This window comes from Lactuca saligna, chromosome 9 (genome assembly GCF_052625555.1).
Source record: "Lactuca saligna cultivar CGN05327 chromosome 9, ASM5262555v1, whole genome shotgun sequence".
Classification (NCBI taxonomy): domain Eukaryota; kingdom Viridiplantae; phylum Streptophyta; class Magnoliopsida; order Asterales; family Asteraceae; genus Lactuca; species Lactuca saligna.
The window spans coordinates 183,722,221-183,793,894 of record NC_136425.1 but is presented as its reverse complement, the minus strand read 5'-3'; the positions used below and the strand labels follow the sequence as shown (position 1 = coordinate 183,793,894).

General features: G+C 33.0%; 7 protein-coding genes across 8 annotated transcripts; 3 read left to right on the top strand and 4 right to left on the bottom strand.

Annotated features, from left to right (window-relative positions):
• The first annotated feature begins 5,973 nt into the window (after positions 1-5,973).
• LOC145018652 (malate dehydrogenase, glyoxysomal) lies at positions 5,974-8,444 on the top strand. Its single transcript, XM_078976524.1, has 8 exons — positions 5,974-6,148; positions 6,427-6,642; positions 6,726-7,040; positions 7,140-7,313; positions 7,414-7,449; positions 7,567-7,656; positions 8,023-8,117; positions 8,202-8,444. Exons 1-8 carry the CDS (start codon positions 6,089-6,091, stop codon positions 8,272-8,274), a joined length of 1,059 nt encoding a protein of 352 aa, XP_078832650.1. The 5' UTR covers positions 5,974-6,088; the 3' UTR covers positions 8,275-8,444.
• Positions 8,445-13,362: 4,918 nt separating this feature from the next.
• Positions 13,363-16,162, bottom strand: LOC145017831 (transcription factor bHLH18-like). The gene is made up of 4 exons (XM_078975786.1): positions 16,029-16,162; positions 15,358-15,914; positions 14,371-14,748; positions 13,363-13,888 (listed from the first exon to the last, which is right to left on the bottom strand). Exons 2-4 carry the CDS (start codon positions 15,910-15,912, stop codon positions 13,814-13,816), a joined length of 1,008 nt encoding a protein of 335 aa, XP_078831912.1. The 5' UTR covers positions 15,913-15,914; positions 16,029-16,162; the 3' UTR covers positions 13,363-13,813.
• A 24,724-nt stretch (positions 16,163-40,886) lies between these two features.
• Positions 40,887-42,766, top strand: LOC145015903 (NAD(P)-linked oxidoreductase superfamily protein). Its single transcript, XM_078974374.1, has 5 exons — positions 40,887-41,132; positions 41,562-41,790; positions 41,888-42,187; positions 42,258-42,386; positions 42,468-42,766. The coding sequence occupies exons 1-5, from the start codon at positions 40,960-40,962 to the stop codon at positions 42,591-42,593; spliced, it is 957 nt and encodes a 318-aa protein (XP_078830500.1). The 5' UTR covers positions 40,887-40,959; the 3' UTR covers positions 42,594-42,766.
• A 350-nt stretch (positions 42,767-43,116) lies between these two features.
• Positions 43,117-44,078, bottom strand: LOC145015902 (metallothionein-like protein 1). Its single transcript, XM_078974373.1, has 3 exons — positions 43,773-44,078; positions 43,512-43,592; positions 43,117-43,372 (listed from the first exon to the last, which is right to left on the bottom strand). The coding sequence occupies exons 1-3, from the start codon at positions 43,841-43,843 to the stop codon at positions 43,282-43,284; spliced, it is 243 nt and encodes an 80-aa protein (XP_078830499.1). The 5' UTR covers positions 43,844-44,078; the 3' UTR covers positions 43,117-43,281.
• Positions 44,079-45,150: 1,072 nt separating this feature from the next.
• Positions 45,151-46,932, top strand: LOC145015901 (soluble inorganic pyrophosphatase 6, chloroplastic-like). Its single transcript, XM_078974372.1, has 6 exons — positions 45,151-45,546; positions 45,783-45,943; positions 46,030-46,130; positions 46,251-46,432; positions 46,546-46,644; positions 46,721-46,932. Exons 1-6 carry the CDS (start codon positions 45,292-45,294, stop codon positions 46,811-46,813), a joined length of 891 nt encoding a protein of 296 aa, XP_078830498.1. The 5' UTR covers positions 45,151-45,291; the 3' UTR covers positions 46,814-46,932.
• LOC145015900 (putative sphingolipid transporter spinster homolog 2) lies at positions 46,859-50,353 on the bottom strand. Of its 2 annotated transcripts, none has more exons than XM_078974370.1 (15): positions 50,061-50,353; positions 49,649-49,780; positions 49,424-49,525; positions 49,226-49,330; positions 49,056-49,131; positions 48,873-48,947; positions 48,682-48,784; positions 48,512-48,560; positions 48,333-48,412; positions 48,169-48,245; positions 47,900-48,013; positions 47,681-47,800; positions 47,464-47,592; positions 47,300-47,378; positions 46,859-47,210 (listed from the first exon to the last, which is right to left on the bottom strand). In XM_078974370.1, exons 1-15 carry the CDS (start codon positions 50,150-50,152, stop codon positions 47,125-47,127), a joined length of 1,419 nt encoding a protein of 472 aa, XP_078830496.1. In that variant the 5' UTR covers positions 50,153-50,353; the 3' UTR covers positions 46,859-47,124. The 2 variants fall into 2 exon arrangements, with proteins under 2 accessions (XP_078830496.1, XP_078830497.1); XM_078974371.1 differs by having other exon boundaries at positions 48,518-48,560.
• A 5,227-nt stretch (positions 50,354-55,580) lies between these two features.
• LOC145015270 (putative sphingolipid transporter spinster homolog 2) lies at positions 55,581-59,541 on the bottom strand. The gene is made up of 16 exons (XM_078973723.1): positions 59,320-59,541; positions 58,565-58,734; positions 58,334-58,465; positions 58,131-58,232; positions 57,922-58,026; positions 57,754-57,829; positions 57,559-57,633; positions 57,292-57,394; positions 57,144-57,210; positions 56,958-57,049; positions 56,792-56,868; positions 56,576-56,689; positions 56,376-56,495; positions 56,154-56,282; positions 55,981-56,059; positions 55,581-55,897 (listed from the first exon to the last, which is right to left on the bottom strand). Exons 2-16 carry the CDS (start codon positions 58,621-58,623, stop codon positions 55,764-55,766), a joined length of 1,464 nt encoding a protein of 487 aa, XP_078829849.1. The 5' UTR covers positions 58,624-58,734; positions 59,320-59,541; the 3' UTR covers positions 55,581-55,763.
• Positions 59,542-71,674: the final 12,133 nt, after the last annotated feature.

Genomic DNA, 71,674 nt, shown 5'->3' with positions numbered 1-71,674 from the left:
CGTACGGTTCATCCGGTTTTTAGGACCGTTCCGACCTTTCGAACCAATCGAACCATCAACCCGGTAAGACAACCGGTTCGATGTCCGGTCTGGTTTTCAAAACATTGACCCTAACGCTAAAATTGCAGTCAAAAAATAGAAATAATGAGATACCACGCCTATGTTGTTTGTAGGTCATGGAGCATGGAATCTCACTACCTCTTACTTTTTTTTTCCTTTTTTTTTTCTTTTTCTTCTGTCACTTCAGCGTTATGCCACACCCATCATTTTGATCATAATTTCCCCTTTCACATAGAAAATGATCACTTCTAACCAACATCCATTAAATATATTAAATATATGGTTCGATTAAAAAGACACTTTTATATATATATATATATATATATATATATATATATATATATATATATATATATATATATATAGGTTTAGGTTCATTTGAGATCATTGTAATTTTGTAAGACCGTGAGACCAAATCTAAAAATAATTTTAAAATGCAAAATAAATGGAAAAATCCAAAAATTCTTTTTTTAAATAATATTTTCGGAACTTGAATTAACTAAAAAAAATATAAAAATATATAAAATAAAATAAAAAGAAATAAAAAAAATTCCGTTTTTTTTTTTTGAAAAATACGTGAAATATTCTAAATAGAATATTACACCGACATATTCTAAAAAATAATTTTAAAATGCAAAATAAATGGAAAAATCTAAAAATTCTTTTTTTAAATATTATTTTCGGAACTTGAATTAACTAAAAATAAATAAATAAATAAATAAAATTCTATTTTTTTTGAAAAATACGTGAAATATTCTAAATAGAATATTACACTGTACATATTCTAAAAATAATTTTAAAATGCAAAAAAATGGGAAAATCAAAAAATTCTTTTTTTAAATATTATTTTCGGAACATGAATTAACTAAAAATAAATAAAAAAAGAATTTTTTTATTTTTTTTATTTTTTTTAGTTAATTCATGTTCCGAAAATAGTATTTAAAAAAAGAATTTTTTGATTTTTCCATTTATTTTGCATTTTAAAATTATTTTTAGAATATGTACCGTGTAATATTCTATTTAGAATATTTCACGTATTTTTCAAAAAAAATAGAATTTTTTATTTATTTTTTATTTTTTTTAGTTAATTCAAGTTCCGAAAATAATATTTAAAAAAAGAATTTTTAGATTTTTCCATTTTTTTTGCATTTTAAAATTATTTTTTAGAATATGTCAGTGTAATATTCTATTTAGAATATTTCACGTATTTTTCAAAAAAAAAAACATAATTTTTTTTATTTTTTTTAGTTAATTCAAGTTCCGAAAATAATATTTAAAAAAAGAATTTTTGGATTTTTCCATTTATTTTGCATTTTAAAATTATTTTTAGATTTAGTCTCACGGTCTCACAAAATTAAAATGGTCTCAAATGAACCTGAACATATATATATATATATATATATATATATATATATATATATATATATATATATATATATATATATATATATATATATAGGGGAAGGTTCATGCGAAAATGCAAATAATTTGCGAAAACAAGAAAAACCTATGATATTATATCACCTCAACATTATATTTTGGAAAATAATTCATCCAAACTTTGAAATACATGATGATAATCGATGATAGATGATAAACTGTTTCATATTAGCAAAGTATGATTTTTAACATTTTTATCATGAAAACATGAATTTAAAAATGATTAAAGATGTGAAAAAAATATAATTATAAAAACCGTCTTTAAATCTATATTACCATAACACCATCCAATTCAAACTTACTATCTTTAATTTATTGCTAATAAAATTATTTTTTTATAGTACATGTGTTTAATTTTCATAAGATAAAATCTGTTTTCGCATTTTCGCAGGATATTTATATTTTCGCATGAACTTACTTCTATATCTATATATATATATATATATATATATATATATATATATATATATATATATATATATATATATACACTAGCAGTGTACCCGCACAAAGCGGCGGGGCATGTAAATTCTTTCGGTGATATGTTTCCTCTACAAAAATGTTATTTTACAAAAGAAAGTACATGTCGAAGACAAAATAATCAAACTATGGTGTTATTTGGGAGATGAAGTCATTTTTTGTTCCTGGACGGTGGACTTTATAGCAGAGGAGGGAACAAAGAGGTATATGCGATTGGAGAGATATTTGAATCAACATGTTAAATTTAAGGATATCTAAAAGGGTTCAAAATTTGAATGAATCCGGGATTTGAGGGAACCATATCAAATTGTTGAGAAATATAAAGAGATTTGATGATAAATATTTCAATTCAAAATGTGGTTAAAATTTAATATTATTTTATTAATGGTTACTTGTACTATCAGCTTCATCATTTGGACGTCTTAAAAAAATAATATTAATATAATCAATCTATTTTTAGAAATAGTTAAATTTCTTTTATAAGATAGTAAAGATATATAGAGAGAGATTACCACGGTCCACCGACCATGTAGGCTCACCGCAAGTCGCAGTGTCGCACCCTATGGCTTAATAGTAATTGTGTTGATTGAGGGATTAATTAGCCGAATAGTCATTAGTTTTGTTGAAAAAATGTAAAGGTCTGGATTGTGCCGGTGAATTTTAGCCTACCTGGAACAAAATAAGTTATGTGAAATAATTGCAAGTTAGTGGAGAGCCATGAGAAATAAATCAATTTGGAACTCTGGCTGTTAATGGAGGTGGGTAAAAGTTATTATTTTGAGCCAATAATGTGTCCCCAAAGGTCCAAACCCATTTATTTAGTTTTATATTTGGGCTGGTTCGTTGATTTTGGGCTAAACTAAAAATCATATATATGGTAAGAAGTGTTGGATCGAAAAATGTTTTTAAAATCATAAGTTTACATCTAGAAATGTTTTAAAATGATAAGATTTACATCAAAAATTCTACATATGTGAGAAAATACGAAAATGCATAAACGTGCACACAGAAATGCATAGACAAAAGCCTTCCACTATGAAAAATTTTTATGAATATTTTTCTAGTTATACATTCGTTTTTTTGTACTTATGCTCCTTTAGTTTACAGATTCATTTTTTCAGTTATTTCAGTGGATTGATTTTATTCTTTTTTCAAAGCTAATTATAAATATTTATGCTATTTTATCCTAAAAATTCAAGGTTTTTAGTTTATATATCTTTACTATCTTATAAAGGAAATCTCACTATTTTTATAAATAAATTGAATATAATAATAATATTTTTTTAAAACGTCCAAATCATTAAGCTAACAGTACAAGTAACCATCAATAAAATAATATTATAATTTTTAATTGTTTAAATGGTGATACAATACGTACAAAACATTAAACACTAAATACAATTATTTAATGCATAGGTACCTTTATTTATCACGTGTTTTACCGCGTTAAAATTGGCATTTATCTCACGTTAAAATTGGCATTTATCACGTGTATATTTTCTAGAATTTTGGTGTTTTTGATTTTTTCCTTTTGCATAAATCTGCATTTCTAATATATTACTTTATTGCATTTTTGTGTTTTTGTTTTGTACATACATAAATTCCTCTGTGTGTATAGAACTGCGTTTGTATGTATTAAGTTCTTTGTATGGATGTATCGTTTGTTTTGTTTTTCTATTTTTGAAACTAATAGCTTTCATTTTTTCCTTTGTTAGGTTGGAGATGGCTTTGTTCGAGGAAAATCGTGAGTTTTTTTTTTTTCTAATATGGAAGTGAAGTTCATCTATATTATTAATTCTTTCATCTTCATGTATAAAGATTGTTCAAATGCATCTTTAGATTTGGCTGATTGTTGGGGTCAAGAGTTTGAGACTAAGCTCTGCCCATTGAAACATGTATGCATATTTATCACTTGATAAACACAATAACAATTGTGTGATTCTCCTTTGATTCACTCTCTTAGTCTGTTTTTGGTATGTTATCCACACAAATAGATTAAGGTTAAGAGATCATTTTTATTTTTTACTTCTAGAGTGGTATCCTTGGTTTTTGGTTAAATGAATAAAACATCATATGAAAAATAGAAACACATGCATGTAGCAACCGAAAGGAAAAGTGTTGGCTGCTCTTGAGCTCAATCATGGAAAAAATACAAATTGAAAAAACCATTATTTCTATTTTGGATTTCCATATAAATTAACTAATAAAATATTATTGTATATTTTCTTTATGATCTTAGTAAGTGTTAAGTGTTATCATTCATATATAATAACCAACCAGCAAACTTTTGACATGTTCATTTATATTAAACTTATGATGTATGTGATTAATTGCTTTCTTGAACTGGAAATGGCGTTTAGAGTGGGTTCCAATCATAAAATTGATGTAAAAATATCAGTAATAGGATAAACCAATTAATCTTCTTGACTTCTTGAACTGGAAATGGCGTTTATTAATAGTTTTATTGAACTATTTGTACTGAAATGTTTTGATGTGTTTGAAGGCTTTTGATGAAGCTATTGCTAAATTCTACTAAAATGACCAACGAATTCAATCATTGTCTCAACTGATAAAGATATGCGATTGAAAGAGAAAAACAATCAGTCAGTGGCTGAAACGTCCACCATACCTTCTCTCTGTAGCACTTTCTCACTCTAGAAAATAAGAAGGGCTTTTCGAGGGTTTTGATTTTTCAAGTCGGAGGATCATGTGTTTCTTTGTTGCTTATGTCTTCAAAATTTAAGAAAATGACCATTTTCTTCTCACTTATACATTTAAAAAAATATATCATTACATTACTGATCATTACACTATTTTCTTATTAAATTTGTTATTAAAAATTAATTCTATCCACCACAAAAGAGACACTCAAGAGCAAATTTTTTGAAGGGCAACGATTCACAAAGGCTGTGATTGAGGTTCTGTGGATTTCCAAGTTATGTGGTCTGGGCAGGTTTTGTTTTTGGAATCAGTCTTTTCATGATTGAAAGGAAGGTAAGCGCTTTCATACAAGGAGTCCATAAATTTGTCATGGACAGTTTGGTCTTTTGACAGCAAACTAGAGAATGCATCACCCTTTTGGTCGTTTAAGAATGAATGTTGCTGTCAAAGTTGTACTAGGTAGGATCGAGCCACATAATCAGGTTTGTAAAATTTAACATTTTCACGGTTATAAGTATGGAAGTATGTAGTATTTCCTGTCTTTATGTTGATGTCAACTATACAGTGTTTCCTACGTTTTCTATTTGTCCTCGTACAAACTAACCTATTATGTTAAAAAAGTTGCCCCACGATAGTTTTCAAAATATAAACAAATAGTTCATAAAAAAATATTTACAGAGAATAGACCGAAAAAAAAAAAAAAAAAATTCACATCTGACCCGCAACGCCGGGTAACTCACATAGTTGTAATTAATATGTTCTTTTTTCTTTATTTTAAAATACTTATTATTTAAATCTTAATATTTAATTTTGTTAATAATATAATATATAATATATAAATTTTATACCTGGTTATTAATAAATCACTTGAAGTTAGATTACTCAATTAAAAAAAAGGGTCATATTTTTTGACGAACTTATTTTATTATTATTATTATTATTATTATTTGAATTATACAATTCTAATCGTGTTTCAACAAGAACTTCCATGCAACCATTTTTGACACAAGCTCAATCAGTTCCTTCAAACTTGCTTCTTCGCATGGCGGTTAGGTAAGAAAAGAAGATTCGTGTAAATTCAGCTTTGAATGAAATCGGGTTACAATCAAATTCGCAACTTCAATTACCCTAGAAAGTTTCCCCAAATTCTGAAGATCTTAATCTTTAACCTAATTTTCGATTCGGTTCTCAATCAAGTTTCAAAAGAATACAAAATCAATCACTACATCTGCTCACAGAACCACAAACACACAAGATAAAGGATAAGGGATTATTTTCCACAAAATAATTTTGTGAATTCTTTATTCGACTATTAAATTGACACCATTTAAAAAAGGAAAATTTATCCATACTTTATCTTCCAGACTTCTTCCCTGTTTAACTCCATTTATTCACTTCTCTTGATCGCCAAGAAACACTCGACACCTAAACAAAAAAAGCTACAACTATGGAAGCCAATCAGCGAATTGCAAGAATCGCAGCTCATCTCCACCCTTCAAATTCCCAGGTTTTTCCCTCGATTCTTAATTTCATAGCCGCATAATTCCAGTGTTATGTGATTCTATAGATTCTTGTTTCAGCTCATATGACCCGTTAGGGTTCTTCATCTGCTACAATCTGAAATTGAATTTACCGGTTTCACCGATGATGGATTGATGCCTACTGTATTAGCCTGTTTCAAATCTGAATTCGACTAATGTCTATAGCTCAATACGGATGAGATTAGAACTATAAACCCTAATTGTAACTACAACCTTCGTTTTTTGTTGAATTATGTACTCGAAGATGGAAGGAGGCTCTGTACTCGAGCGAGCTAATTGCAGAGCAAAAGGAGGGGCGCCTGGATTCAAAGTTGCGATACTGGGAGCTGCTGGAGGGATCGGTCAACCTTTAGCTATGCTAATGAAGATGAATCCATTGGTGTCTGTTCTTCATCTCTATGATGTCGTCAATGCCCCTGGTGTCACAGCTGATATCAGCCATATGGATACTGGTGCTGTGGTAACTTTCTTTTCATCACTACTTTCTTAGCTATTTTATGAAATGTCTAAAATGCCCTTGATTCACCAATTTTTTTTTGTCAGGTGAGAGGTTTTCTAGGGCAACCACAGCTTGATGCTGCACTTACAGGGATGGATCTTGTGATCATACCTGCTGGTGTTCCAAGAAAGCCTGGAATGACAAGAGATGATCTTTTCAAGATCAATGCTGGAATTGTTAAAACCCTTTGTGAAGGAATTGCCAGGTGTTGCCCTAATGCAATAGTCAACTTAATCAGTAATCCGGTCAACTCTACAGTTCCAATTGCTGCTGAAGTTTTCAAGAAAGCTGGAACTTATGATCCCAAACGCCTTCTTGGTGTCACCATGCTTGATGTTGTTAGAGCCAACACTTTTGTGGTATGCAATCAATTCCTTATTCTTTACAAGTTTGACTTTTGTTGACCATGCTTGAAGTTTTCAAGACTAGAGAATTTTTAATTGATTTTACTTTTTCAGGCTGAAGTTTTGGGACTTGATCCAAGAGAAGTTAGTGTCCCTGTGGTTGGAGGACATGCTGGAGTTACCATTTTGCCCCTCCTTTCACAGGTGAAGCCTCCATGTTCCTTCACTAAAGAAGAAACTGAATACTTAACAAAGCGCATTCAAGATGGTGGAACTGAAGTTGTTCAGGTAATAAAAAGTTAAAAACCACATCATTTTTTTTTCTCTTTTTAAAACTAATATTTAATTATTTATATAAACTTATGATAACCTAAAATTACAATTTCAGGCGAAAGCTGGGGCTGGCTCTGCAACACTTTCCATGGTAAGCCGTATAAGGATTAAATTTAATGAAAATTGTGAAATTTGTTATTCTGAATGTAAGGGTAAAATGGTCATTTAGTCCATGAAATTAAAATAGAGAATTAATCAAATTTCGCAGGCGTATGCAGCGGTTAAATTCGCAGATTGTTGTCTTCGTGGCTTAAGAGGTGATGCTGGCATTGTGGAGTGTGCTTTTGTAGATTCTCAGGTATAAAATTACTATAATACCCCCATCCCACATGAATAGGTACTTAATGAGCTTAATTGGTTAAACACTTAATCTCAACAACTATACATGGTTGTTTCTTTTTGACTTAATGGATTAAGCCAAAAGATCTTGGCTTAATGTATGTATACATCACATTAGGGTAAAATGGTCATTTAGTCTAATTCAGATGATTTATTCGGTCTAGAAAAGAAACAAACCTTATGTATACATCACTTTATCCAGACATCATTACCTATTCAGCCACTTTACTTATACATGACTTTATGAAAAATAAATAAATAAATAAATAATAACTTTTATAAAACTTAAGTTTATGAAGTTTTTTTGGAAAATGTTGGATAATAGGTGACGGAATTACCCTTCTTTGCAACACAAGTGAAACTAGGGCGTGGTGGTGCGGAAGAAATATACCAACTTGGACCTTTGAATGAATATGAAAGGTAAGAAATTGATTGAAACACAATTTATATTATTTATTTATTTGAATTTTGGGTGAAATTAAGAATTTATGTTTGCATAAATAGGGCTGGATTAGAGGAAGCTAAAAAAGAGTTGGCAACAAGTATTGAAAAGGGGGTTTCTTTTATAAGGAAATGAAAGGGTGGTGTGAGGATGATGAGGTGGTATACAAGTGTTGATTCTATTATCATGGCTTTCTTTGTTACTTCATGTTGCATGTAATGTACGAATCCAAATATACATAAAATAGATGTATTAGAATACTTATATCACATATTATATTCTAATCTTGTTACTTCTTGCATCTATTTTATGGGCAATACAATCTTTAGGTTTTAACTTGATGCGTGATCTAAAAAAGAATTTGATTATTGTTGGATATATTCAAAATGTTGAACATTGTATACAAATAAAGTTATGAGAACTATGATCAATGGAAACATGTTCCACTTAGGCTGTGTTTGGCGCGCCAGGGTTAGCTGATAAGCTAGCTTATTTTTCGAGCTTTTTTATGTTGTCGTGTTTGGTAAGCCAAAAAGTAGCTTATAAACTAGCTTATAAGCTAGCTTTTTGAAAAGCTACTTAGACTAACTTTTTAGGAGTTTTATTAAAAATTTCCAAATACACCCCTTAATTAATTATAGAAAACATTCTCACATGTCCTTTTATGTAATTTTATATATTTCAGCTAGCTTTTCAGCTAGTTTTACCAAACGTCATTTTTATATCAGTTAGTTTTTCAGCTATCAGCTAGCTTTTTATTTAACAGCTAACTTTTCAGCTATCAGTCAGCTTTTTAGCTAACAGCTAGTACGTCAAACATAGACTTAGAGATATTAAGAGTATCTTTGGAATGATGAAATGGAATCTTGGAATGAAATATAAGGTGGTGTTTTTTGTGTAGTGTAATCTTAATGGATTATAGATGAATGAAAAAAAAAAAATATTGTTTGGTTGCCACGAAAGAAGAAAGAATTAAATGAAGCATTTCTCACGGAATGTGATATTTTCTCATCTGTTGATTTATTATTATTATTATTTTAAAAAGTATACATAATAATTAGGTGACATTTTTTCCGGAAGATAATTAGGTGACATAATTAATTAGCAGAAGAATAAATATATATATATATATATATATTCTCAACCGAGTAGCATTTTTTTGTTCTCAACTGTGGTAATATTTAGGGAAAACAACATAAAAGCCATTATAGTTTTGTCAAAATCCAGTTCAAACACTGTATTTTATTTTGTTCTAGAAAAATCATTTATGTTGGCGAAAAATTCCAATGCGACCAATGTGACCTTGTATGGTTGGCTCATCAGGTTAAAATAATAACATGCCATTTTTTTCCACTAAAACCTCCTAACTTTAACATAATTTTCTGATTTGTCCATTATAACAATTATATATAGATATTGTTATAATTATTTTGTTATACACAACATGTTTTTGTTAGAAAAAGTTGTTGAAACTACAAAAATTTGTTAAAGACACTGTTTTGTTGTTGTTATTCATTTTTTTGTACTTTTTCTTAATAAATGAAAAATATGTTGATGTCGAATCATCTAAAATTGTGCATTGTATCTTAAATTATAGATAAAGTGTCACATAAGATTTAAAAAAAAAAAAAAAAAAAAAAAAAAAAAAAAAAAAAACCTTGTAAACATATTATAGCTCAAATCGAAAAAATTACAAAAAAAAATTGTTATTTTGAAAACAAATGAACAAGTCTTAAAATTTATTTGCTTAATGTTTTAGTTTCTATCATTATAATTATTTAAAACATCAAACATTATTTTTTGATTTTAAAGGTAACAATATAATCATTTATATAGAGTTATTTTTAACTATTGTTATTGTAAGTTATTTTAAGCTACTTATTTGAAAACTTTTAATGGTTATAAAAATATCATTAGAAAATATTTTAGTTAAATTAATATTACAATTTTGTTTTAGCATTTATAACTATAAATTATCATTTTTAACTATTTATAAAATATTATTTAGTTTTTTAAGTGGAACTGAAATTTATATTTAAGTTGACATTGTAATGTTATATTTATGTTCACAATTTAAGTATTTTGTCCAAACTGTTCAAAAGTTGTAGTTTTAAACTGATAGTGATTTACATTTAACATGATATTAAATGTAATAAATTAAGTATAATATGTTAAAATTTAAAGACATAATTTTATAAGTAGAAGTAAATATATTATTTTACAACTGAAATTTAGTTTATTTATGATTACACTTTAAGTTTGATATTTATTTAACCTTATTAACCAACTTATAATCATTATTAGAAAGACACTACAATTTATCACTTTTAACTATTTACAAAATATTTTTTGGGTTGTTTAAGTTAAACTAAAATTTATATTTAAGTTCTGTAATGTTATATTTAAATTAATAATTTAAGTATTTTATACAAATTATTCCAAAGTTGTATCTTTAAAATGATAATGGTTTACATCCAACAATATATTAAAACTAATAAATTAATTATAATATGTTATATGTTAAAAAACATAACTTTATTAGTAGAAGTAAATATATTATTTTAATATTGAAATTTAATTTATATATGATTACTTGTTAGGTTTGATATTTATTTAACCTAGTTAACCAAATTATAATTATTATTATTATAAAGAAATTGAAAAATCATGGGAGTTTCAAATGAATGTGGTGAAAGGAAAAATAGATGGAAGTTTCAAATGAATGTGGTGTAAGGAAAAAATGTTAGCTTTATAGGTATATATATATATATATATATATATATATATATATATATATATATATATATATATATATATAATGATTATTTTAAAAAGTATACATAATAATTAGGTGACATTTTTTTTCCGGAAGATAATTTGGTGACATAATTAATTAGCAGAAGAATATATTTTTTGTCTCAACAGTAGCATTTTTTGTTCTCAAATGTGGTAATATTTAGGGAAAACAACATAAAAGCCATTATAGTTTTGTCCAAAATCCAGTTCAAACACTGTATTTTATTTTGTTCTAGAAAAATCAGCAAAAAATTCCAATGCAACCACTGTGACCTTGTATGGTTGGCTCATCAGGTTAACATGCCATTTTTTCCACTAAAGCCTCCTAACTTTAACATAATTTTCTGATTTGTCCATTATAACAATTATATATAGATATTGTTATAATTATTTTGTTATAGACAACAAGTTTTGTTAGAAAAAGTTGTTGAAACTACAAAATTTTGTTAAAGACACTGTGTTTTGTTGTTGTTTTTCATTTTTTTTTTTCTTAATAAATGAAAAATAGGTTGATGTCAAATCATCTAAAACTATGCATTGTATCTTAAATTATAGATAAAGTGTCACATAAGACAAAAAAAACCTGGTAAACATATTATAGTTCAAATGGAAAAAATTACAAAAGAAAACTGTTATTTTGAAAACAAATGAACAAGTCTTAAAAAATTAAAAAAGCAACAAAATACCATTTTTATATTTATTTTGAACACCACGTTTTATCAAGATAATCTGCTAAATCAGTAATTGTTGGTTATGGTGGTTGTATTGAATTCATTTTACAACCATAGATGATTTTTTTAGAAAGCTTAAACTGGATTATTAATAGTTTAATAATTCATTTTGCATATTTAACATTTGAAATTTAAAGTTTCAAACTTATGATCACTCAATCACCAACCATTTACGAGCTTTACTTCCAAACAAATGAGTTCATAATGAAAGGTCAAACTGCCACCCAATGAAGATATTTTATATTTATTTTTAATAATTTTTAATTAAACATAAATCTGTTGGAACCAGATTTTTGGTCCACTAATATATTTATATTACTTAGAGTATCATAATCTCCTTAAACCATTGACCTAAGAGGATTACCGGATCTCTGCTGATATAGTAATTAATTATTTTTTTGGATAATCAATTATTTTTGTTGATAAAAAAAAGTTGTATTATTGAATTTAATGTCATATGGTATTCAGGACAATTTCAACAGCCAAACACATTACATGACACATTAATGATGATATGATACAAAGTATGCATGCGTATGTTATAAAACGATGACACATTATAAGTTGTGACATATTTAAGAACGAAAAGTGAATTAAGTAATCTATTTAACAACATAAATAGTTTCTTACCCAACTTAATACCAAAGTGATATTGGTTGTTATTATAACAATCAATTAACCCTTAATCTATTTTATTAAAAATGATGAGATTTAGTTGAAAAAGATAGAGAAATATTGTGTTATGTTTTCCTTTAAAAAAACAATATTAGGGCTGTCAAGATCGGGATCTTATATATGATCGTTTTTGTTTTTTAAGATCGTGATCGTAACATTTAATCGAGATCGTAAGATTCTACCAAAAACATTTTTAAAACATAATAAATATTTATATAAATTAGTTAAACATTAAGTTAATAATAAATGATTCTCCAATATATCATTTAATAATAAACAATTCAATACAAGTTTTTTAGTCTAACACAAAATATTAGAAATAAAAAGAAATAGCAACGATCCTACAATCATACAATCGATCCTACGATCCTACTCTGATCTTGCCCAAAAACAACTCGTATATGGTCAGGATCGATTTACCTAAATAGGATCGTATTATCCTACAATCTTGTCACAATTTTAACAAGCTTTAGGAATGATGGTCACAAACCAGGTTGATTTTGTTATTTACATGTTATAATTTGTTTAAAATCATTTCTTGAAAATTAAGATCTTTCTTTAAGAATTTACACAAATAATGGTAAGCTTGTAATGTACCAATTTAAAGGGCAACATGCATAATTGCATATGCATAGAAAGTAATTTTTACAAACGAAATTTCTGATGTATAACTTTAGCTAATTTTATTTTGGGTGGGGTAAGGGGTCGTCATATTTTTATATAAAAAAAAAATAGTTGTCTTGTTTTAAAATTTAAAAGAGTTTATTTTGATACATCATAGTCAAATTATAAAAGATTAAAAATAAAATGTTAGGTAAGAAGATCGCAACATATGGTCAAGGTCAGAAATTGATAAATCATTATTCATTCCAACTAATTTGAGATACAAAAAACATCTTTATCTTTATATAATTATATATTGCACTAAAATCAATTCAAATAAAGAAAAACAGTATTCAAAAACATAAATACCTTTAATGAATATACATAAACAATAGAAACTGACCTATTCTCTCCAAAGTACGAAAAACAATTAAGAATTATTCCATGGAAATTATTACAAACTTGATGCATTATCATAAATCAAGATTTATCAAACATATTACACAACAAAAGAGACATTAATAGACCTATAAAGCACTCATCACCAAACACTTCAACTGATTCATACTCCTGTTTTTTCATCCATCTAAAAACCCTATCAGATTCAAGTGAAAAGTTATAGAAAAAAATGCCCACAAATTTATAGCCAAAGAGGTTGCTACTTCACAACAAAAGGATTGTTATCATGGTCAACAAGTCAACCATGAAAAAAAGTTTGAGAAAAAAAATCCTCTTGCAAAATAAACCCCATAGCAAAACAAGGTTTTAAGGCATCAAAATGGTTTAAAGTGATAGGAAAATCCTGGCTTTTCAGTCACCATTTAAAAAAAGGAAAAAGAAGGAAAAAAATATAAAAGAGGGAATAATCTTCACATAAATTGCTTGAGAGCTAAACGTAGATTCTTCATGAGGTCTTTCATTGTCATGGTAAATTCTTTATCCATCTGCCAAAATATTCATACGGGTTTTAATTAGTTCGACTCATATGCAATATCATGAGATATAAGAATGAAAATTTAACCATATTTTTGCATAAAAATGTGAACTTTTTACAATTTTGAGGCATCATAGTGAAAAATCAACAATCTTTTTGCATAAAAATGTGAACTTTTCACAATTCAGAGGCAACAGAATGAAAAATTAACCCTCTTTTTGCATAAAAATATTAACTTTTTCTAACTTTGAGGCATTAAAATGAAAAATCAACCATCTTTATGCATAAAAATATGAGCTTTTGACAATTTTGGGGTACCCAAATGAAAATTCCAACCATCTTTTTGAACAAAAATGTAAACTTTTTTTATTTTAAGGTATCATAATGTAGAATCAACCATCTTTATGCATAAAAATGTAAAAGTTGCACAAACTTAAGCTATCATAATGAAAAATCAACCGTTTTTTTGGCATAAAAATCTAAACTTTTTACCTGAGCAATAATCGTTATATCAAGTGCATAATTTGCAAAAGTCATGCAAGTGCTATTAATCACAGATAGATGAAGCTTCTCAATTTCAACCAATGTCTTTTCAAGAACACCAGACTTTTTCTCACAGTGAATTCTTATCAAAACATCGTTGCCAAAAAATCTTGCCTCGATTTCAGGGAGTTGATCATGAATGGGCCCACTAGAGTTCTCATTTGAGGAAGAACTTTCATTAACATCAGCTAACATTTCATATCTTTTAACAAAAACTACTGATTCTGTATTTGGTCTTTTCTTGATTTGTTCCTCAAGTGTCTTCACTTTCTCTTGTAGGGTTTTCAAGTGCTTGATTGCATCTCCAAGAACAGAAGCTTTATCCATCTATAAGATAATCACACTAATTAATACCAAACCCCATAAAAAAATTAAATAATTGGAGCATTTTACAATATTGAGGTATTGTGATGAAAAAGCAACCATCTTTTTGTATAAAAATATTAACTTTTTACTATTTTGAGGTATTAGCATGACAAATCAACCATATTTTTGCATATAAATACAAAAAAAAAAAGTTACTAATTTTGAGATATCAGACTAAAAATCAATAATCTTTATGCATAAAAATTTGAACTTTTACATAAAAGTACAAAAGTAATACAATTTGAGGTCTCGTAAGTACTAATTTTGCATAAAAGATATGAACTTTTTTTCTTTTTACAATCAAGGTATCAGAATAAAAAAAACAACCATCTTTATGTATAAAAATGTGAACTTTTTACAAATTTGAGCTATCAACATGAAAAATCAACCATTTTTTTTGCAAAAAAAAATGTTAACACTTCACAACTTTGACACATTTGAAAGATAAATCAACCATCTTTTTGCATAAAAATACCAACTATCAAAAACCCATAAATATTTTCAGATAATCGGAGCAAACAAACTCTCTGTAATTACTTTTGAGGAAGATGAAAAGAAAAGAAAGACTACCTTTTTAAGGCCAGGAACTAAAGCAGATAGAGCTATGAACCTCTGACTAAGTTTCTCTCTCCTTTTTCTCTCAGCTAATATATGATCTTGAGCTGGGGTATGTTTGCTACTATTTTTCGCAACTTCAAAACCACCATGATGACTTTTATTCAAACCAGAGCTCTCTTGATTGCTAAAATGGAGATGAGTATCACGAATAAAGCCATGTCTGCTCTTTGAAGAAACTGTCATTTCTTCTTTAGGCGTTAGGAGTGTTGCTTGTTGAGATAGATTCAGATTCATTAACGAATGAGAATGATCAGTGGTTATGGAGGAATTCCAGCTGCTTGTTTTGAGCTGTTTACTTGGTCTTGAAGATGGTTCCATAACAGGTTTGTAATACTCAAACACGCCTAATTGACCATGGATACGATCCATGTTGTCTCCTCCAAACGTACCTGAAATCGCCATTGAATCTAGTTGATTGTCGAATGAATTGACTGGACATTGGAAATTGAAAGAGGCGTCTTCCATTCCTGTTAATTCTGATAAGTTTCTGAAATGTGAAATCTCCATTCCTGCAAATATCAAAATATACGTTAGATTCTGAAAGCTTTACAGGATTCAGCAGATATTGGAAATACCCAAATCAAAAATCGCATTTAAATATGAGAATAGACAATAAGTTTTACCTTTTTGGTATAAAGAACAGAGCTTTATTATTTTTTGGCTAATCGCTTTTGTTATGGAGAGATCGACTTAAGTTTTATAGCGATAATTTAGAAGCCAGTTATTGATCTTTCTCTCTCTAGGGGTTGGCAAAATGCACTGGACACGACTGCTTGAATAAGAATAAAGATTAATTAAATCATGGTTGGCGATTGATGGTATCACTTGGATTTTAAAACTAATTATGTAATGTGTAATAATTAAGGGGTTACTCAAAGACTTTTCATGAAATTATTGGTGGTAAACTGGTGATGAGGCTTTTTTTTTTTTTTTTTTTTTTTTTTTTTTTAAATCAACTAATGTTCAATCCAACCCTTGAAGATCTTGGATGTGAACTATTGTTTGAATTTTAAATTGGGTTTTTGACATGTGCAGTTGGAGCAACTCCAGTGGTTGCTTTTTTGTTGAATTAAAGGCCATAATCAATTAATCATGACATTTCATCATAATCCAAGATTAATTTCTCGTAAACATTACTAAAACTTAAAGAATGTTAACTTGGATGAAATGATATCTTTGTTGGTGTTGAAGATAATGTAATGTTATGATTCTTCGTTACTTCTTTAGTAATGGTGTGTTATGATCTATCAAATTGATAGATTCATGCATTTGATTGTGGTGTTTGTAGATAGAGGTTAGTGTGTAAGTGTAGAAAGATTGGGATTCCTATATGTTATCTCATATTTATGTGTACATATTTTTAAGAAAAGAAACAATTTTATTAAGCTAGAAAATAGCAAAGGACTGAACTAACCGAAACAATTATATGAAAGAATAACAAGAATGAGATTTTGAAGCAACCCAACCCAACTAGGTTTTAGACTCATGTACTTATGAAAAACTCAAAAACCTGAAGAGAAACAATTTTATTAAGCTAGCAAAGAACCAGGCTAACCGAAACAACTATATGAAAGAAATAAGGGAATTTTCCGATGAAGTCCTAACATTTTGGACCCGTTTACGGTTTAATCCCAATATTTAATTTTGAAACAATTGAGTCTTGATTATCTAATTTTATATGATAATTTGTCATTTTCTATTGAAAAAAATAAGGACGGTTTCGTTAACTTGGGCAAAATATAAAATAATCGGAACGTTTCTGTTTAAAAAAAAAAATTGAGATTAAACCGTAAACTGAGACAAAATATTGGGATATTATCAAATATTTACCAAAAAAATAATAAGAATGAGATTTTGAAGCAACCAAACCCAACTATATTTTAAATGCCACTGAGTGACAATATTATAAAGAAAACAACACTTTTGTTCAATGGTACCAAAGTCCAAACAAACGGTCATTCCGATAAAACCAAATGTTCCACCCAAGTGTAAAGCATGTGGCTTCCATGTAATCTTTAACAACTCTACCCAATTATAAATACATGAACCAAGCTAACCGATCATCACACGAGTATCATCTGCAAAATGAAATTCCCCACCAATCTGTAATTTTTTTTTCCAAATCGCAATAAGCAAATTATATGGAAAAAAGAAGAAGGTCCATAAATTCCAAGTACAACTCACACGTTGGGCACAACAAGGAAGCAAAGTCAATACATATGTTATAAATGTTACATCTTGTTGGTAATTTATTCAACGCCGGCCACCAGCCGCCACCCTAGGATATTAATCTTAATAGGAAGTAAAGAATTTCTCCTAGTAGCAATGGAATCAAGATGAAAAATGTGGCTATCAGGAAAACATCTATACGAGGTGACATAAAAATCATCTGACCTAAACAAAGGCTACTATTAATGGTCCCGAAGAAAAGATATGGAACCCATGGACATGAGATCACAAAAAGTGGCCCAATGTTCACATTCTACCCCTCATCTTGGGTTGTGATGCAAGGAACAAGACCACCTATATTGAGCCATTTTAAAATTGACATAATATCCTTGCTCAAATCCAAGCTGTAAATTCTTGTGAACTTTAAAATCAAGGATTTATGTGTAAAATTTTATGGGAAAATGACACATTAGCCCAACAATGTATTTCGAATTTGTCGAATCATTCCTTTAAATTTTTTTTGGTACTTTATGAGGACATAAAGTGATTTTTGTTGGGTCTAATTGGTTCTTTTTTAGATTTCGTCCTCGAAATCATTCATTACCATTCTTCTCACGCCAAACAAATCTAGTAACACGGTCACCAGCCTAGGAATACCTTAGCTTTCCCAGGGTAGCCGTGACCAATCTTCATAAGGCCCTAAAATCCACAGATGAACGAATTCCTCGCAACAAGATAACATCTACTTCGTCTGAAATCTGCTGCCTCAAGATGATCTGAATCCCTGACAGACCACTCATACTGAATCATTATAGCTGAACCCTGCAGTGGGTGACTTAGTGTGACATCCCCAAATTCACGGTCATTTTAAAAAATTTATTTATGCTTATTTTAAAATCATAGTAACCTTTTAAAGAAAAGCGTTGCAGAATTTGTTCCCAGAAAAATATGATAAATACGTTATCAAAACATTTCCAAAGAAATGTATTTTTATTCATTTTTAAACATTTGGGATGTCATCATCAATACAGAAACATAAACATAAACATTTTTACATTCATTTACACTAGTGATCTACATCTCTTTAATCTCTCAGTGTAATGTAACTTTATATCGACACTTGTGATACAAATAAGTTGGAGTGGGTCAGGTTGGGAAACTTGGTGAGTACATAGGGTTTTCAACCCACAATAATATAATTATTATGTTTAATCATTAAACAATTAATCCAATTACTCATCCCTATTATCTTATCTACTCTTAAGGATCTACCCTAAGAATCAACTATTCCTTGTTCATTTATTCCTAAGGATCATCCTAAGGAATAGACACGAAATCCATCATTTCTAGGGTTTACTCAATAGGCACTAAATTCATAGTTGTCAGGGTTTAGGCACTAAGTCTGCATAGTCGCCAGGGTTTATCTCGTTTATTGACAGTATCGTTTTCGAGAGTCCACTCGTAATACATGTCAATGGGTTTTTAGAGTACACCGGGTGAACATCTCGTTCACAACACCTACAGGTTGCGAGTCTGCTAGTGTTCCATTGGACTGTCTAGAATAGTCTGTGGTTTTCATCCATACTCTGTTGGATGATGGGACCAACGCTTGTGTAAAATGCTTCTCTCATTGTTCATCTCTCACCCTTATCTCATTGTCTATATCACCTCTCATCTCATCATCCAACTCATATTTCATCTACCCATGTTTTGCCCAACATATTTTGTAGATATAAATACATATACAATTTAAATCATTTAAGACTTGTATAAAATCGTTCATCCAACATAGATAGCAACCATACAGATAATATGCACATATAACACGTAGTTTATATAAAATATTTCATATATATGTGTAAGATGAAAGTAATCATGCACTCACTTGTTAAAGTGATGATTCCAAACTCGGTAGCGCTTCGCTTTTAACGATTCTATTTTCCTTCAACGAAACCTAACATTATTATCGCTAAGTTTTAGTCTAATCTTTATTGAGACTAATTATTAGTTTAGATTCATCATTAACTCAAAGTCTACTCCATGATCTATTAAGTAAGGAACAACCAGGTGGGATCATATCGGAGGTAAGGTCCGTTTGGTGCACGAAGTATACTATTTGGAAATCTTACTTTAAACACCTGACTAAATCACAACCTAGACATCATCCCCGTAAGTAGATCAATCAGTATAACGACTTTGTATCACTGATAAATTTAATTATAGGGTTATAATAACGATATTATAAGCTATAATTAAAGTAGGATAGCATAACTTACTTAGCTAGGAGCCAGGCTCTGCAGGGGAAAAACTTCGTCGCTGAATCTTTCTAAGAAAGATTCTTGCAGCGCTTCAGCGCTCACCTTACTCTACTAAAAAATACAGAACGAGAAGTCGAATCACGAGGGACCGAAATGTTCGGGGGATAAGAAGAGAAAGACTCATGAATCAAGAGAATGGTGCAAGAAATATGAGAGCCTAGAGGCTCTTATTTATAGTAACTGAATTTTCAAAAATCACCCTCTATATTTACTTAAATAACCAAACACTCATTTATAATACTACTTTAAATAGATTTAATAATATTTGTACTAAACTAATGTCGAAAGTACTCAACACTAGTCTTATAACGACCGCATCATCGATACATTTCTAACGATATATATATATATATATATATATATATATATATATATATATATATATATATATATATACACACACACACACACACACACAAACACGTATATATGATTTACACTTTATTTTAATACGTAAATGTGCTATTAAAAATTATAACTCGTTCATACGAACTTCGTTTTTGACTTTCTTTATATCAACGAGTAGCTATCAATGAGATCTACAACTTTTGTTTAGACTCCGTCGGCTAATTTTGAATTTATATTTTTGTCCATATTTTTATAAAATTAAATAATTTTGCTAAAATCATAACTCTATCGTACGGATTCCTTTTTTTGCATTTTTTTTCTCAAAATTCCTATTTAAGGAGTACTACGATTTTCATTTTGGTCGCATTAGCTAAAAGTCAACCATTCTCTTCATAGCTTTTTACGTCATACATTCGTTGTGCGCGGCTGACTTTTATATGTTATAAAAATCATATCTAATTCATACGGATTCGAATTTCAACGAAATTTATATTTTCGGGATCGAGATAACGTATACTTCCTAAATATATATATATATATATATATATATATATATATATATATATATATATATATATATGTTTTTGTGCACTTATTTTTACGATTTACGGACGATTCGACTGATTTTTCCTATTTTATTATATTATAATAATCATGAAACATATAATATTCAAATAATTATTCTTTATTACGTAAAATAACTTACAATTGTTAACCTTAACTATTAATTTGGTTAAGATTATTTATCCTTGATAATCTTCTATATAAAAAAATCATTTTTAACGCTTATTATTTCTTAATTGACTAGCCCGAATCTGCAGGTGTTACACTTAGCATTACTCAACAATCTGTTACGCTTACCATACATGAAATCCTCAAATATCATTACTGCTTAAGACCCAAAACTATCTGAAACACTCCTCTGCCTGAAACACTAAGCTGCTTGAAACAGTATGCAGCCACATGGCTGCTTCCCAAAACCAATCGAAACCACCCTGGTCCCAGCTTATCTAAGATGTTGAAGTCCTGCCCGGTTGCTGAGCCAATAGCAATCTCATAGTCGCCTAACGTGAATTCTGAACAAAATCATTGTCTATCAATGGTTGCCACTAGTTATCATGCCATTGTATCTCTAACAACCTTCTGATCTGACCGATCGGTCCAGGCGTCGAATCATGTCATCATCAAATCCAAGGCTAAAAGTGATTGCTACATGACCAAAGGTAGCCTTATATTACAAACGGCCCTAAGTATTCCGTTGCTTCCCTGATCTCATAACTGTAGTGGTGTTCCTACAGTCTTATAGCCGGCTCAACCAGGTCTAATCCCTCTGAGGAAATCCATAAACCAATATGTGGATTTGCCACGCCCTCCCTGCTACACCGAACTGGCGGATACCATTGTTCCTTCCGCATCCTAACAACACGGTCATGGTATCTACTAACCTAGTGAATGCTACAGACTTACAACACTCTAGGACTATCTGCCAACCTTGTGAATGCTACAGCTACACCCGCAGACTTACAACACTCTAGCACTATCTGGATGCTAGTGAATGCTATGGCTACACCCGCAGACTTACAACACTCTCCATATTGGGTCAAACACACGCTTGACCTAACACTCTACTGAACTCATGTCCTGACTGTGACAACCCGAAACTTTTTTCGTTACCTTTAAACGATTCCCGTTAATAAAATTTGAGTTTTTATTGAATTTCCGTCAAACTTCTTGGTTTTAAAAATCAACTAGTCTTATATAATTAAATTTTATACAAGTTGGAAAAACCAAAAATTGCGTGAAAAACCCGAACTTTCTCAAAAAACAGCAGGTGTGCGGCCAGGGCGAGTTTACGGCCGTAAACCCGTGTACGGTTGGTACCAGGTGGACCCCACCGCCGACCATACCCCCAGTCTATATATATGAGACCCCCACCTTCATTTTAACCTTCTTGGGTGAAAACTCTCTCTTTCTCTCTTTAGACTCCTTAACGTAAACACCAAAAACACCTTTTTTTTCTTTTGAAAATCATCAAAAATCGACATTGGGAGTCGATTTAGAGCATCTGGAACACATTTTTCATCGAACTCAACACCCTTGTTCTTGAGTGTACGGTCGTACACCCTTCAAATCTACAAAGGATCGTAAACCCTTCAAGATGAGTTCACGGCTGTGAAGCCCTTTCATGGTCGTAAACTACCTTCTCGGCCGTAAACCCCTCTTTACATCCGTAAACATTTTCAGAGTGGTGAAAAACCGTTTTCCTCGATTCAATCAAGTCCCGGTTACATTCCTTAACCAAAAGCAAGTGTTTTCTAACACTTTATCTATCGAAATCGTTAATTTAGATACATACATACATACACATATATATATATATATATATATATATATATATATATATATATATATATATATATATATATATATATATATATAATTGTTATTAGGATTCTGTTAAGTGTCACATACAACAACTCGAGGGTCTTCATTTCCAGTTCGTTGATTCAACGCTTGCACACAACAAACGGTGAGCTCATACCCCTATGCTTTTAAGGTTTTTAACGTTTTTAGGGCGGATACAAGCCAAACAAAAATGATTTTATGAATTAATACAAAAGGAATTCATCAAGTTTAAAAACTTATGCAATTGATATAGTCAAATGATTTCCACATTTATAAAATATTTTGACATTTTATCCCTTTGTAACATGCTGAGCATAAGGGACATTTTCAACATACAAGTATCATTGTATTGTTTTCATATCAAAACATAAAACGAGTACATGACATACATACAAAATTATAATAGGTATAGTTTGGAATATCAAAACATGGTTTTACATATACATTCACATAAGCTATTAGAAGAATTTAGCTTAGGAAACGAAAGTACCGTTTACACCTACTTGTTATTTATAAAAGGATTTTCATTTTATTACTTGTAAATTCGTTAATCTAGATTGAGAGACAATTCTTTGGTACTGTCGTATTGTGCTAGTGGAAGACTACACTTATGTTCCAAAGTCTCCTAGAGGGAGAACGTGAGTTTGTGTATAGATCTATATGGGACTGACTATCCCGCACCTTGCTGCTAGCTATAATAAGACCGACAGGTCTACGGGTGACCAAGTCATTAAGGATATTGGCGTCCGATTCTCGCCGTTTCAGTCAGTATGGTCATAACACTCGCAAATGGATAGAAACGATATATTTATGTAGTAATACACTCATCACGAATGATACGTTAATAACATATGTATGGAAAATACATGGTTTTATTTTAAATAATAAAACTACATTACATATTGGTGGTTGCCATGGTTTTCAGACAAGAACATACTATATATATTGGTGGTAGCTAGGGTTTTCAAACAGAACATAGTAGTGAACATACATGTTAGAAAATATTGGATTTTCTTGGAAACATACAAACCTTTTTACTGATTCAACAACAGGTTTTCATTACAAAAATATGCTTATGAACTCACCAACTTTATGCTGATACTCTTTCAAAATCACGTGTATTCTCAGGATATCAATATACAGGTATTCCCGCCAGCTTTTGAGGAGACGGAGCATATAGAGTCACGTCTTATATTTTGTTTCTTTTGATGTGTATGGATATAAATCAAAAAGATGTAAAGACCTTTTATATAATCGATGTAATGGTTTTGTTTACTTTGATTACTATGATGCAATTGTTGTGATACATTACATGACGTCCTCCACCCCCGAACGTTTCCTTGGTTTCGGTTTAGGGGTGTGAAAGATTGGTATCAGAGCTATTGTTTATAGTGAACTAAGTATATCGAACCTTACATGGTATACAACTATAAACACTAAAGGGGCCGGAGTGCTTTGAAACTAAAAGTATACTTTAAAATATAAGTATTTTACAAGAAGTATACAAGCATACATACGTACAAGAAACTATAACATAGTAATAATTACATAAAAGTATTTAGGGCGAGTTAATCTCAGACCCTGAACACGAGTACGTTGGGCGTACTCTGAATTTCCAAACTTCAAAAATCTGTATCTTTTGCATACGAGCTCCATTTTTGACATTCTTTATATCCACGCATAGATGTGATTATGCTCTACAACTTTCGTTTGGATTCCGTCAGCTAATTTTTTGTTTATTTTCATTATAATATTTTTAACACGTCGGAACAGGATAAAACCGTTAAAAATTCATGACTTCTTCATCCGATGTTTGTTTCCGTCTGTCTTTTTACCGTTGTACTACTATTGACGGGACCTTTGATTCTCGTTTAGGTTGCATCGGCTAAAAATCACTCGATCTTTTTTTCGAGTTTTTAGCTGTCTACTGCTATACCGAAACTTAGAAAAATAATAATTTCTTCATACGAAGTCAGATTTTAACGTTCTTTTTATAAAAAAATAATAATTTCTTCATATGAAGTCAGATTTTAACGTTCTTTTTATGAAAAATCATAATTTCTTCATACGAAGTCATATTTTAACGTTCTTTTTATGAAAAATCATAATTTCTTCATACTAAAACTTTCATTTAGATGATATAGGCTAAAAAGTAATTTATCGAAAACTCACTTTTTACGTCATACGACGTCGTGCCGGTTCTGTCGCGAAACTTTAAATAGTCATAACTTCTTCGTTATAACTCGAATTTCGATGAGGTTTTCGCCTAAATGTTTCTAATGAGATTCTTCACAATTTTCAATATTAAAATTTTAATTATTTAAAAATTTATATTTTCGTTAGATTTCAATATATGACATTAGATTGGAATCTCATAAGACTTGCAATATTTTCCGAGTGATTCTAAACATAGTTTTAGTTTATTTCTAGTAAAAACTATCTGTTAGAACTCAACGCTCAAAATTACATAATAATTTTTGTTATATTATTCACTTTTAAAATTACATAACACGATAACTAAACGTGTATGTTACAAATACCTCCTATTTTTTAGGATTTCATCCCCAAAATCACAATGATTTATACAAATGGATATATTTCATTCTCAACTCATTATTATTTTTCCCAAGTATAATTTGGGCCTCTTTGGTGTTTCCACTTGATAAGTACTAACTCTACTTCTTTATTACTCAATTTCGTCGTTCTTTTATTTATGATCTCTTCAGACTCTTCTTTTTGTCCCATTCACCTCGGATAATAGAACCGTTCCATCATATATACTTAAACATTTACGCGGATAACTCACATGAAATACATCATTAATATCCGCCAAATGTTTCCTTTTTTATTAAAACGCATAAATCTTTTCCATGGGGACTCATTCAGCATTACGAATTCACTCACCTGGAATTCTCTAGTTCGTCTTCTCTTTACAACATAGGACTTTTGTCGATCCTGGGCCGTTTTCATTTTTTATCGTACAATTTGAATCTTGTCAATGGTGTCTTGAATCATTTCAATACCACCAAGGACTTTCTGTCCTACATCATGCCGACATAATGGAGTATGACATTTACGCCCATACAGTGCTTTATATACTTTCAGTATATATTTTCTACTGTTTGGATTGTTCTCTCCGTCTGACCATCTGTCTGAGGCTAATAAGTAGTGTTGAGATCAACACGAGGTCTCAATTCACATTACATACTCGCCTAAAAGCAAGAAGTGAAGTGATTATCACAATAAAAAATAATCTTTAATGGTACACCATGTCTCGCAACAGTTTCATCCAAATGTACTTGTGCGTATTTCTCCATTGGATCTGTTTCACACATGGCAAGAAAATGTGCACTCTTAGTTAATCGGTCGACTACTACCCAAATGCTATCATTATGTATAGCAGTCTTTGGTAATTGGAGCAGCACTATACATAAAATCATTTTTGAATTCTATTTGTCTATCAGGGGTAGTCCAGGAAAATCATCGGGGAAATATCAGGATATTTATTATCAACAGGATCATCATTTACAGTTTTCTTCTCCTCTTTTGAGATATCAACTGTATAGACTAGATAAGTAGAATACCCCTTCAAATTTTAGGAAAGAAAAAAAAATCTTTAAGATTTTTTTATGGTCTTTGTTCATTATAGACTTAGATAGGATCCTTCCCTTCGATAGGCATGCGTACCATCTTTTTGTAACATAGGAGTTCTGTGTGGTTCTTTAACAACATATTTATGCCTAGAATAATATCAAAGTTGGGCAAGAAGATAGGAATTAGGTTAGCAAAAAACTATAGCCTTCAGTTTCTATGAAAAAATCTCTATAGACTTTACCACAGGTAATGACACATTTTCCATAGTATTTATATGAAATGGTTGCACGAGTGCATAGCAAGCAATTTGAAAAAAAAATGCGCAAATTCATGAGACACAAAAGAATCTGAGACATCAGAAGCTAGAGTTGACGAAAAATGAACTAGTCACAACACTCGAGTCCTCGTGTGCCTCCTATATGGTAATATGATTTGTATGGCCTTTATCTTTTGGTTTTCCAAACCATTCTCAAACTATTCAAACTTCTTAATTGATGGAGGTGTTCATACCTTCTCCCACTCTTCATTCTCCATGGGCCTTCGGTCCTAATCTCTGGTTAAAAACTTAGTTCTCATCGCAGACTCTTGGTCCTTCTTAAATTTGATTTAAATACTTATCCCAAGATAAGGCCTTCACTTTTTCTATTAACAACAATTCGAATGGTCACATTCTAATGACCTTTAATTTCATAACGTAGAAGACAGACAATGAACCATACTCTTGTCTCTTTTATTCAAACACTATCATAGAGGAAACCTTCCTTCATGTTCTAATGTGATATAATATCTTCATAATTAGTAGCATTTCTAGCTAATAGTTACTTAATCCTTTAATGAAGGTTTTTATACTTTTATCGACTATTTTTAACCATCTCCTTCTTCAATTTTTCGACTGAAGTTTTGTTACTACACAAAACATGGTTCTCTGAACCAATCAATTCACTTCACAGATTTATATTAATTAGACTCTATTCTTTACAACTACTAAGGTCTAAACGGACATCATCTTCTTAGTTATCACCGAAACGATGGTAACAACATACTTGAAGAAAAACATAATCAATTTCTAGCTTCTTGGTAACCTTGTGACTTTCCCTGATCCAAGTGTGAGTCCTGTGCTTCCAGTAGTATAGGCCTCTACTATAATTCACACCTACTCGTACTCGTCCCAAGTATTATCTCGCAGTTTTCCAAGTCACTAAAAGTTTTCACAAAGTGACTTATCACACATGGATGTGTTCAAACAAGTACATACAACACTTTCTCCTAGACTCAACTAGGGATTTCACATTTATATCAAACATATCTTAGATTTCTTTATTCGTCTTCTAGAATCCTTTTTATGCATATGCTCGATTTAGTATATCCTAATATTTTCCTATATCAATAGGAATTTCACTTCCAAATTCTTCATATAAATTATTTCTCAGGTAGTGTCTACTCTGCAAGACATACTACACCAAAATTTATTCCAGCAGTGTGGAGACAAACGGTTTCCAACTACCTGTATCATCTTCTAACTCATGCAAGTCATCATGCATATTTGTTTATTTCATTAGCCTTCTATGACATCGTCATTCCTGTATATGAGTAAGTCTTCTTCTCATGGTTGTATCCTTTAAGTCTTCTTCACAGGAGTTTATCCAAAGAATTTTGCATTATAGTTGCATCTCAACATGTTCTACTAGCTTCAACTTGGATCTCTGTCATTCTTAACTACAACATCTCTTCTCATGAATGTATATCCTCTTTATCTAAGTACTCTACCTTACTCTAACAAGTAAGTCACTCATCCTTTTCACAACCAAATAACCTATTTCACCAACCTAATCATGTATGTTAATGTCGGCTTAACACACAATGGAACTTCCATAAGGATGTGATAGAAGTCAATCGTTACTCATTATTATTAAATACTAAGTCTGAACATCATGTATAAGGTTACTACTTGAACTACATACTAAATCAAAATGTTTAGGCAAGCCTTTCCTTTGATTTTCATTTAATTCTTCTAAATTTTGCACAACATCAATTGCGATACTGTCGAAGTATTGATCACCATTTTCGATTCTTCTAACTCTATAACCAAGCACTGCTTTAATGTGGACAACGGTGGAACAACTTCATAGATTGCACCAACGCAATTATCTCGCCCAAATGTGTTTCAAATTCACATCATTCTTCTTAAGATGTTATTATTTCATCAAACATACTTTGAATGTACAATACCACTCTATAGGTATTAATACAATATTTACGATATCACTTGATAAATATTATTTTACGATATCCATCGATCGTTTATTTTATGAAGTTATCAACATAAATTATCGTAAGTCTTCTTATCACTTCAAAACTTTTGTATCGATTCTAATACGGAAATTCTTAGAATTTTGAACATAAAATTTTCTCTTCTAAACCAAGGTCGGCAACAGACCTTAAACTTTCTCAAATAATAGCAATATAGGTAAGCAACCTAAAGCATGCTATATTTATTTATCATTTAGCACATATGAGAATATAAAACATATCTCCTCATAATATTCTAGTGCTTGTGTCCATTAGGTATTCAACCTAAAGTATACCAGATACACGTCGTATCATCATCCCTTAGTAATCCATGTTTAAGTAGAAATTCTCAAAATTACTTGTGACATCCCCAAAATCACAGCTAGAAAAGACCGATTTTTGTTTATGCTTTCTGAAAAATCAGAGTACTTCATTTTATAAAAAGGTTGCGGAATTTGTTCCCAGAAAAACACGATAAATACGTTATTAAAACATTTTCGAAGAAACGTATTTTTATTCATCTTAAAACGTTTGGGATGTCATCATTAATACAGAAACATAAGCATAAACAGAACTTACAATGATTTACACTAGTGATCTACATCTCTTTAAATCTCTCAGTGTAATGTCACTTCATTTCGTCACCTGTGATATACATAAACTGAGTGGGTCAGGTTGGGAAACCTGGTGAGTACATAGGGTTTTCAACCCACAATAATATAATTATTATGTTCAATCAAAGAATCAACCCAATTACCCATCCCCGTTATCTTCTTTACTCTTAAGGATTTAACCTAAGAGTCGTCTATCCTGCATTCGTTTATTCCGAAGTCCCTTACTTCCAGGGTCATAGGACTGACACTAAATCCATAGCTGCCAATGTTCGTTCGTAAAGCACTAATTCCATAGCTGCTATATCTTACTCATCGGGTACTAAATCCATAGCTACCAGTGCTCGACAGGTACTAAGTCCATAGCTACCAATTCCTACAGGTACTAAATCCATAGCTACCAGTGTCTAACTAATAGGTCCTAAGTCCATAGCTACCAATTCCCAACAGGTACTAAATCCATACCTACCAACGTCTAACAGGTACTAAGTCTGTAGCTACCGGTGTTTGTCCCATAGGCACTAAGTCTATAGCTGCCAATGTATACTCACGTCATCTTCTATCTCTCATCATTCATCTACCCATCATCATACCCAACATATTCGTATATATAAAATACGTATACAGTTTAAATCCTTTAAAACATGTATAAAACGTTCATCCAACATAGACAGCAAGTATTCAGATAATATGCACACATAGCACGTAGTTTATATAAAATACTTCATATCTATGTGTAAGATGAAAGGGACTATGCACTCACCTGAGTAGGTGGTGACTCAACACTCGGACAGCGCTTCGATACTCTCAAAACGATATTCCTTCGATAAAACCTAGTACCAGTACCACTAGGGTTTAGTCTAACGATAACCGTGACTAATTAATAGTCTAACTATTATTATTATTATATAAGCGTTAAATAACACTCAATATAACTCATAATAATAGCCCAAATTCTCATTATAAGTTCCTAATAATGTTACTATATTAAAACATAAGCTATACTAAAGATAGCGTAGGCATAGCTCACTTACAACGGGTTTTTCGCAAAACCGGGCTTCGCTGGAGCAGCGTTTCCAAGCCGAAAGACCCTTTTTCTCGGGACTCCGGGAGCCTCGGGGCTTCCTTCGGGTGCTAGGGGGTTTACCTAGGCTTTTAGGGGCTTAAGGGAGCTTAGAGAGAGAGTATAGAGAGAGAAAGAAGAAGGTTGAAGGTGTGAGAATGAATGGAACCCGGCACCTCTATTTATAGGGGTGCTGACTGGCCTACTCGCCGAGTAGGGGGGACCTACTCGCCGAGTTGGTCCATGTGGTGGCCTTCTGGTGGTGCCACGTGTCCAATTCTGGTGGTGCCACGTCACCCCCTATAGCGTATCAGCCTTCCAACTTAGAAAAATCATAACTTTCGCATACGAGCTCCGTTTTCGACGTTCTTTATATCCACGCGTAGGTAAAATCAAGATCTACAAATTTCGTTTAGACTCCGTCAGCTAATTCTCAACCGATCTCAAATTTAACAGTAGGAGGCGTTTAGACTATTAAATGACCGCGAAGAGTTCATAACTCCTTCATCCGGACTCCGTTTTCATCTGTCTTTTTACCGTTGAGTTCCTATTAATGAGACCTTCAACTCTCATTTAGGTCGCATAAGCCAAAAACCGCTCGAACTAAAATTCGAGTTTCGGGCCGTGCACTGCTAAGCCGAATCTTAGAAAAATCATAACTTCTTCATACGAAGTCAGATTTGGGCGTTCTTTTTATTGATGTTATTAGTTTAACATATTCTACGACTTTTATTTAGATTGCTAAGGCTAAAAAGTCTTCTATCGTAAATTCACTATTTACGTCTCCCGGTGCCGTGCCGGTTTTGCCGTAAAACTTCGGCGGGCCATAACTTCTTCGTTATAGGTCGGATTTCGGCGTTCTTTATATGTACGGAAAGCTTGTGTCATATTCTACAACTTGGTTAAGATTATTTATTCTAAATAATCTTTTGTCGAAAAGTCATTTTTGAACCCTATTGCCTCTAAATTGACTAGCCCGGATCTGCGGGCGTTACATTACTAGTTCACTTAAACTAATTCTCTGAAAATTTTAAAGTAACTTAATATTTTAGAATACTAGGGTTTATCACTACTCAATACCCCACTTAAATCATTCCTATGGTTTGTATCCATATACTTACAATGAATCCGTTCATATATTGAACTTCCAACGGTTTAAGTCTAAATACCAATCTGTGGTATTTAGTTCACTTAAACCACTGCTCTGATACCATGATTGAAAGAGCCTAACTTTCGTAAACTTTCGTGTTTCTGAAAGACCTAAACTTTCACTTAAACTAATTCTCTGAAAATTTTAAAGTAACTTAATATTTTAGAATACTAGGGTTTATCACTACTCAATACCCCACTTAAATCATTCCTATGGTTTGTATCCATATACTTACAATGAATCCGTTCATATATTGAACTTCCAACGGTTTAAGTCTAAATACCAATCTGTGGTATTTAGTTCACTTAAACCACTGCTCTGATACCATGATTGAAAGAGCCTAACTTTCGTAAACTTTCGTGTTTCTGAAAGACCTAAACTTTCATACTTTACAATATTGTTACTACAAAACATGCTACATGCATATTCATAGATAATAATTTACATTGATAATTTTGTTTACAAACGACAGGATACAAACCGACTATTACAAAGTATTGTATATTACATAACTACCCAGGAATCTATTATTCATATACATACATGAATATAAAATACAATAGTTTCAAACTATTTAAAATCTTCTATCAGTATATAACTATACTGATTGCTTATTTCCTGTAATTGTTAAACATTGAGAGGGTAAGCGGTGATGCTTAGTGAGTTCAATAATAGATACAATATAACGTTATGCCATATATAGACTTCAATATGGCAGAAGCAAAGAGGAACAAGGAACAACAAAGGCATATATGAATCATGCGACAAGCTTTCCATATCAATCAATGATTTGATTCAAAGATATACAATCAATAAGACATAACAATTTTCATACTTGATATACATCAATAACACTTCGGTTCAAATGGCACAGACAACATACACTTTCTGATTTAAACATTATGGTAGATTTCAGGCTTTCAACCCTATCTAACCTTCTGCCAATGCCATAGGGGTAGAAGTCAATCTCTTACGACATATGCTCTACACGGCCAGAGGCTACATAACTTTACCCAAGTAATGCTTATATCATACACTTCGTGGCCAAAGGTACAACTTTGCTATCAAAATAGCGGAAATAATAACACGAGATGATAACACATAAAAGCACATAACACATATAACACATAACATACAATTGTTCTTATATATTGAACTCACCTTGAAATAACCGGGGGTTAAGATATTAATTTAGTCAGTACTTCGGCTCTGAATATGACTTTCTGTGATGAAACCGGGGATTTTAGTTGAAAACCGGCCTTACGCGGGCAGAATTTCGACTTGAAAATATGATTTTCTCGGGAACTTTGGGGCGTTTCGGCTTGCTTCGGGTGTCGGGGATGATACCGGGACTTTGGGGGTTAAAAGTAGCTTAAAAGAGAGTAGAGAGTGAGAGGGAATATATTTTCTAAACAAAAACCCGAAGGCTTTGTTTTCTATTTATAGTGGCAGAAACACCCATTACGTTGGGCGTAAATTATGAGTACGTTGGGCGTACTGCTCTAACAGCCACTACGTTGGGCGTACAACTTAGTACGCTGGGTGTACTATGATGAGTGGCATCGGACGTGTCGAACTTGCATTATACGTGTCGATTACGAGGAATAGGCGACGTGGCCAATCTCGGACCGTGAACACGAATACGCTGGGCGTACTCCGAATTTCCAAACTTCAAAAATCCGTATCATTTGCATACGATCTCCATTTTGATGTTCTTTATATCCACGCGTAGGTTATATTATGCTCTATAACTTTCGTTTAGACTCCGTCAGCTAATTTTGACTTTATTTTCATTATTATATTTTTAATAGGCCGGGACATGATAAGACCGATAAAAATTCATAACTTTTTCATCCAACATCCATTTCCGTTTGTCTTTTACCGTTATACTAATATTGATGAGACATTCGATTCTCTTTTAAGTTGCATCGGTTAAAAATCAATCGATCTTTATTTCGAGTTTTTAGTTGTCTACTGCTATACTGAAACTTAGAAAAATCATAATTTCCTCAGACGAAGTCAGTTTTTGACGTTCTTTTTATGAAAGTTCTTGGCTTAACGAATACTACAACTTTCATTTAGATCATATAGGCCAAAAATTATTTTATCGAAAACTCACTTTTTACGTCATACGGCGTCGTGTCGGTTCTATCGCGAAACTTCAAATAGTCATAACTTCTTCGTTATAACTCGGATTTTGATGAGGTTTTTGCCTAGATGTTTCTAACAAGATTCTTTACAACTTTCAATAATAATATTTTACTTATTTAAAATTGTATATTTTCGTTAGAATTCAATATTTGACATTAGATTTGAATCTCATAAGACTTCCAATATTTTCCGAGTGATTCTAAACATAGTTTTACTTTATTTATAGTAAAAACTATCTGTTAGAACTCAACGCTCAAAATTACATAATATTTTTTATTATATTATTCACTTTTAAAATTACATAACATAATAACTGAACGTGTATGTTACATTAGTGACGAAAGTTGGGTGGTTCTATGGTGGTGATGTTGTTATGTGTGTGCAGCCGAGAGAGAGAGAGAGAGAGAGAGAGAGAGAGAGAGAGAGAGAGAGAGAGAGAAAGAGAGAGGGAGAGAGAGAGATATTATAGAGATAGAGAAGAAAAGAGAAGATGATGAATTGAGTGAGATTTGAGGCTCTATGTGCTTCAATTTATAGGGCAAATTGACACACACAACCCTGTTTGATACCATACTTCCACCTAAGCATTGTATCCTTTGTAAAGAAGTGCACTCAATCTGTAACACCCAGTTCTTAAAATATCTATTGATGGGTTCCCGAGATCAAGAGTAAGGGCGTTTCGGTCCTTCATGAGCGATGGGTTATTATTCGGGAAGGTTTCAGATCGGGGTGTGCTGCTAGAAGCGAAGATCTTCTCGCCACCTTTCCGTGGATATAAAGTTCAACATAATCGGATCTAGAATGAAGGAGTTATGATGCTTTAAAGATATTGACATTTATGGCCCATAATGGGAAAAAGTGAAGAAAAAGACCATGCGTGCAAGATGGGACACGCGTGGGTACGCCCAGCGTAAGCTGGGTTACACCCAGCGTAATGGGGCGAGTTCGACGCGGGTGTTCAAGGCGTACACCCAACGTACAAGGAGTACGCCCAACGTACGCTCAGAGTCTCAAAACCCTAATTTTTGGGTTAAGCACTATAAAAGGAATATAATGGTTCTCACCCTAGCCTCCATAAACACTCTCTTGCCCTCAAAAAACCTAGAGAGCCGTCCCACCTCCATTGTTGGGTGTTTTTGACCTTGGAGAACCCATTTTGGTGGGTTAAAGCTTGGAAGCAAGGAGAAGAAGGTTGGCAAGGAGGAACCTTTGAAGCTAGAGCTTATAGATCTGGGTTAAGTGCTTCATTTCGGACCTCTGCAAGGTAAAAAGTCTTGAGCTTGATGATTAATTAGATTTCCTCTAGTTCAAGTTTATGGACCTTTTTGGTCCAAAGTTTGGGTCTTGGCGGGTTAAGCTCGTTTCTAAGACCAGGGTTGCCTCCCTTAGAGTCATATGAGTCCCATAAGTAGTAAAGTTCCAACCTTTGGGGTTCTATTAAGCCCATGCATGAGATCTAGTCCTCTTCTTGGATGTAGAAGATCATTTTGGAAGTTTGAGTTGGTTTGAGCCATATTAAGTCACCAAGTCAGTGACTTTATGGTTTAAGTCGTGAAATAACACCTGGATCTAAGTTTGTAGCCCTTGGAATGGAGTAGTAAGCACTTAATGAGGAAATGACTTAACAGAGCACTACGCTGAGCGTACATGCAGGTATGCCCAACGTACTCGTCATAGAGCTGGTACGTTAAGCGTACGTTGAAGTACGCCCCGCGTAATCTCTCTGTATGGATCATGATTTTTAGGCTGCAGTTTGGGGCATGTTTGGGTATTTGGGCCTTAGTGGGCCATTAGAAATCATATTATATGGACCAAGGAATACATTGTGGGCTTAGGATGAGGCCTATTAATGGATTGGGCCCAATGTAGCAAATTGGGCCATTAATGGGCCATTAGTGGGCTTGAGAGCTTACCTAGTGTTGGGCCTTTCATATTGATTATGGGCCTTCATCTTGGACCAGATTGAGTTAAGGGTAATTGGTCAATTTACCCTTAGAAGGATAATGTGATTGATCTAATGGTTATTTCTGCTATGTTGGCTAGCTCGGGATTTTCGGTGAGTCGGTGATTCGGGAGTCTGCTTTTCAGTTCAGAGTTTCGGCAGTTGCGAGGTGAGTTATCCTCACTATTTCGACAGGGTCTAAGGCACCAAGGCCGAACCTTTATCGGATTGTAATCCGGGTATTGTTATTGTATTATTGCTTTGCTATGTTTGCATCCTGGTAGTTAGGATGGTATATGTTAGTGACCGGTTAGGTCGGTATCCTGTTTAGAGTATTCTATGTATGTGATCTGCTAGATCGGTTGACTGATGATTAATTGTTATGTGGTTATATGTTTATGTACACATGGTTGGTTAACTAGGTTTGGGTTGAGGCGGATCCTGCTTTGTGCTGTAGGCCAACATACCCAGGGCGGACCAGATATCCCGAAGGCCCAACGAGTGGTCCGGATAGGCTGTAGGCCCCGCGAGGGCGGACCAGACGTGCCGATGCTCAGAGAGTGGATCAGGACGACTGAAGGCCCGATGCGGGCGGACCAGTCATACTGTAGACTCAGAGAGTGGACCAGGTAGGTTGAAGGCCCGGTGCGGGCAGACCAACCATACTGTAGACTCGATGGATATGGATAGACTTGGAGGGTGGACGAGGTGGACTAAAGGCCCGATGCGGCGGACCAGTCACACAGTAGACCCAAAGTGCATGGTTGTTCTATGTTCTGATATGATATGGCTTGTTATGTGTATGGTATATGTGGTTGGTATTTTGGGGGTATCTTACTAAGCTTTCGGACTTACAGTTGGGGTTTAAATGTTTCAGGTACTTCAGGAGACCGTGACAAGGCAAAGGCGTGATCGTACCGCTCCTCATGTTTATGTTTTATGATATGGTTCTGGGAAGACTCTGATAATAATTGTATTGAAAACTTTTTTGTAATAACTTTATGAAATTGGGTTGTTTTGAAAAAATTTTAATTGGTTGGAATTTTATGGTTGTTACACAATCCAAAAGAAGAAGGATGGGGTAGAAAAATATGGAAGAAAAGGAGAGACCAAGAAGAAATAAGGTTTTTGGAGTCTAATGAGCTTTGGTAGATGGCCCCCACAAAAGTGTCACACCCCCATTAAATTGCCTAGAACTATCATATTTTGGTGTATCGGGATCCCGGTGTTATGAAATTTTTCCAAAAGTACCATTAGATAGAGCTTAATTCATGGATTTCAAAAAATCGAACAAATTAATTTTTCGAGTTATAGAACTTCGGGAAATCACGTTTAAAGTTTCGCGTCTAAATAACCCGTAACGCTCGATTTTTTGATTTTTGAAAATATTTTTGCTAAAAATATTTTGAGTATGAAATTAAATATTAGGCTATATCCTGAGTCAAAAAACGCTCTCGAAATTTTCATCGGAGGTGTGTAAGTGCCTCAACGGATCGATACAGTTTTACGCGATTAAAGAAACATGTGTTTTACTGTCTGTTTTTTTAACATTGTAGTATCGTTTGCATACAAACTCCGTTTTGATCGTTCTTTATGTTTTCGGAAACAGAGGAATATGTACTATAAGGTTTTAATGTTTGTCTTGTTCATAACTGCTTAATACAATTTTTCAGTTTTTCAAACGTATTACCCAATGTTGCAGTTTGAGCTGTTTGATTCGTTTGAAAGTTTAAACATTTAGAAGTAAGATATACTTTGATATCGTATAATATTTAAAATAAACTCATTTATTATACATTAGATGCACTAAAACTGAATGAGTTAAATTACAATAAAAAAATTACTATAATTTAATTATCCATAGTCTATAACCTAAATTCCGATATATCAGAAGGACTAAACACATAAATTATCAAAACCATAGGACCATCCGTGTAATTTACTCTTTTTGAAATTGATCCCCCCGATGTCATTTTCACAATTTTCAAAATATATTGTTTTTCAATAAATGGTCGATGGTCCCCTTTATTTTAACTATTCCTAATTTATTATTCAACACATGACTTTAGAAATTTATTTTTAATTTTTTTTTCTTTTCGTATGTTATGTGATTTTTCATGAAAAACATGTTCGAAACATATAAATGCCTATGGAAACCGTTTTATTCAATCATTATATATATATATATATATATATATATATATATATATATATATATATATATATATATATATATATATATATATAGTATGAAAACATTTTCATTCTCAAAAATTATGAAGTGTTTTCGAAAAATATGAACAAATTAGACTTAGCAAATTATGATATGTTTGAAAAATGAAGAACATGTTCAGGAAATGTATAATTTATTAATAGTTTATGATTTGTCTTTCTATTAATTTTTTGTTTACACTATAAAATTATTACATGTTTGTATTCAAATGATTGACAACATAAGAAAATAAAGCCAATGAAATAGTTATTTTGTTTATGACATGATATCTTTAGCGTGTTGAACTCCACAAACAACGAAAGTTAGATGTATTAGACGAGTTGTTTGGTGAGATTCTTTGTGTAGTCTAGGCGTTGGAATTAGTTTTGTTGAGAGATTGTCTCATCCAACCTAGGTCTGTCCCTTAACGACGTGGTTACATAAACTCATTGTTGTTTTTATATCTCTTGATTTGATAATCATTCAGGTGAAAGTGTGTTATAGACTAGCCTTTCACGTGAGTGATTATCGACCAAAAGATGATGATTCATTTCTAGTTTATTTTTTGGTGTAGTTCGATGTAGTTGAAGAGGCCAACGTCGTCTGCAATAATCAGATATTGAGGTTGTTTTGGTATGTGGATTGTAGTCACTGAGTTATGGTTTAGGGCATGGTTTCTTTGCGTTTTAAAAGGAAAATAAGTAATCAACCATAATTTGATATTTATTTAAAAAAAATACATTAATTTTTTTCAGTTAAAATAACCATTTGGTTCGAAATGAGCATTATGGACCAATAAAAAAAATATTTTTTCTAAAAAAATGTACGTTCAAGATTAAAACTCTAGAATTCGGAAAACTCTGGAACTTCAAAAACAAATCCGATGAACAATTTTTGAATTTCGAGAAAAATGTGTTTTTTAATTAAATCTAACAAAAAGTTAAATAACATAGTAATTACGAAGATATATGATTTTAATGCATTTATTAATGTTTTACTTAATTTCCTTATTTTAAAACTATACCTAACAAATAATATTGTAAAAATATATTTGTTTGGTCAAATGATAAATATTTCATGGAAAACGTATGCAAATCCTAATATTTTGAGAGCGTTTGCAATTTTATCACCAACAACTTATTGATTTATTGGTTTTTTAAAAAAATCAACAAGTAAAAAAAAAGTTTGTCAAAAAGAAAAGAATTTGTAAAATAATTTTTCATTAGTTAAGACAAGCATTTTTATAAAAAACGGATTAATGACTTATTAATTTTTTTTCACCACAAAAACTAATGTAAATAGCTTCTTAAAAACTTTTTGAACAAATTAGACGAATGGTCCTTAAGATTTTGTTTTTTTTTTTTCCTAAAATAGTCCTTACGATTTTTTTTTTCTTTCAAATGGTACCTACAGAGCAAACATTGCATACAAATGATCCTTATGACTAACTTTGTTAACATATTCTGTTAAGTGTGTGTGTGAAAAGACAAAAATACCCTTTGTTTTTATTTATTTATTTATTTAGAATATTTTGTTAATTTGAAATTAAAAAAAAAAAGTGGGCCTCACCCCCCTCTCTCTCTCTCAACCATTTTCATTCATGAACCTGCAAATCTAGCAAACATAAAAACATACACACCAAATACAGAAAATTAGGAAAACACATCCCCATAGATTTTGGATTACGACAATACAACAAAAGAACCTCCTTCCATGGAGGCTACGTTACTCAAAATGCCCTTTTCTCTTGCCATCACCATAAGTTTTTCATTAAAATCTTATGGACTGATCACTCCATTTCACCCCACCCCATCTTCTTCTTCCCCACCCATCTTTAGATCTGTTAGAAAGAAGGGGACACAAGGAGACGATGGATTGATGTCGCAAAAAAAAACATTGGCTAGAAGAGAAGCACCTGGTGGTTCATTGGTGATGGAGAGATTTTTTCAGATGAAGAGGGGTTCGTTTCGTTGGTGCCTCTTTGACCTTATCATCTTTTCACTTACATTAACAATTCAACAATGAGGAAAACCCATGTTTGTTTTTTCACTTGCATTAAGCTTTGAATTGATGTTAATAATATTTTTGTTGACCCTATTCATCCCGATGCAACAATTGGGAAAACCCTCTATTAGTATTTAGGGTTCTAAGATCTAACCATTTCCAGATTGCAATAAAAAGGACAAGAGTAAATACTATTAGTCGATTCTCGAAGGCTATGACGATAGGATTTCAACTGAGTAAAATCGGAATTTGTTGATCTTCGTATCTTGGCTGGGCAATCCAGAGGGCATGTGCTTGTTTCTTGAAATTTCTTTTCCAAACATCACCTGCAACTGTGATTGCAACCATGGCGGATTTTAACCATTAAATTCCTTAAATTACAGCAGATCTGAGCCTTCGTTGGTTTGTTTACTATAGCATCTTATTTTCATTTCTTCATATTACAACAACATTGTACTCTGAAAGATCTATCCAATTACAACAATGGTGGTGGTGGTGGTGATTGTGTTACTATTCTTGGCAGTAGAATTTAATTGAAATCTAGTTAGAGATAGATATGATGATCGGTGTATTTTGAGAAAAAAGTAAAATGACATGGATGATCGGATCTATATCTTGGCATGGCAACATCACAGATTGTATAGTAAAGAGGAAATTGACATTCTCTTACTTTGCAACTGTATGTGTTTGCAACAATGGCGGATCCACCATCTTCTTTGTCTGCATTCCCTAATTGCAGGTCTGAGCAGGTGGCGGTGGAGATCTTTCCGGTGCAGGTTTGAACCTTTGATGGAGTAAGGTTGTGCATGTGCTAGAATGGAGGCGGACACAACTAAAGTTAAGGTTTTGGTGGTGGTGCTCCATTAGAAAATGGTACTCCAGTGGTGATGTTGGGAAGATGTCGTCTAGGAGAGAGAGAGAGAGAGAGAGGGTAGGGCCCGCTTTTTTAATTTTGAATTAACAAAATATTAAAAATAAATAAATAAATAAAAACAAAGGGCATTTTTGTCTTTTTACACACACTTAACAGAATATGTTAACAAAATTAGTCATAAGAATCATTTGTATGAAAGGTTTGCTCCGTAAGTACCATTTGAAGGAAAAAAGTTTCATAAGAACTACTTTAGAAAAAATTACAAAACCTTAAGGACCATTCGTGTAATTTGTTCAAACTTTTTTTTTTCTTACAACCATATCAGTCCTGTTAAACAAAGTTCTGAAAATGAAATCCAAAACACCTTTCACCATAACTCAATAACCCCCCAAAAAAAAACAACAATCAGAGAGAGAGAGAGAAATGGAGAAGACGCTAGAACTTCGATCACTTGGAAACACAGGCCTCAAGCTCAGCTGTGTCGGATTCGGAGCATCCCCTCTCGGCAGCGTCTTCGGCCCTGTCTCCGATGAAGAAGCCATCGCCACCGTTCGTGAAGCATTTCGACTTGGCATTAACTTCTTCGACACCTCCCCGTTAGTAATTTTCACTCAATCTCTTGTAATTTACGTACCTCACTATTACGCCACTAAGTTTTTCTTCTTCGTTCCAAATTTGTGAGGAACACTCAAGACATATAATGCAATTTCAAAACCCTAAAGTTCCTATTCTGATTATCCTCCTCCATCAAATCATTTATTTAGAGTTAGCTTCACAACACCTCTGTCGAATAATGATTTTAATCTGAAAACTTTTTTCTTTAACAGTAATGAGTTAATCTAAAGTATTCCTTCAATCTCCATGGCGCATAACGTGATCTTATCTAGTTTATTAGCGATCAAGCCTTCAAGCATCATTATTGACTGTATTTCGATCAACTACAAGCAGAAAGTTACCAAAAATTTCTCACAAACTATCACATTTTTCGGATCTGGAAATTGATCTTCCTTGTGTTTGTTCTATAGGTATTACGGAGGAACATTATCTGAGAAAGTCCTTGGAAAGTCGTTGAAAGCTGTTGGAGTTCCCAGAGATCAATTCATCGTATCAACAAAGTGCGGGAGGTATAAAGATGGTTTCGATTTCAGTGCCACTAGGGTTACCCAAAGCATAGACGAAAGCTTAGAACGTCTACAGCTCGATTATGTCGACATATTACAGTGTCACGACATTGAATTCGGCTCACTCGATCAGGTACTCAAATCAATCATATGAACTCTTCGATTTCCTTCATCAACATCAATCACTCATCAATCCATCTATATTCTATCATATCAATCATCATTCCCAGATCATAAACGAGACAATTCCCGCACTCCAGAAGTTAAAAGAAAAAGGGAAGATCCGATTCATTGGTATAACAGGACTTCCATTAGGAATCTTCAATTATGTTCTTGATCGAGTACCATTAGGCACCATTGATGTAATCCTTTCATATTGTCATTATGGAATCAACGATACAACATTGGAGGATCTACTTCCATATCTGAAAAGCAAGGGAGTTGGTGTGATCAGTGCTTCACCTTTATCAATGGGACTTCTTACAGAAAATGGCCCTCCAGATTGGCATCCAGCTTCATCTGAACTCAAGGTATTCTTTGAATCTTTGATTCTTTTATCAAATTGGTTCTTATTTTTCAAATCTCTGTGTTTGATTTCAGGCTGAATGCCGTAAAGCTGCTGATTTTTGTAAAGGGAAAGGGAAGGATATATCGAAAGTGGCTATGAAATACAGTTTGTGTAACAAAGATTTTTCTTCAATACTAGTGGGGATGAAATCTGTTCAACAGGTTTGATATGATTTTAGGATTAATGGTGTAAAATTTTAGGTAATAAGTTGTGTTTCTGATTGTTGATTTTTGTAATAACAGGTGCAGGATAATGTTGCAGCAGCTATGGAAGTTATGAAGGGTGAGAAAGATGAGGAAATTTTAGTTGAGATTGAAGAGATATTGAAACCAGTGAAGAATCAGACATGGCCTAGTGGTATTCAATGAATTTAAGTTTTGTTACTTTTTTTTTTAAATGTAAATTTGTGTGATGGTTGTTGATGGCTTTATATCTTTAAAAGAAAGTCTATCTTCATTCATTGTTATGTAATGCTAAATTATCCAAATAAAATATGGACCTAATTTCCTATAAAAGTATCAAGAAGCTATTTGCTACTTAATTACAATGACAATTATAGATCAAAATGCTGATTAAGTGGAATCCAACTTTGATATGATTTTTGAATTGACAAACACAACAAATTTGATTTTAGAAATTAGAAGTGATGCAATACAGCTATACAACTAATGAATGCCATTTTACGATTTCTATCATAATTTTTTACAAAACAATGGTTGAAACATGAAAGAATTGATCATATTCAGAGAAAACCAACCATCGGTTCAAAATCAGAAATTCCATATATGGTTGTAAAAAGTCCATAAAATAAGAAGGAAAAACACATAACGAGTCATCTACTTCAGTCGCTAACAAAATTGCTCCATTAATTGTTGGTAGATGAAACAAACAAAAACAAAATCTCCATGGATGCTTTTATTACACTAAAAAAACAAAAAACAAGACTACTGCAAATATTTGTTATATCTAACTAGCTTCATTTTCTAACATGCTAAGATACCATTGTTAGAACTTAGAATAGAATACCCATTGCCATTGGTGATTTGATCGTCTTCTTCATTTGCAGTTGCATGACTCACATGTGCATGGACTGCACTTGCATCCTCCATTCTCGCCGGCAGCCTCTGCACCTCCGGCCATACGCCCACTGCAACACAACCCATAAACTCGTCATTAATCACCACCAAATTTCATTTCGATTTAGCGATTTTTGACTTGCAATTGCCAATGGAAACCCACGAAATTGAAGGGGGGGAGAAAAAAGAAGAGGAGATCAGATTACGTACGTGTTGTTGGGTGTAACACCGAGAATAAGCGTCTCAGTGGTGGTATTCTCGCCGGAGATCGTGTCTGGGTACATCTTGCACCTGCAACCAAACATCAAAATCAAAATCAAACATTAGGAAATCTAGAATGAGAATTCCAAGGGAAAAAAATTAAGATCACAATCGATTTCGATTGATATTCATATTCAATTGAACAGAAAAAGGGGGAAATAGATCAAATCAAATCAAACTGTCAAATAATGAATATCAATGAAAATTTACCCGCCACAGCTGCTTCCACACTTGCAACCAGAACCACAGCCACATTTACCAGCACAGCAAGACGACGACATTGTTGATTCAAAAATCGAATCGAGTAGAAGATTTGGTTATGGAATGTATCAAAGCAAAGCAGTCTCTGTTGAACGAGTAGTTTGGAGGTTATTTTGATCACTGCTATTTATGCGCAGCAGCAAGAGGGAGCAGTGTGTAACAGTTATTGATCTTCACCCTCCACGTATCACGAAATCTTCATGCACACCTATTTCACCGGTAATGGCGGTGATAGGTGTTGATGATCCGGTTTTATATGCGGGCCCGGATCTTAACACGTTTCTCGTATTTGATTACCCGGTTATTCATTTGAAGCAATCCATGTTCAATATTAAAGTGATGGGTAAATTAATAAATGATTATATTGACTTTTTAGGATTAAACTCGATTTTTTTTTTTCTTTCTAAGTGGTCTTTATGTGTTTTTTTTGGTCCTTTTAACATGTTTATCATGACTTTATTGATTTACATAATAAAATAAAATAAAACCTTAATATTTTTTTTTCTTTCGAAAAACTGTATTTCTTTTAAAACCTTCACGTTTTGCTAACTTTTTTATTTGAACGAACTCTTTTTTGTTTTAATTCATAATTTCTATGTTTTTATATGTTGTTATTTATAGTGTTTTTGATAGCTTTCAACAATAAAATCTGACATTGACAAGTGATTTAAAAAAAAATGATATGGTGTCCAATTTTGTTGGCAGAATATATACCAAAATCCATTTAAAAGATATTCGATGATTGTTAGTTACATGTGAAGAACAATGATTTAAGTTGAGTTGATATCTTAGATCGTTTTGAGTTTGGAAGTTGTTTTGAGTTTGGAAGTTGTGTTTCTGTTTGATTCTTAAAACAAGTTAAGATGTCAAACCAGATTATTATGGATCAAATTACTTTTAATGTTGAAAATGTTTATAATAGAGAAGAAAACATGAAATATGGAATTAAATTTCAAAGTATAGATTGAAGTTTGGAATCTTATATTGTTTTTCGAATCAAACATAATGATAATTTCCAAAACTCCAATCTATCTTGGGATCTTATTTCAACTTCATTGTTTATATGTTAGAAAGTTTTTCAATCTTAGGTTGAGGTGCTTCAAACAGCGTAACAACAAACCAAAACCACTTTGTCCAACCAATGATAAATCATGGAAAAATATATACCAAGTATATATACGTAACATACTCACAGTTAAATAATTAAACGTAACCTTAATTTAGATAAAGATATTGTTTTTATCGTAAGAAATTGTGTTGGAATCTTTCCATAAAAACAAAATAAGTAAAGTAAAAAAGAATACGCCACTTGTGATTCAGCAAATATCTTATTGTAAGAAAATGGAGTGCTGAATCAACATACTGTCAGTATCTACTACATAATCAAGTGGCTTGTAACGCCTCACGCTTCACTCTCGTCTCTTCACTGTAATCGGAACCCGAAACCTCCTTCTCTACCCATCCATCAATGGCTGCCACTAGACTCATGGTGTCAACAACCAACATCGGGACATCATCTTCACTACTCTTCAAAGCCGCCGCCTCACCATTCTTCAAACCACGCCATTTCAGCCTGTGCTTCAATAACACCTCAAAGTTAGTTTCGAAGAAGAGGAGTTTCACTTGTTCGGCTCTTTACAGGCCTGATTTCCAGATCAAGGAGGAAGGAACGCCCGAAACCCTAGATTACAGAGTTTTCTTCGTCGATAATTCCGGCAAAAAGGTCAACATTCATCTCTCTTTCCGATTTTTGTGTTTTCGATGATTAACGTTCTAGGGTTTCGATTATCTTATTCGATTTCGATACATTGCTTTAGATGTATGAAAAATGTATGATTGGTGATGATATTAGGGTCGAATGTGTATGCAGTATGGTAATTATTGATTTAGGGTTTAATTGTGAATACGTGTTGATGGAATCATGGAATTGGGATATAATAATGTGATTTATTGTTTCAGATTTCACCATGGCATGATATACCATTGCATGTTGGTGATGGAACATTCAATTTTATTGTTGAAATTCCAAAAGAATCAAGTGCAAAAATGGAGGTTGCTACTGATGAAATCTTCACACCCATTAAGCAAGATACAAAAAAAGGGAAACTTAGATACTACCCGTAAGTGGTTTTGCTTTTTCTATTAAGCTGTTCTTTTTGTATTAAGTCAAAAAGAAACACTCATATAATATACCTTTGATTCTCAGGTACAATATTAACTGGAATTATGGATTGCTTCCACAAACATGGGAAGATCCATCATTTGCAAATCCTGATGTTGATGGAGCATTTGGAGACAATGATCCAGGTAACTTTAAGAATCCCATTTTTACCAATTTTTTATTAAATGATTGTGTATGTATGAACTATGAAAGATTTTGTTAACTTCAATCTAATACGCCAAATTCTTTTAATTTTGATATTGTAGTTGATGTGGTTGAAATTGGTCAAAGTCGTGGGAACATTGGTCAACTTATGAAAGTCAAACCTTTAGGTTGTCTAGCTATGATTGATGAAGGAGAACTCGATTGGAAAATTGTTGCAATTTCATTGGATGATCCAAAAGCTTCACTTGTTAATGACATTGATGATGTCGAGAAGCATTTTCCGGTATTAACCCTCTTTGACTTTGACTCAACTCTCAATCTCTTGTATGTGCAAAAGACAAAAATGCCCTCATTCTTTATCGTCGAAATTAGCCCTAATTAATGACTTTTGTTTAGGGCACACTTACTGCAATTAGAGATTGGTTTAGAGACTACAAGATTCCTGATGGGAAGCCTGCCAACAACTTTGGTCTTGGCAACAAAGCAGCTAATAAGGTAATAAAGTAATAAACTTGAACATTCTTTAGGGGTATTTAAGTAATTTTAATAATTTATGAAATTAATCAAACAGGCATACGCACTGAAAGTGATCACGGAGACAAATGAGTCATGGGCTAACCTAGTCAAAAGATCAACTCCAGCTGGGGAGCTTTCGCTTGTGTAGTATTAAATGCAAAATTTCTAAAGATTTTCAAGTTAGAATGAGACATTTTAAGCAAAATTTTTTCATAAATCAAAGATTTCATTTGGTATGAAATGAAATTCAAGAACTACTTTTGCATATTTCATACATGACAACTTAAGAACTCTCGATGTCTTATTTGGCACCTTTTTTTTCCCCTTCAAAATTGCTCGACTTGAAAATTATGATCCGGATTCGGTTATTTCGCCTTGGAAAAATGTTGACTGGTCAAAATCGATGATGTGGCATTATGATGGAAATTATTTTAAAAAATCAACATTCGTTTAGGTCGTCTAATCATCGAATGGATTTGTCTTGTTTGACTTTTTTGGATTTTCAATATCTTCATCATCTTTATCAACAAATGGAATAAAAATACCTGCATAAACAAAATAAATAAATAAATAAAAAGTGGAATTTAATCATGGGTTTAGGGTATGTTTGACAAAAATAGTTTGGGAAAAGTACCTATACACCATATTCCAGCTGCTAAAAACAATACGGTTGTCAAGATTAATGTGGATGTTCTCCAGTTTCCAATATGGTCCTGTTAATTATGAAAAAAATATATATATATATACAACTACTAAACTTATTTATTTATTTTTTATATAAAATGTAGAAATACAAACCTGCATAACTCCAACAAGTGGAGAGGAAGGCACATCGCCAAAGATATGAATTGATACAGTAGATGCAGCCATAGCCAATGGTCTTAAGCTTGGTTTAACAGCATGAATAGAAACAAAGTTTACAGGACCCTGTAGTGTGGGGAAAAATATTTATTTATTTTTTAAAGAAAATAATGTTTGATCAGAGGAGATGATTTAAATAAAAAGGTTTATATACCTGAGTGGCAAAAATGAGCATTTCTCCAATAAGAAAGAAAACCATGAAGACGTACATGTTCTTGAAACAAAAGGCACTAAAGCAAAATATTGCCCCGAAAAACGTTACTGTTGAAAGAAGCTGTGGAGAGTGTATAAAGATGACATTTAATTAATAATTAATACAAAATCCATTAATTTGATTAAATTAATTATATATAAATGTTAGAATTGTGTGTACCTTAAAAGCATTAGGGATTGTGGAATCAAGTTTATCAAGGACAAAACCTCCCGTTAATGTCCCCACAATTCCACCCACAATCGTGATTCCTCCAAACATCATGTCAGCATTGCTCTACAAACGTTAATTAAGGCTTAATAAATACAAGAAATACCAACCTATTTTTATTTTGTATTTTTTATTATAGAGTTTCTTTTTATTACAACATTATATTTTGAAAATGTCACCGATTATCTTTCAAATACAAAGCAATTGTATTTCTCACGTACCATATGATATATGCTATAGCCAGCCTTTGGTCCCCAATATGAATAAGCACCAATCACAAAATTGTACGCAATATAACCTACAAAAAAAACCATTCAAAAGTAAACAATTAAGATACGCCACGTCATCATTTTTTTCCTTCAAGTTTCTTTTAAAAAAAAGGTACCTAAAACATTTACTATATATATTTTCTCATTCATAAGCTCTTTAATATCTTGGACAATGCTAGTAGTTTGAGCATCAGCCCTGCAACAACACAATAAGCATGTAATAATTTAAATATCATTTGTATTTCAAAAGCCATTTTTTTATTTTTATAAATAATAATATAATAGAAGAACAAACCCTAACTTGTCTTTTGAAGATCCTGCGGCATTTTTAGCATTCGTAATACCTGTGTAGAAACAAACCATGAGCCAAAAGGGTAGTTTCTAAGTTTCGTCATAAACATGGTAAATACTGATACAAACAGTGAAAGCAGATACTGGAAATAAAGCAGTATGCTAAAAATATACCTTTGAGATGCAAAGGTTTCATTACAAAACCCAAAATAACAAATGGCACCATCATAACTGCTTCACTTAAAAACGCGTATCGCCAACCATAACTACCTCCAACCTGAAAATATAAATAATATTTTTTTTAAATAAAAATTTAAAAAAAAAAAAAATTAAAAAACTAAAATAGAGAAAAAAACATCACTTGCCAGTCCACCATAAACATAACCAAGTGCAATTCCTGTTGGTATACACATGTAAAATATTCCTAGCCATGCTGATCTCTGTAATATTAATAAATTAAAATAATTAAAAAAATGATTATATTAAATTATTTATTATTATTATTTTATTTATTAATAAATGAAAATAGAAAGAATCCACAAGAAAACCTGTTTTGGTGGAGCATTTTCATCAATGAATGGAGCTGCAAGACTTATAAAAGAAGCTTCACCAACACCAACTAACCTGAATTTTTTTGAAAGATTTACATCATGTTGATGATGTGGCATATTTGATTGAAAAAAAAAAAAAAAAACTAAATTTTTATTTAGTATCTTACATTCGACAAACTGTAATTGACCAAAAACCAACTGAAATTCCACAACCAATTGCAGCAAAAGTCCAAATTAACAAACCAACTGCAACTAGCCTAAAGGGATTCATGCTGCATATTAAAAAAACACCAAAAATGTAATTCATCATGACAAAGAATAAATAAATACATAAATAAATAAATAAAACACCATCTTCATATTACCTCTTGGCCATGGATGCAAATATTGGAGATGCTATAAGAAGTCCAACCATGAAAGCAGAAGATAGAACACCATCTTCACCATTGGTTAAGTGAAACTCACCCCTGCAAAACACAGAAAAGTGAAAAGACGATAGTACCCTTAGGGTTTCAATTTCAAGGACAAGATAACAAGTATATATATTATATAATATGTTTCCATGAATTGAATCCAAAAGTAAGACTTACTGAAGTCCAGTACCACTTGAACATTCTCCAGAAGGTTTGCAAGTTTCTGGAACCCCGTTTACACCAGTACTCGCAATTACTCCTCGATCCAAATAAGTTATCAAGTTGATCACACAGAATAATCCAAGCAACCTGTTAATATACACAATCAATTACCCAATTTTATCAACGAAACTTCCCTATTGAATCCTGCGATTCATAAAATATATATACATAATCGCCTAAAATGAAACATTTAAATACTACGATCGAACCTCAATGAACACAAACGATACCAAAAATGTCAATCGATTTTAGATAGAAGAAGAAGAAGAGGGGAAGGGATTTAAGATCTGCGAATTCGCACATTTTGAAATAGGTTTAATTCTATTCTACAACAATCATAGATTCAATTAACGATGATTAGTGTTACCTCCAAGGGGTGAACCAAGAAGTATCAGCTGAATCGTTGTCAATTTCAATATCAATCGAATGTTTCTCGGATCCTTTCTCTACAGCACCCATGTCATGTAATGCCTGTGATTATCGAAGGTTTTCAGTGGAGTTTTGTTCTTGAAGAAGAAGAAGAAGAGACTGCAAAACTTTTTTGTTGTAAAAGAAGAAATCCATCTGATTGACATCCTTTTGTTATACTGCGAACAGGTGTCAAATTTTCATTTCAAGTTTGCTTAATTTCCTTACCCCTTTTTGTGTTATGATGTTCTTAGGTGGTGTTCCGTGAGTCTCTGAGTCTGGATTTATTTCTCTTACTTCCTATTTGGAAGTTTGGCATTTATTGCAATTTCTATCCTCAAGTTTCAATTCTGACAATTTACAACCAAACTAGATTTATGCTGGCAATGGGATAAATAGATGACTAGGTTCATTGAAAAGCAACATGAAACTTTGAAATCTTACGTAACCAAGAGTAACAAGTTATTACTTTTAGCCTTATATTTGTTTCTTTTTTCTTTTCACGTTAAGTACATATGTATAAAAGGGATCAATGGAAGTGAAAAACCATACATAAGATGTGTTTCTTTTTTAATAGATTTATAAATCGTATGAATGGTTGTTTGATAAAACCGAATCATTTACTGTTGAATGGTTAGTATACCTCTTGATAATTAAGAAAATTTGGGGTTCCTTAATTGTTTAGAGGTTATATCAAACTCGCTAAATACTAACCGATTATCAAACAACCAATGGCGGATCTAGAATTGAAAATCATATAGTTTTCTAATTAAGTGAAGTTGATAAAAATAAAAAAGACAACAATACTTGTGGCAGTTGGGGTCGTATACTTTGAAATATTTAAACAAATATCTAATAGTTATTTTAAAACTCTTCAAATTTTACCCACATATGTTTTATACCTTGAAATATTAGCACAACTGTATCATTACTAATAATTTCTAAAATAATTTTTTCAATATATATGACACTAAAAATTTATCATCCATTCTGTTGTGTGTTAGTGTTTATCAACTTTATTGCTGAAAATATACATTTCACACTAATGTTGCAATAGATATGATCAATGTAAGTTTCAAGATAAGATAAACCTTATGAAAGATTATATGATTCCTTTCTTCGATCATCTTTTTCTAATACTAATACTATAAGGTATGTGTTAATCTATAAAATTAAAAATCTAGGACCCACTCTGCCATTCTATAAAAAAAAATAATCTAGGACCCACCTTTCTATGTCTAAGATTCATCCTTCCAAACAGTCCCAATACTAAAGTCATTTTATCATTACGCTTCAAATACCAATTTAATAGTATTTGTCAACTTTAACATTTAAGAGTATTAATAAATATTAATGTGAGAGGGCTTAACCGATTAAACTCCTTAAGTCCAAAAGAAACATCCTCTTACTATTCATTCACATGGGAACCAAAATGCATACTAGTGTGATGTTCTTCAATAGTCCAATTGGCTGATGTACAGGGACTGTTTGTGATTAAAGTAAAATGGCAGGGACCAAATATCGATAACTAGAAAAAGCCATTTCCTTCTTAAACGGTGGGACCTCAAGAAAAAGCGCGCGAATTCTATTCATTAAATTGAGCCCACGCGCACATTCCACTCCATCTCCTATAGTCCTATCCAATCGCCGTCGCTCACTGTAGCTAAGGTTTTTCAGCATATTCAGCGTATTTTTTGATAATTCCTTCTTTTGTTAGCAGAATTTAATAAATATTTTCATAATCATGCAATCTTTTAGATAATTTATTGCTCCTTTAAGAATTATATCGTTATTTGGTTAATGCTTATATATCTACTCACATTTGACAATCATAAAATATTTTAGGAAAATTACAGTTGAAGCAAGAAATATTGAAAGTCGGTAAGTTAGATTTTAAAAAAAATGGTTAAATAAATATGGTTGAAGCAAGAAATGTTGAAAGTTTGATAAGTCAGATTTAAAAAATAAAATAAAATTGGTTAATAATTTTTTTTGAAACTTTATTCTTTTTGTTTTCTCATGCAAAACAGTAGACTACCTAAACAGAAAAATTATATAAATTGGCTACTTTTGGATACAATCAACCCAAAAAAAAGTAATCAAAAAACGTATCGCCAAAATCCAAGGTTAATTTTATTTTTTTAAACTTAGATGATTTTTATTTTCTGTTTTTTACTGCCACAAAATGTGAAAATAATAATAATAATAATAATAATAATAATAATAAAATAAAATAAAATAAAACCCTAACAAATTTTGTATGAGTTCATAAAAATAATAACTTTTTAAGATTGGTTGATATAACTAACCACATTTTATTTAGTGTTATAAATATGTATCAATCTTTTAAATGCATAATTTTTTTTTTTGAACGGAGAAAATATATTGAAAAGAAAACTAGTGAGACGCTAGCAAAAGTTACATATGAACGGAAGTTAAACTAGGACTACTACACCAATCAAACCAATTTAATGAGTGAAACTTAGATTTATAAATAAAATTCGCCACCTTCATGGGATTGCATCTAAAATCCCGAATGAACCACAAAAAAGAGCACTCCTAAACTTGACCTTAATTTTGTTCAACCCAAAAGCACCAATCTGCGACAGAAGGCTTAATAAATATAAAATAAAAAAACAGACCAAATTTTAAACCAGACCCAAATCTCATAAGCTAAACGACATCCAAAGAACAGGTATTCCACCCCCTCCCCAGCCCTCAGCGACTCCACAAAAGTAACAAAGAGATGATCTAATCACCATCCGTCTAGCAACGAGATTAATAGCCACCATAATCCTATTCTTCAACAATCTCCAAATAAAAAAAGTTGACTTTTAGGGGCATCCAATTCACCCATAAGAAATCGAAGACATCACTAACAACACCCACTTCCATCATTAAGGGTGCGTTTGGTTGTGGAAAAAATTTCAGTTTTCTAGGAAAATTTTCCAATAAAAATGGAAATTTTGAAAACCCGTTTGGTTCATTCAGCTTTCCAAAATTATCAAGAAAATGAAAATTTTCAGTTTTTCAAATTGTATATAAATTAGAAAAGTGATTTTTACAGTTTTTCAAAGTTCTAAGATGGAAAATGAAAACTCTCCCGGTATCAACCAAATGCGCTTTCTAAAATTTTCATTGGAAATTGAAAATGAAAACTCAACTCTATTTTCTGAAAACATTTTCTTAGATGCTCGGTTTATTGGTAAATGATATCGGCTTAACGTAAAGATTTTAATAGTTTTCATGCAATATCAGGTTTGCAAATTCCTCTTCATAAATCAATAAAAATGAAATTGAGATGGATTATTCAGTGGTGCAAAACACAGCTAATGTTGCGGGTTGTGCAGTTGATCAATTCCTTTTTTTGTACTTAGGGGTTCTGATAGGAGTTAGTATGGCTTGTCTTTCTAGCTTGAATCCGATTTTGTCAAAGTTTAAGGAGAAATTGAATGGATGGCAAGTAAAAATGATGTCTATTGGTGGAAGATTTTCTTTGATCAATATTTGGAGCTTTGGGAATATATTATCTTGCTTTGTTTAAAATGCTTTGTAAGGTTGGTAAAATTTTGGAAGTAGCTAGGGTAAATTTCTTTTGGGGAGGAGAACTGGATTAGAAAAAAATGGCTTTAGTTAAATGGTCATATGTTCTCGCTTCTAAATAAAGGGGAGTACTTGGTATTTGAGAAGTTGATTCAATCCATACATGATAGAATTGGTGATTTTGTGGATGATGGTCATAAATTCAAAAATGAAGGTGTTTTGGTCTTCTAGTGTTAAAACTCCATAAAAATCAAGTTGTTTCTTTGAATCTGATACGAAAGATGATTGGAGATGGGAGAGACACTAAGTTCCGGAGGGATATTTGGGTGGGAAACTGTACGTTGGAGCTTTTTATTTTGTTTTCCTATAATTGTTCTCTTGGACACAAATATTAATTGTTTTGCTGCAAAGAGGTCAGAAAATGCTTGGAAGTGGGATTGATGTATCGAACCTCGAAGTGGTGCTTAGGATTTGCAATTTCAAAACTAATTTTTTTTTTGTTAGAGGTTAATTTCTCTAATAGATCATACTATTGGAGTTGAGATCTTAATAATGGGATGGAGTTTGTTGTTAAGGATGTCCGTTTCTGTATTGATGAGATCGGTTTAGTTTCAGTTAGCCCTAAAACGAAATGGAATAAAATTCTTCTTAAAAATGTGAACCTTTTCGATGAAGAGCCTCTTTGGATCATTTACCCACGAAAGATAATTTCCTAAAACGTGGCATTCACATTCCTTGTGCTTTATGCCGAATTTGCAACAATGTTTTTGAAGATACTCATCATGTTCTGATTGATTATTGGCTTCTCAAAAGTCAAATCTCTTACAAAGTTGGTAGATTGTGTGTAGTTGATTTGACGAATATATTATGTGTGGGTGACTTAGCTACATTTTTGGAGTCATTGCATTTATCTTCACATAATTACTTAGGGGTTGTTTGGTTTGCTGGAATCTGTTGGAATCGGAAGGAATTGGAATTTAATTCCATTGCTTTTCTATGTTTGGTTCAAGTTTTCAGAAGGAATTGGATTCCTAAATATGTCCAACTTTCCTTCCATTGAGGGAAAATAAATTTCATCTAAAAAATAAGAAAATTCAAATTCCTTCAAATGAGAGTGTTGAATATTACCATATTACACTTTTCATTTTTAACATTAAATATGAAAAAACACTGTCACTACTCGCGACCACCTCCACCACAACCTTCGCCACCACTACCCACCACCACCACCTCCGCCACCCACCCACCGACCCACCACCACCAACCATCCTCACTAATGACGACGCCACTGCCACCACCTTCTACACCACCACCCACCGCTTCTGTTACCATCATCACCATCGTTCAACCATTACTATCACCACCATCACCACCACCACCACCACTATCCATAACCTCCGTTACCACCTACACCAAAACCCTACCACTACCGTAGTTACTACTAACTCTATCGTCACCACCATCACCTTTATTGCCACCACCACCACCACCGTTGCCGCCACCTGCACCCACCACCACCACTACCACCGCCGCCACTAACACCCACCGCCACAACCACCACTGTCTCTACGATTAACACTAGTGATGTCACTACTACCACCACCTCCACCTTCATCACCACCACACATTACCACCATCACCACCACCATCACTTCTGCCACCATCGCCGCCGCCACCACCACCACCACCGTTTACTATTTTTATAATTTATATAATATATTTTTACATATAATTATAAAAAAAAAAAAGTAAAAGTAAGCAAAATCCAAAAATAGTAGTTCTGTCATTTTACACTATACAAATTTCCTTTTCCGTCAACCAAACAAAATATAATATTAAATTCAAATTCCATTTACTGCTAACCAAACAAAATATTGAATTAGATTCCAATTCAAGACAGATTCCAATTCCTCTTTAGTCTATGATTACCAAAAAAAAAAAAAAAAACAGATATTTTACATAATATTAACCCACGGAATATTTTACAATAGACAAGAGTAGTAAATCACAGTATGAGTAATGTTACAGTTACACCCCCTAAAAAGGAAAAGTTTTATAACTTCCCAAAACTGTACATTTGCCACGTGTCAAGTCCATCAATCTTTTCCTTTACCCTTTTTTATAGTGAAGCAGAAGCAGAATCTCCATTAGCCACCTTAGAATCAAGCAAAGGTGTCACATCTGGCTGCTCAACACTTGTCCCCAAATGCTCACTATCTTCTTCATATCTATCCACACTAGGAAGAAAGATACCTAAGAAAAAAAAACAAACCAATTCATTAAACTAAAAAAAAAAAGATGTTTTCATTTGTGGAAAAAGACTGATATGCCCTTACCTATAAACCATACTCCGGCTGCCAAAAAGAATACTGAAGTTAAGATCAAAGCAGATGTCCTCCAGTTATTAAGTTCGTCCTGTGAGTGTCACAGATAAAACTATTAGGAATCACTGATAAAATTCAAAATGAAGAATATTAAATAAATAAAAATAAATATGTAATTTTCAAACCTGTAGGATTCCGACAAGTGGCGAGGAGGGCACGTCACCAAAGATGTGAATTGACACAGTAGATATTGCCATTGATAATGGTCGTAAACTTGGTTTAACAGCATGGAGACATACAAAATTCACAGGACCCTGTTTTTATTTATTTATTTATTTATTTATCAGGATCTAAATGATAAATAAATAAACATAATTCAAATTCGTAGCAAGTTAATTACAGTTTACCTGAGTGGCAAAAACAAGAATCTCCCCAATTAAAAAGAGAACCAAGAAAACGTATAGACTGCTGAAACAAAAGGCACTAAAGCAAAACACTGCTCCAAAAAATGTTGCTATGGAAAGTATCTGCAAAAGGTAAAAATAATATAAATATTCAAAAGGTAAAAATAACTATTAATTAAGAAATTATAAATATAAATATGTACCTTAAAAGCATTGGGGATTGTGGAATTCATACGATCCAAAAGAACACTTCCTCCTATTGTCCCCACAATTCCACCAATAATTGTGACTCCTCCAAATAATAAATCAGCATTCTCCTATAAAATATGAAAAATCCAAAATGAACACTTTGGAAGCCTAATTTTTAAACTTTTTTTTTATTTCATAACAATTTCGGTTTCTATATAAAATGTTGTTACCATTTGATATATGCTATAACCAGCTTTTGGGCCCCAGTATGAATATGCACCAATGACAGAATTATACGCTATGTAACCTAAAAAGGAGCCATTAAAAAGTAGAAAATCAGCAAATAATAAATTGAGTGAGAACAATAATTGAGATTTGAGAATATTAATTAATTACCTACAACATTTACAACATATACTTTCTCACTCAAAAGAGCCTTCATATCTTGCCCAAATCTTGATAACTGATTTGAAGTATATGAAACATAGCTGCAAAAAAAAAAAAAAATGCCAATGTAAAAATAAATAATATAAATCAGGTTTTAAAGATGTAAATTTTATACGATATTGATTTATAGAAAACCTGGAAGAATCTTTCTTTGAGAACTCTTCATTCAACAACCCTGGGATGATTTTAGCATTAGACATGCCTACATAAAATGGAACTTGTAAACTATGGTGAAAAAAGAATGTTAATAAAATAGTAATTTAATAGAAATTGTTAAATTTACCTTTCATTTGCAAAGGTTTCATTACAAAACCCAAAATAGCAAATGGAAGCATTAGAATTGCTTCACCAAAAAATGCATATCGCCAACCTAAACCATCTCCAACCTATAAATCACATCACATCACAGAACAGAACAGGTTATACTGTATTTCACATGTCTGTACAAAAGACATAAATACCCTCATAATAAAAAAAGGTCCCTAGAATGCTTCTTTTATCATATCTTATAATCTGATCATGTCATGTCATATGAAATATAGTGGCATACCAATCCACCATAGACATAACCAACAGCAACTCCAGTAGGTATGCACATATAGAATATTCCCAGCCATGCAGTTCTCTATAAAACAAAATGAATATAAAGTTTAGCTGTTGAAATTATAAATTTATAAAAATAAAAAACTTATGAACAGAAAATATATAAATGTGGAGGATAATATTAGCAGGTAAGAAAGAGAACCTGAGCTACTGGAGCATTGTCATCAATGAATGGAGCTGCAAGACTTATAAAAGAAGCTTCCCCAACACCAACTAACCTAAAGACAACAATATTTCAGTTACACCAAAAAAAAAGATGTAAAATTTATGAAGGTTGATGGTGTTTGAAAGGGTAAAATGGTAAAGTTACATTCGACAGATAGTGATTGACCAAAAATCAACTGAAAGCCCACAACCAACTACAGCAAGTGTCCACACAGACAATCCAACTCCAATAAGTCTAAAAGGATTAATACTGTGCTCATATACAAAAAAAATATAAAAAAATAAAAAGATATCAGTGATTTTTGTCAATCGAGTGATGTTTTAGATTTAGAAAGAGACAAATTACCAACTTACCTCTTGGCTAAGGATGCAAATATTGGAGATGCAATAAGAAGTCCAACCATGAAAGCAGAAGATAGAATACCATCTTTAAAATTGCTTAGGTCAAATTCACCCCTGTAGAAAAGAAGGTATAAAGTTCATCAGAGAAATGATGTTATAAAGTTACTGATATTAATTAACTCACAATATCAGATGCTTGGAAGTAAAAGACTTACTGAATTCCACTACCATCTGAACACACATTATTCTCTGTACAAACTCTAGGGCTCCCATTTACACCATTAGTGGCAATTGCTCCTCGATCTATATAATTTACCATGTTGATCACACAGAATACCACAAGCAACCTGTTTGTTATGAGAATTTCCAGATTAGTTTTAGCTGGATTTCTTCTCAATTGATCAAGAAGTGAAAAGACAAAAAGAGAAGAAACATGAAGAATGTACCTTTTGGGAGTGAACCAAGAAGGAGCAGGATCAGATACTGAAGTTGGATCTATTGCCATTTTTCCCTTCGTCTCTGTCTCAGTGTGACACTAGGGCTTGAAATTTCTTGATCTTCAAGTCCTGTGTTTAACCTTCCTATTCCTAAATATTCATGTACGATTACTTTTTATCTGTACATAGATACAGTATATCAGTTAACTTATTAGTTGCTTCACATAATTGTAGTAGAAGAGAAGTTAAGAACCACCAACCCCCTTTTCCTCATTATAGTTAGTTTTTTTTTTTTTTTTTTTTTTTTTTTTCTGATTTCAGAGTTTATATTGATGCTGGTGTTGATATATGATGGAAAATGGAAATATTATGTCCAGTTGAGACAGATTTTCCAGATTCTATGTATGATTCCTTCTCAAAACCACATACAACCCAAATCTAACGATAACTTGTGCGAAATCCTTTTTACCATCATAGAACCCCAAATTTTCGGTGGTTATGATGGACAATCGAACCGAGAATCACCGATCGAGTTTGAGAAAACACAATTTGATGAAAAAAAAAAAAAAAAACTCGTAACTTGGCGACTGCTAAAGCACAAATTGAACTTACAGGAAGATGGACAATCGAACTGATAATCATCGATCGAGTTTGAGAAAACACAAATTGATGAAATTAATAGGAAAAAAAAAAAACGGTTAACTTGACAGCAGCTAAAGCAAGTAATTGGATTTGACTAAAGAAAAAAGCTTGACCGAACTTACAGGAAGGTGGTGACGGCCGACAGAGACGGTGATCAACGGCGGAAGATTTCGAATCTGATCAATACAATTTGAATATGCTGTGTGTGTATGTGTGTGAGAGAGAAGACGAGAGGTTTTCGTGGGTACACAGCCAATAGCGAGCGAGAGAGAGAGAGAGAGAGAGAGAGAGATTGGAAGACCGGGCAACCCCAAAACCATGTTTCTTTAACCAGACATGTGGATTGATGAGGATGGGGGGTTTTCAATTTTTGTCAAAAAAGCTCGGGATAACTTTTTTTTTTTTTTTTTTTTTTTTTTTTTTTTTTTTTTTTTTTTATAAATAGCTCTAAAGATCCTTTTTATAAAAGGATTTTTTTTAATGGTTTAAGATATATTAGGATGGTAAATAGATAAAAGTAGGGGTGTTGAACGGGTAAATTTTTCGGGTTTTGGGTAATTCAGGTTGGGTAATTCGGGTTTTTTCATGTTAAAAAAATTACTCGTTACCCTACCCAAACTAAATTCGGGTAATTCGGGTATCGGGTCGGGTTTAGGTAATTCGGGTATTACCCGAAATATATAATTTTTTTTTTAATTTCACCTGAAAATAAATTTAATAAAATAAATATGTCGTGCTTTATTAGTCTTGTTTATATAAACAAACGAAACATAAACGAAGTTACTCAAGCTTTAAACATTGAGATTTTTTAGTCAATAAATCATGAGATATCAAGTAATTTTTTAACAACTTAATCTAATCTAATAAGATGTTAAAAAAAACAAATACCTAAAGATCTTAATTTAAAAGTTTAAAATGTTTAAGATAAATGTAGCCATAAGTTTTGTCATGTTCTGAAGTTTCATTAAGATAATGAGTTTGTTAGTTGCAATAAAACCTATAATCAAGAAAACAATTAAGTTTTAAAGAACGTGATGATATTTAAAAATTACTTTTAATATTGTTAGTGTCGTATTGTCATAATAAATATATTTATGTTTTACAATAATGATATAGTTTAAGCGTGATCAAATGTCTGCTATATCGTACAAGCTCTACGAAAAAAAGGAATTTTTAAAATAATTCGGGTAATTCGGGTATACCCGAATCCCAAAACATGTACCCTTTACCCTACCCAAAAAAATCGGGTAACCCGATTACCCGGAAAAATTTACCCGTTACCCGATTTACCCGTTACCCGATTTACCCGATACCCGAAAAAATCGGGCGGGTAATTCGGGTAACGGGTATTTTCCACAGGGCTAGATAAAAGTTGTTTTTAAAATTATAAAGGGTAAATTACACGGATGGTCTCTGTGGTTTAGGGTAATCTGCGTGTTTGGTCCTTAACAACTTTTTTTTAACTTGGATGGATCTTATTATATATTTTTGTTACGCGTTTGGTCCATGTCGAAGATAAAATGACTATACTACCCTTAATAAAAAAATTTCTAACTTTTCTAATATATTTGTTTAATTATATAAATCATAGTTGTCAAAATCGCGATCCTGATCGTAGGATCGTACGATCCTACGATCCTAGGTATGAAAAACGATCCGGATCGTAAAAGGATCGTATTTGGGGTAGGATCGCAGGTAAGATCGTAAGATCGTAGGTAGGATCGTAGGATCGAGATCCGATCCGATCCTACCTTCCTTTGATTTTTTTTTTTTTTTTTTTTTTACCACTTTATGCCTTTTATCCTTTACCAATCTACCATTTATCATTTTTTATTGTGATTTATGATTAATATTTTGAAGATTTTATAACTTTTGAATGAAAAACTAAATGTTTGAAATAGTTTTCATGATTAAATATTATAAATTAAAATTATATTCTATTTTGTGGGATCTTAAGATCTCGATCCCGATCTTACGATCCCGATCTTGCAAACCCAAAATCGATCCTAGGTAGGATCCCGATCTTGACAACCTTGATATAAATAACATAAATAGATTAAAACAAATTATAAAAAGAAAAAAAGACTTAAACCTAAAGCACCCATCTTTAATTCTTCATCCCTGCATCTTTTCTCTCTAACGCCGACTCCACCGACAACCAACCTCACACCTTGCTGGAGATACAATCGTTGATTCTGCATCCGTCTTCTCTTCTCGGAAAACTTTAATGAAAACCAGCCACCGCCAACTATCTGCTCCACATCCTTCTAACGCACTTACAACCCTCCAACCTCGTGAAGTACCGGTGATGTTGGTCGATCCAACCATCGCCGGAAACATTGGAGCCCACAAAGCTACATTTATAATCGGAAATGAGGGTGTTATCTGTGAAACTTCCTTCCAGGTAACATCATATGAATAAAAAAACATATTCCAATCCTTTCTTCTACCCCTCTCCGTGATTCTCTTTCTGTTGTTATTGGTTCTCTCTATTTTCTCAGGTCTCTTGTGTGAGTTGTGTTTGTATTAAGGCTGTGTTTGGCGCGCCATAGCTAGCTGATAAGCTAGCTTATTTTTCGAGCTTTTTTATGTTGTCGTGTTTGGTAAGCCAAAAAGTAGCTGATAAGCTAGCTTTTTGAAAAGCTACTTAGACCAGCTTTTTAGGAGCTTTTTAAAAATTTTCCAAATACACGCCTTAATCAATTATAGAAACACATATTCTTACATGTCCTTTTATGTAATTTTATATATTTCAGCTAGTTTTACCAAACGTTATTTTTTATCAGTTAGTTTTTTATTTAACAGCTATGTTTTCAGCTATCAGCTAGCTTTTCAGCTAACAGCTAGCTTTTCAGCTAATCCGCCAAACATAGCTAACTGTACATGATGTGTGGTGTTGTATTGATTATATAGGATACTATAATCTGGATATAACTTTGTGATTGGTGCTGAAAAAATGGAGTCCACTTGAGCTGCACAAGAGGTGTTTGATGAAATGCTTAAAAGAGATGTTTCTTGATGCCCAAAATTATGGATATAGTTATCACCTATAACTCATCTCTGTTCAGATTAGCAAATTGAGCCCTTTAAATCCTTGTTTTTTTTAATTTGGAGGTTTATAAATTAAATCTTTTAATGATCTAATCGGTGGTTATGGGTTAAAATGTTTACTCACTCAAAATTAGTAATTTGAATCCTTTAATGATTTGATTTTGGAGAGACAACAGTCGTTGTTCCATTGGAACAATCATCTATGTTTTCTTTGGCTCTACATACCATGAATCGTCAGAGGCGGAGGGTTACCGGGGAAAGAAGAATGTGATATGAGGATGTCGATGTTAGAGCAGGAAAGAGATTGGGTGGGGATCAATTCATGACGGGAGTACTATGGTGGTGAAGACTTGCCGGTAGAGAAAAAAAAAGATGAGGAAGATCTCGTGGGATGTAGGATTGGGGTTTGCACATGGGCTATAGGCACGAGGTGAATGTGTAAATAGGGTGGGACCATAAATTTAATTATTATTTTTTTAATAAATGAAAAAAGTAAAAAATCCTTATAAGGGCAAAATAGTCTTTTTAGGACAGATAGGGACCAAGCGTGCAACATAAATATAAAAGTAGGGACGGCCCGAGTTAAAAAAAGTTGTTAGGGACCAAACATGCAGATTACCCTAAACCACATGGACTATCCGTGTAATTTACCCAAATATAAAAGTCTCAAAAGTCATGTTTTTATGACTTTTAAAAACAGATTTTTTTTTTCCTTTGCTCAAAAGCTCTTTAAAAAGAACTTTTTAACTTGACAAAAACCTTTTGCACTTTTTTTTTGTCTTTTTTTAAAAGTAAAAAGTCCAAAAGTTGTTTTTAAAGCAATCCCAAACACCCTAATGTTGTATTATTTTGGGAAATTTTTGATAAAGTCTTATTTTTTTTTTTTACAATAGAAAAATCCCGATTATTTAACATTTTATCCAAATTAACAAAACAATCTCTTTTTTTTTCAATAGGAAATAATAGATTATGTGGTTTTCCAAAAATAATGAAACTTTTATTTAAAAAAAAAAAGATTTAGGACTTTATAAAAAAAAATTCAAAATAATGAAATTTTTCTGCATAAAATGCAACATATTTAATGGATTGAAAATTACCATCCTATATCAACTACACATCATATCCTATTCAATTGTTTCATGTATCCATGCATTATGGATGGTCTAACCATATGTGTAATTGACATGATCATATTTGTTTTTATTAACTATATGTTCAAAATGTGAAATTTACATATATATATATATATATATATATATATATATATATATATATATATATATATATATATATATATAATCAATTGATGTTAGTGGATTCAAACATACTCATAGTTGTTTTCATTTGGTCGAATACATAGTGATAAGAATAAATCTTGTATGATCTATTAGGTTTTAAACAAATAAAACAATCAGAGACACAAAATAAAGATCAAATATGTGCTGAATGATTAAAAGTTATAGTCTCAGAAGATCGACAAATAACTTCTACTGTAGAGGCTATGTAGGGTTTACAATGCAAATTCACGATCACAAAATACGGTGCATGCATGCACCTTAAATAGTAAAACCCTAAATAAATCACGGGTGGACAGGCCCAACCCGTATACAAAATAGACTATATAAAAAGCCAATAAAGATGTAACACTAAATACCCAACAATCCCCCCCATTTGCATCAATTGAGGTGTGAGGCTCTTTATTATTGTGTTCGCTTCTGAGTCTTGAAAAGCTTGGGCATGATGCTAAGAAGTGTACTGCGAAAAGCTATGTACCATCTGAGCATGTATGAATAACACTTCTTCGCAGCATCATTGTTCGTATTGCAACTGCTTGTGATGTCCAAAATGTAGTTTCAGCAAACTGTAGAAAACAAATGTTTATCTGGCAGTGCGAACATGCATTTCTGCATATCTCCTATTTCTTTAGAACCTCTTCGAAACATAACTATCTAGTTATCAGTTTTGATTTTTCTTATTTGCATTGTAACATCTATAAAAATCATGCCGAATTTTAACTTTTTAAAACATTTTCAAAACCAAGATTATTACAAAACATGTTTCCAAAATAGTATACTGTCAGAGTACCCCAAAATCAAATCATAAAAAAACATGAGACATGAGGAGTTGTATGATCATGCTTTTGCTTTCCTGTGATCATCAGAAGTACCTGAAACAATAATCAATAAATATAAGCTCGAAGGCTTAGCGAGTTACCCCCAAAATACTAACACCATACAAATATAACCATATCATATAAACATATAAGCAAACAACATGCATAATGAGCCTTCATGTCACACCCCCAAACCAAGGATGGCGGAAACGTCCGGGGGTGGATAACTTCATGTAGAGTATCACAACAATGAGTATAATAGTGCTCAAAGTAAATACAACCAACACAAATATAATTGAAAACGTTACATCAAAGCACATGTTTACATGATTCATATCAATTACATTATGATACAAAATGAACTGTTTGACGATTTATCGTCCCATCCTCAAAATGTTGTTGATATCCTGTTTTCACTGAATTCCTGAGAATACAAGTAGTTTTGAAAAGTGTCAACACAAAGGTTGGTGAGTTCATAAGAGATTTCGTTAGAAAAGTAAATCGTTTTCCTTGTAAAAGCGTTAGAATATGTATCCAGAAAATCCGATATTTTCTTTAAAATTTGTGTAATGTAGTCTTATGACTGAAGACCAAAATGTATAATTAACCTTTCTTATTAATAGAAAATGTTATGTGCTTAAATGGACATGGACGCGTTTGAATTAAATGAAATTTCTGTATGTTCTCATGTTTGTTAATACTTTATATATATGTAGTCCTAAATTAGAGGACCGAGTAATAACAAGTATTGACCATACTTAAAGGTATAAATGTGGTTTCAAATGATGTGTAGTCGTAACTACCAAAACCAAAAGTGTACAGTAATATCTGTACTCATAGAGATAAAAAGTGATTTTAAATCGACATAAAACTCATTTAGGTTTTAAAAATAAAATCCCGTAAACTTATGGATTGTTATATCCCTATGTGAGTCGCTATAATCATACTATGACTATGTGAACCTGCCACGACGTTCTCAGGCGTCGCGAAAACTAAAATGACATTTGTCACCCGTAGACCTGCAGGTCCCACTGTAGCTAGCAGCAAGGTGTGGGGTGTCAAACCCAATATAGATCTATATACAAGTATCACGTTCTCCCTCAAGGAGATTCTGATTATAACTACCAAGAATTATATCCCGCACTCGGACGTACGGGGAGAGAGAGAGAGAGAGAGAGAGAGAGAGAGAGTCTCACAATATAGGTTAACAAGTTTACGTGAAATGTGTGTGAATATAAATCTTTCTTGTATGAATGTACCCTTTTTGTACGAGTGTGTTGAGTGATGTATCATAAACTATACCTATTATAGTTTATCTAAAATGTATGTAATATGTATGAACTCTTTTATAAAAATGTATTAGTGTTATGAATTTGTCAAACTATACCTTTATAGTTTAATATACGTGTTCTAAAATGAATGATTAATATTTATTATGAATTACTTAGTTTCAGTTCATGATGACAAACTAACAAGGAAACACATTCAATAATTAGAACTTATGATTATACACTTTGCTCAACATAATACAAAGTGTTATGATATTTACATGCTGTCGGTTAACTTTAGCCATTCTGCCCTGTTTTGGAAAAATCATACAAAGTCGAAAACTAGATCCGTAAATTCTGAGAGTTCAAAAAATGTTTCTAGTTTACTCATAATTTCTATCACGATTTTTAATGACCTCCAACTTGGGTGAGTAAGTCCAAAATCACAGACTGGTCCGGATTGTTGTTTGAAATGATAGGCAGTTTTGTAAAAATCACCATAAATTGTAGAAAAATCGCATGGAGATGTGCAAGTAGTCATTTTAAAGCTAAAAACTTGAACTATTTTCACCTTGTACAGTTTTGAAAAAAAAATGTTTAAGATGCCCAAAACAGTCCGTGAATGGAGTTGAACTTTTCTGATGAAGGCTGTTAGAAAATTTTAGTTATGTTCTTAGTGTTTTAACTTGTATTCCCCCCTCCCCTGAAAACTTGAGAAAACATGAAAATGTAGGGGTATGAACTCACCTTGAGTGATTTCAGTAGATAAGTGTTGAAGAAGAGAAGTATTCAACCCAAGAACACTTGGAGATTCGAAGCTCTAACACAAATATGATGGAGTTTGTGTAAGATATCCATGATTTGAGTGGAAATAAGTGAGATCATCATAAGGAGAATGGATTATGCTTAACAAATGTGGAAGAACACTTGATAATCAGCCTTGAATCTCGAGTTTGGTGGGGAAAAAGTTTGAGAGAAAAGTGGTGTTTGATACTTAGTGAATTGAGAGCAAATGAGAGAAATGAGAGAAATGAGGAGAGAGGATGTTTGTTCCAGCTCTAAAAACGTGGGAATGAGTGTAATTTGAGTGTAAGGGACATTGAAGTGACCTAGGTAAGGTGGGGAGGTGTGGTTAGTCAAAGAGTGGGTGTGGGGTGGTTGCTTGTGACATTGGATAAGGCAAAGTCAACACTCCACCTTTAATAATTCACCCATTTGATTTTTTATTATTTAGATAATGATTTTCATCAAAATATGTTTAAATTATGAATATTTATAGTTTATTATGTTAAAATATAGTTTCAGGAGAAAATCCCGCTTTAAAATCACGAAAAACGGGCTTAAAATGTTAAAAATATCAAAAAGGGGCTAAAAGTGACAAATTTCCGAAATCTGGCCGAGGTTCGGCCTTCTGATGCTGAAACCGAGAGGAGAGAGGGTAGAAACCGAGAGGGGAGAAGAGAGAGAGAGCAGGAACCGAGAGGGGAGAAGAGAATAGAGAGGCGCGAAGAGACAGGGAGGAGAGAAGGAGCAGAGACCGAGAGGAGGGAAGAGACAGAGACCGAGAGGCGGGTAGAGACAAAGACCGAGAGGCGGGTACAGACAGAGAGTGAAGAAGCGAGAAGCGAGAAGCGACAGAGACAGAGACCGAGACTCGGTCTTCGCTACAGTGATTCGGTCCTCCGGGTTCGGCCAACAGAGGCTCGGTTCGTCCAGGGTACTTTCGGCCTTAAGGAGCTTCGGCTCCTTAAGAAGGGTTTCGGTTCCTAAGGTCCTGTTTTCTCGTTTTTACCCCGTTTTAAGCCGTTTTTGACCCGGTTAAGGGTCGGAATGACCCGAATGATTCTAAAAAGTTACGAGAAACTTTTGAGAGAGATTTGGGAGAGATTTCTCACACTTGGAGAGATTTGGGAGAGATTTGACATTCTTGGAGAGATTTCTCATACACAGAGATATTTGCGAGAGTTTTCACGTACTTGGAGAGATTTGGGAGAGATTTGACATTCTTGGAGAGATTTCTCATACAGAGAGATATTTGAGAGAGATTTCACATACTTGGAGAGATTTGGGAGAGATTTGACATTCTTGGAGAGATTTCTCATACAGAGAGATATTTGAGAGAGATTTCACATACTTGGAGAGATTTGGGAGAGATTTGACATCAAGAGAGATAGAGTGAAAACGATTGAGAGAGGTTCCATGTGTGACAATTGTGAGTGTCCGACATCGCAATGCATGGTTCGTAAACCCTGTTAAGCCTTGTTTAAGGATCTTACACACTCCCGATGAGTATGCAACTTTGTTTTATCGGTTTGGCTCGCCACGTACCGCAATTTTAGGTTAAGGAGATCTAGGTGTTCGCACTTTTTGCTTTATGATTTCTCATTAGAATAGAGAGTTATGTAGAAGTTTCATAATGTAAATTCTAGTACCCAAGGGCAAATTGAGTCAAACGGTTTGACTTGCTGACTTTTGTTGACTTTGACTTGACCGAAATTTGACGGTTGTCACATCATCCCCCCGTTAGAGGGAATTTCGTCCCGAAATTTGAATTTAGGCAAGGAGTAGGCATGAATAATCAAGCCAAGAAGTGAGGATTCTTTTTAATCGACTGACTCACGTGCTCCCATGTGACTCTACGTCCTTGGTTAGTATTCTAGCGAACTTTCACTAATGGGAAGTGGCGTTGTTTCATCCGCTTGACCTCGATCCATGGTCACCATGGTTCTTCCAAGAAGGTGAGGCTCTTGTGGAACTCGATCTCGTCGAGGGGAATTGATAGAGTCTCGTCGGATAGATACTTCCTGTAAATTTGGGACGTGTTGGGTAGGGCGCACTTTACCAAGCTCGCGGGAGTAGATTGAAGTAGCGAGTTACAGGGCTGATTCTGACAAGAATCTCGAAAGACACAATTATTTGGGGTATTGGCTTTCCACGCTTTCCGAAGCGTACTAAGCCTTCCCAGAGTGAGTGTTTCTAGAGGAATTTGGTCGGTTATAATGGAGTTCTAAAGGTTTCTTCTTCTTGCTTCTCTTCCTGTCAAGGGTTGCTCCCTTTAGGGTCAAAGTTGGGAGGGGGGTCTGTATTTTTCGAGAAGTTCCTAAGGAACTAAGACGGTAGGTCAGTGAGACCCAAAATTTTGGCGTATTCCTGCTAACGCCTTCGGTGCTGACTGTTTCTCAACGGTTTTGATCAATTGAAAGGGTCCTTATGAATTTCCACCTTGATAACGATGTGTCTTGAGAATTGAACTCCTCAATTCCAAAACTCGTATCTAGAGAACTTTGGGTAATACTTCTCTGATCGTAATGCTTTCGTGGTTTGTTGTAGCTGCTCTCCTTGGTTTCCTTCTTACTACGAGGGTAGATAAGTAAGTCATTTGTAATGACGATGATGAACTAATCCTAGCAAGAATGGTATATCCTATTTGTTACTTTCATGAATCCTACGAGTGGGTTTGGTCCTATCCGAGGGTTATCACTACGAACTTTCAGCGTCTGCATCGAAATTGGAGGATTGTTCTCGGTCATCCTTCTTCAATACTCGTGACTGGTGATATTCAGATCTCAGGTCCAATTCCTGAAGGGTACCTCGTTCCTTGCGGTTTGTCGGCCTATTCGTCTAGGCGAGGCAAATAGTAAAGGTTTCTATTGGAGATGTTGTCGGGGCCTCTGAAATCGATGAAATTATGAGCAATTTGCTTTTCTATTTGACGAATAAGACCAGAGTTTTCCAGGGTGAGAAGCTTGGTTCTTCAATTTCATTGTTGAGTAGTTCGACAGGTTTGACTTGACAGTTCTTGTAGCTCGATAGGAAGTATGTGGGTTTGGTTTACGTAACTAGGCCTTTTTGGATGGTAGGACATTCACTCGTCCTTCTGGGCAACCTTGGCCTGAAGTTCATGGCAAGATTCGCACCTGGTTGTATCCATCCCAAGCTTCCTTGCTTGAACCTTGTCTGTTGTATGCATGACATTCCCGAAAGGTCTCCTGTAAATACTTGTGATAGGGCTTTGGGAAGTATAACACTCCTTTGGTGCGTGTTTTGGAGTTTCATAACGAGAGATGACCCAAAGGTCCGTGCTGGATGTTTATGAGAGACGATAGTTTCGATATTCAGGGGTTAGGCGAAAAGCCCTTTTGTAGTCGTTTAATCGGGAAAACGAGGGCTATATCAATCAAAATTGGATAACGACAACAATATCTTTTTAGATAACATGAGATAAGTTGTATTCGAAGGAAGAGATCACTAGAGTGATAGAGTGTCCTGTATTTCTTTTCTGTGTGTTCCGTTTTGTTAAATGTTATGATTGTTGCAGATGATTCATACCACAGTGTCTAGCACTAGTAGTGGGTGTGTTTTCGATAGCCAGTAATGATACTTGATATCATGATTCCTGACAGGTCTCCTTACGATCGAGCGGTATATGATCGTCGTATGTAAATTGATATCGTGCAATCGTCGAGTGGGTGACCCCACTCAACCCCTAATACTAGACATGGAATCGGAATCAGGATGGAATTATCTGTTTCAAGACTTTAGTATTTTGATTTTTAAATTAACCCCAATGTATGGACAAGGTCATCACAACTTACAAGTAATGCTCCTAAGGTCACATATGAATGTCTTTGGTTTGATTTGTAGGAGAGAGAAAATATTTTAGCTACTTTTTAGAAGGAAGGTTTACTTTAGTAAGCGTACCAAATTCATTACAAACATATAGTACTTAAACGTTTTATCGTTGGGAACATTACAAAAGTCCTAACATGGTTCCCTTGCTGCTCCTGTTGGTGTATTCATCACATTCCTCTTGTTCCTTCGGCATTCTTCTCAGTTGGACATTCTCTCTTGAAGTGTCCCATTTCACCACATAGGTAGCATACTGGGCCTACCTTGGTGCAGGTGATTGAAGGGTGGTGATGGGCCGAGGCCCTACAGAAACGGACGGTATGCCCTTTCCTGTTGCAGTTTTTACAGTGCATCTCCCGGCAAGCCCCATGGTGATGAAAGCCACATTTGTTGCACTTTGGGAGTGATCCCTCATATGGTCTGGCAGACATTTGGGTGGCAGACCGCGTGGCTAGTGTCGAGGCATGTGTCATGACTGCTGTTGTAATGGTAGGGGCGGCCCTAGGTTGTTGTCTTTTAGTGTATCCTTGAGATTGGTGGCGCTCTTTCATGTTCCAAAACTTTCTCTTCTTGTTCGTAGGTTCGTGGCCTGAGGTATTTTTGTTGGTAGGTACCCATTGGTATCCCTGATTGTTACCACAATTTGTATTGTTAGTACCGCTTCCACCCCTGCTGACGTTGTTAGTATTGAAATGCACCATGACGGCTGCCACGGCTGCCGTGACTGCAGCTTGAAAAGTAGCAACGTCTATCTGAAGTGTTGGCGCCTTGCTAGTTGGTTTCTTGCCTCTTGGTGAAGACATAGCTCTGTTTCATGATGAAAAACGACTTCGTTAGTGGAAATGATTGTCTTTAGTGCATCCTTACAATTTATATTTACGCATATAAATTTTTGCACATTACTGTACTATTCTTAGTGTTTCTGCTAACGCTCCCGAGATGGAGTTATGGCAGTAGGTAGGAGTAGGTTTCATACGGACGTTGAGCTTTACTCCTCTTAGAATCATGTTTGTCCGAACACACTTGGCTGAGGAATTTTGATGGGATCCGGTGTATTAGTGCTGGAACGTTCGCACTCCATAGGTCTATGAAGAAGAAACTTCTCAACAAATGTTTAAAGGTGAGACGATAATGAGTTTTTAGAATGGCTATATGTCGCGAGTTTTCTAACTAAGTTTATCTCATATCGTTTTGTATCAAAGTTCGGTTGTTTAGGGTGTTCTGAAAACAATTTATAACGAGATTCTTTGTATAATAAACTCATGTATTTTAGTAAATCTGTATCCAAGTGAAACCTTATACTTGACCCAAGCTAGGTCCTTATCACGACCTATTGATGTATGCTTGGTTATATAATTAAGGCTAGATAGACATTCGAGTCGGATAGGTACATCCTAAGCCCATCTTGTTAATATG

Bases quoted from the DNA above. Each gene is read 5' to 3' on its own strand.
- LOC145015901 (XM_078974372.1), top strand. From the start codon at position 45,292: ATGGCTGCCACTAGACTCATGGTGTCAACAACCAACATCGGGACATCA. The intron at 45,547-45,782 runs GTCAACATTCAT...TTATTGTTTCAG, and splicing joins TCGATAATTCCGGCAAAAAG to ATTTCACCATGGCATGATAT. The intron at 45,944-46,029 runs GTAAGTGGTTTT...TTTGATTCTCAG, and splicing joins GGGAAACTTAGATACTACCC to GTACAATATTAACTGGAATT.
- LOC145015270 (XM_078973723.1), bottom strand. From the start codon at position 58,623: ATGGCAATAGATCCAACTTCAGTATCTGATCCTGCTCCTTCTTGGTTC. The intron at 58,233-58,333 runs GTAAGTCTTTTA...TCTTTTCTACAG, and splicing joins TCAGATGGTAGTGGAATTCA to GGGTGAATTTGACCTAAGCA. The intron at 58,027-58,130 runs GTAAGTTGGTAA...ATATGAGCACAG, and splicing joins TTTGCATCCTTAGCCAAGAG to TATTAATCCTTTTAGACTTA.
- LOC145017831 (XM_078975786.1), bottom strand. From the start codon at position 15,912: ATGGAGATTTCACATTTCAGAAACTTATCAGAATTAACAGGAATGGAA. The intron at 14,749-15,357 runs GTAGTCTTTCTT...ATTATCTTATAG, and splicing joins TAGTTCCTGGCCTTAAAAAG to ATGGATAAAGCTTCTGTTCT. The intron at 13,889-14,370 runs GTAAAAAGTTTA...ATATTTTGGCAG, and splicing joins ATATAACGATTATTGCTCAG to ATGGATAAAGAATTTACCAT.
- LOC145015900 (XM_078974370.1), bottom strand. From the start codon at position 50,152: ATGGGTGCTGTAGAGAAAGGATCCGAGAAACATTCGATTGATATTGAA. The intron at 49,781-50,060 runs GTAACACTAATC...GTATATTAACAG, and splicing joins TCTTGGTTCACCCCTTGGAG to GTTGCTTGGATTATTCTGTG. The intron at 48,785-48,872 runs GCAAGTGATGTT...TTATATTTTCAG, and splicing joins GTTATGTTTATGGTGGACTG to GTTGGAGGTAGTTATGGTTG.
- LOC145015902 (XM_078974373.1), bottom strand. From the start codon at position 43,843: ATGTCGTCGTCTTGCTGTGCTGGTAAATGTGGCTGTGGTTCTGGTTGC. The intron at 43,593-43,772 runs GTAAATTTTCAT...GTTTGGTTGCAG, and splicing joins TGTGGAAGCAGCTGTGGCGG to GTGCAAGATGTACCCAGACA. The intron at 43,373-43,511 runs GTACGTAATCTG...GTTGTGTTGCAG, and splicing joins GGTGTTACACCCAACAACAC to TGGGCGTATGGCCGGAGGTG.
- LOC145015903 (XM_078974374.1), top strand. From the start codon at position 40,960: ATGGAGAAGACGCTAGAACTTCGATCACTTGGAAACACAGGCCTCAAG. The intron at 41,791-41,887 runs GTACTCAAATCA...CATCATTCCCAG, and splicing joins AATTCGGCTCACTCGATCAG to ATCATAAACGAGACAATTCC. The intron at 42,188-42,257 runs GTATTCTTTGAA...GTTTGATTTCAG, and splicing joins CAGCTTCATCTGAACTCAAG to GCTGAATGCCGTAAAGCTGC.
- LOC145018652 (XM_078976524.1), top strand. From the start codon at position 6,089: ATGGAAGCCAATCAGCGAATTGCAAGAATCGCAGCTCATCTCCACCCT. The intron at 6,643-6,725 runs GTAACTTTCTTT...TTTTTTTGTCAG, and splicing joins ATATGGATACTGGTGCTGTG to GTGAGAGGTTTTCTAGGGCA. The intron at 7,450-7,566 runs GTAAGCCGTATA...CAAATTTCGCAG, and splicing joins GCTCTGCAACACTTTCCATG to GCGTATGCAGCGGTTAAATT.